The 60948-nt window shown below is 47.7% G+C and overlaps 7 protein-coding genes and 1 long non-coding RNA gene across 17 annotated transcripts; 3 read left to right on the forward strand and 5 right to left on the reverse strand.

Annotated features, from left to right (window-relative positions):
- Window positions 1–8458: 8458 nt before the first annotated feature.
- LOC120690002 lies at window positions 8459–10812 on the reverse strand. Of its 3 annotated transcripts, XR_005681545.1 has the most exons (4): window positions 9909–10812; window positions 9737–9832; window positions 9244–9362; window positions 8459–9150 (listed from the first exon to the last, which is right to left on the reverse strand). It is a non-coding gene; the product is annotated as an uncharacterized LOC120690002 (long non-coding RNA). The 3 variants fall into 3 exon arrangements; XR_005681544.1 differs by having other exon boundaries at window positions 9737–10810; XR_005681543.1 differs by lacking the exon at window positions 9737–9832 and having other exon boundaries at window positions 9244–9458; window positions 9909–10806.
- Window positions 10813–11611: 799 nt separating this feature from the next.
- Window positions 11612–15267, forward strand: LOC120690003 (protein transport protein Sec61 subunit alpha-like). The gene is made up of 7 exons (XM_039972506.1): window positions 11612–11813; window positions 12863–13210; window positions 13358–13585; window positions 13672–14026; window positions 14107–14231; window positions 14345–14480; window positions 14693–15267. Exons 2-7 carry the CDS (start codon window positions 12867–12869, stop codon window positions 14930–14932), a joined length of 1428 nt encoding a protein of 475 aa, XP_039828440.1. The 5' UTR covers window positions 11612–11813; window positions 12863–12866; the 3' UTR covers window positions 14933–15267.
- A 1083-nt stretch (window positions 15268–16350) lies between these two features.
- On the reverse strand, window positions 16351–20906 carry LOC120690005 (casein kinase II subunit alpha-2-like). Its single transcript, XM_039972512.1, has 10 exons — window positions 20383–20906; window positions 20157–20286; window positions 19478–19672; window positions 18849–19006; window positions 18394–18484; window positions 18256–18321; window positions 17401–17483; window positions 17259–17322; window positions 17103–17171; window positions 16351–16992 (listed from the first exon to the last, which is right to left on the reverse strand). Exons 1-10 carry the CDS (start codon window positions 20892–20894, stop codon window positions 16933–16935), a joined length of 1428 nt encoding a protein of 475 aa, XP_039828446.1. The 5' UTR covers window positions 20895–20906; the 3' UTR covers window positions 16351–16932.
- A 38-nt stretch (window positions 20907–20944) lies between these two features.
- LOC120690004 (serine/threonine-protein phosphatase 7 long form homolog) lies at window positions 20945–25202 on the forward strand. 5 transcript variants are annotated; one of them, XM_039972511.1, is made up of 10 exons: window positions 20945–21135; window positions 21619–21699; window positions 21831–22472; window positions 22554–22639; window positions 22726–22816; window positions 22915–23346; window positions 23431–23562; window positions 23647–24160; window positions 24240–24395; window positions 24500–24744. In XM_039972511.1, the coding sequence occupies exons 1-10, from the start codon at window positions 21085–21087 to the stop codon at window positions 24508–24510; spliced, it is 2196 nt and encodes a 731-aa protein (XP_039828445.1). In that variant the 5' UTR covers window positions 20945–21084; the 3' UTR covers window positions 24511–24744. The 5 variants fall into 5 exon arrangements, with proteins under 5 accessions (XP_039828445.1, XP_039828443.1, XP_039828444.1 ...); XM_039972509.1 differs by having other exon boundaries at window positions 21918–22472; window positions 24240–25202; XM_039972507.1 differs by having other exon boundaries at window positions 20946–21135; window positions 24240–25202.
- A 1169-nt stretch (window positions 25203–26371) lies between these two features.
- LOC120690006 (QWRF motif-containing protein 2-like) lies at window positions 26372–30984 on the reverse strand. 2 transcript variants are annotated; one of them, XM_039972513.1, is made up of 6 exons: window positions 29492–30984; window positions 28503–28622; window positions 27798–27914; window positions 27609–27698; window positions 26984–27091; window positions 26372–26892 (listed from the first exon to the last, which is right to left on the reverse strand). In XM_039972513.1, the coding sequence occupies exons 1-6, from the start codon at window positions 30839–30841 to the stop codon at window positions 26827–26829; spliced, it is 1851 nt and encodes a 616-aa protein (XP_039828447.1). In that variant the 5' UTR covers window positions 30842–30984; the 3' UTR covers window positions 26372–26826. The 2 variants fall into 2 exon arrangements, 1 of the variants encoding a protein (XP_039828447.1); XR_005681546.1 differs by having other exon boundaries at window positions 26984–27914.
- Window positions 30985–39097: 8113 nt separating this feature from the next.
- On the forward strand, window positions 39098–40876 carry LOC120690008. The gene is made up of 2 exons (XM_039972514.1): window positions 39098–39276; window positions 39373–40876. The coding sequence occupies exon 2, from the start codon at window positions 39430–39432 to the stop codon at window positions 40348–40350; it is 921 nt and encodes a 306-aa protein (XP_039828448.1). The 5' UTR covers window positions 39098–39276; window positions 39373–39429; the 3' UTR covers window positions 40351–40876.
- A 2357-nt stretch (window positions 40877–43233) lies between these two features.
- On the reverse strand, window positions 43234–44270 carry LOC120690009. The gene is made up of 2 exons (XM_039972515.1): window positions 43958–44270; window positions 43234–43823 (listed from the first exon to the last, which is right to left on the reverse strand). Exons 1-2 carry the CDS (start codon window positions 44037–44039, stop codon window positions 43621–43623), a joined length of 285 nt encoding a protein of 94 aa, XP_039828449.1. The 5' UTR covers window positions 44040–44270; the 3' UTR covers window positions 43234–43620.
- A 7419-nt stretch (window positions 44271–51689) lies between these two features.
- LOC120690010 (peroxidase 35-like) lies at window positions 51690–59168 on the reverse strand. Of its 3 annotated transcripts, none has more exons than XM_039972516.1 (4): window positions 58881–59161; window positions 53769–53969; window positions 53422–53587; window positions 51690–52460 (listed from the first exon to the last, which is right to left on the reverse strand). In XM_039972516.1, the coding sequence occupies exons 1-4, from the start codon at window positions 59109–59111 to the stop codon at window positions 52063–52065; spliced, it is 996 nt and encodes a 331-aa protein (XP_039828450.1). In that variant the 5' UTR covers window positions 59112–59161; the 3' UTR covers window positions 51690–52062. The 3 variants fall into 3 exon arrangements, with proteins under 3 accessions (XP_039828450.1, XP_039828452.1, XP_039828451.1); XM_039972518.1 differs by lacking the exon at window positions 58881–59161 and adding an exon at window positions 54135–54736; XM_039972517.1 differs by lacking the exons at window positions 51690–52460; window positions 53422–53587; window positions 53769–53969 and adding exons at window positions 57600–58488; window positions 58585–58779 and having other exon boundaries at window positions 58881–59168.
- Between the last annotated feature and the right edge of the window lie 1780 nt (window positions 59169–60948).

Below are 60948 nucleotides of genomic sequence, written 5' to 3' on the forward strand. Positions count from 1 at the left end.
ACATCACAAACGTCTCAGCTTGTAGCGAATCTAAGTATCTAACAATGCAAGTGCCACACTAGGTAGCTAGTCACACACACACACACACACACACACACACACACACACACACACACACACACACACACACACACACACACACACACACACACAGCAGTCTCGATCTGTGCCCCGGGAGACTATATAGGTATGCTCACAATTTGCAGTCTGCTAGCTACCAGCTGCTGCTGCTGCCTAGTAGTTAGCGTGCATCCAAGTAAAGGACAACTGGACAAGCTCAAGACAATCCCCTCGGTGGCACTGTATACAATCGTTAGATCCTGCTGGTGTGTTTTGTCAGGCTCTCCAGAAAACCGTTACGGATCGGAGTACCAGACACGGGACTACGAGAGGATCGGAACGGCCGCCGCTAGCTGTATGTCGTGCCGGAAATGTAGGGCCGTGCAAGGCTGCCTCTCGAGGTTTAAGACGACGTCACATGCATCATGGACCATATGAGCCCCAAGGGAGGGGTGCAGATGCCAAGCCACAAGCATATATCGGCCGGGTGACAAGGAAGCAGGCTCACGCTAATCTAGGATTAGTGTCCTGCTAATCTCGCGGATTAGCCCTGAGCCCCTGACCAAATCCACGTTAAGTGACTGCCAAATGGATTGTCTGGTCTGATTGAGAGGTGTGACCCGGTCGAGCAAATTAAGCTTTGACTCCATAGCGCGCCGAATGGGGAAGCGTGCAAAAAGGTTGCCCTTTAAGTGGCTCGAGGCATGCATGGATTAGGTTATTGGGGCACTAGTACTCTCCTACCGTCACTAATCTAGCATCGATACCACGGGGAGTACATCGCGTATTGCGTAGACCAATTTTAATGGGAGTGTCATAGAAGTGTCATGATCATTAAATTTGTTGACATAGCAAAATCATTATAAATAGAGAGAAAATGAAATTTCATGAGATGTGAGAGAAATGTCATCACCACAATACTCCTCCAGCTCGCTTATCTAGTTCACTATTTTGATAATTCACTGTGCGATAACACTCTCACTGAGACTGGCCTTAGCTACCATTTAGCTCATTTTTTATAAGGGTAAACCCAATAAAATTAGATGTTTTTTGCTAGCTCATTTATTGATCATCAATTTATTTGGAAGATCGAATCACATTGTCTAGGACGAGCAATACTAGTTACTTTGACGGCGGGGTCCAGCTTGGAGTAGATCGGGCTGCAGCAAATCAAGTGCATGGCCAAGTGTTCTGGACCTGTGGACCATCACCAACGCTGCACTTGTCTGCCGCCATCATGCATCGAGACCATAAAAAAGTGACCCGATCGAGACCGCGCTCTCTGAAAACTTGCTGCTCTCGCGTCGTCGATCGATACCTGGCTATCTGCCGGGCTGCCACTAGTCCCTTGACACAAATAACTTGGACGCGGAGTTAATGGCACCCACATCTTCAGGGTTTGGTCGGTCAGAACCGGTACACGCGCCGGTCCGTGAGTTTTTCGTTACACGTTTCTTTTTGCAGCAACATGCAGGGATCGGACACGGTCAGACGCCGGCTGCATGCCAGCACATAGTACTGCTCCTAGCATAGCTTAAGCGCGGCACTGTACTGTGCTTCCTTTGATTGCTAAGCCCTAGGCTCAACCGGCTAGTGCAAATGTGTGAGCGTGAACCGCCCCTCATTGTATAAGGCCTGGTAAGTGATACGATCCGATTTGTTCCGCGTCTCGGACAAGACTGTCACCGCGTGCCGGTCGGTCCTCAGACAGTATCACGCATGGGCGGCGCGTTCCGGCAGAGGTGGCCGGGGATCGGAGGGGACACGCACGCTTCGCCAGTGTTCTTGTGTTCTTGGTGGATACCTGTGCCACTACTTGGTCTAGCACATCGCTCAGCTTGGCTTCGCTTCGTCGTCGCGAATGATGTACGCGGGGAGACGATGAGATCGAATTTTATCACGTTACGGCTGCATGGGAATCGAAGAACGTGTCGGTTCGATCGATTTGCATTGGTTAGTCAAACTAATCGCGGGCTAGACAGTAGCTAAGCTAGATGGTGACTATAATCTCCGCCTAAATTGCTGCACCTAACCCTAGTAAACTCACCAACTCTGCCACGATCTACGTACTACTCGCTGCCATATTCTGCACCACATGGAACCGGCAAAGAAAACTTGACCATGCATGCAGGGACCGCGAAGAACGTACGCGAGAAAAAAAAAGAGACAGAATCGAATTTCTTACGATCTGACGAATTGAAGGAGGCTTTTGATCTAGATAGAGGTTAAGTGCCACGTAGTAGCCCGTTGCGTTGAGAAGAATCACAGCTGAAAGACCTCGAAGCAGAGAGAAGGCATCAAGCAAAGCAAGTGCATGCATACCGAACGCACGTCGTACTGTCACGCATGGTGGAGGACAGGGCGATGTGCGTGGGGCGTGCTCGCTCTCGCGTGGACTTAGCGATGGAGACGCGCACACAGGGCGGCCGGGCGACCAAACGGCTCTTAGTTTGGGCGCGCGTGGCCTCCATACCGGCCCTCCCGCCCGGCCAGCCGGCACGGCGGCTCTGTGTGGACCCCGACGTGCCGCCGCCTCCTGCCCCCGTTGTTGCGCGCCCGCGGCGGCCGCGCCGCGCGCGCCGTGATGCACGGCGCGGCCGTGCCGCAAGCAAGCGGCCGGAGCGACACGGCCGGGCGCGCGACAGGGGCAGGACCGCGGTTAGGGCGTGCGCGCCGCGCCGCGGTTGCGGGGGCATGGCCGCATGGCCCGCGCGGCCGGCGCGGGCCGTACGCGTGTGCCACCAAGCGGCCGGCGCCGCTGGGGGCCAGCGCGGGCGGCGCCCACGTACGACGTCGCGCGGCCGTGCCCGGGGCGTTCAATTCCCCGGATTTAGGTGGCCGCCGGGCGCCGGCGCCGCTCGCTTTTCCCTCTATCGGTGGTGATCGATCGGAACGTGGCCCGGTCAACCGTTCAACGATGCGCTTCGCTCTGTGTTGCGACACGTATAGGCGGCAGACCCGGGGTAAGTTTGGCAGGTGGGAGAGAGTCAGTTTCACTTTCACCGCGGTCAAAAAGCTCAGGAGGAATCAACGTACGTGCTCGGTGTGGCATGTGGGTACGTATACGTACTAAGTACGAAGCTAGCCATCAAGAGCAGCGCGATTGAACCATATCTTTGACGCTGACCGGTGACGTCTGTGTGAGTGAGGGTAGAAAAGCCTCAACAGTAAAAAAGGCATCGTCTGCATGTACGTTGCCTCTCGTCGGGCTCAGGCAGGTCTCTCGTTTGACCGATGAGCTCCAAGCGTATGAGACAAAAAGAGTTGTCCCGCAAAATTGAAATGACGTGGTACGAAGAGATAAGAGCTTTGGCCTCGGCGTGTCGTCCTTCATGTACTTCTACTATGTATTATTATTATATCTAGTAACGCAAAATACGCAATGATCAAGTTTTTCTACTTACAAAGAGACAAGTTCGATTAACACTTTCCAGAGTTGTTACACGTATACATCTAGCATAGTTATAGAAAATCAGCTGTGCCCATGCCAACAGTTCACGTGCAATGTATTTTGCTATGGCCCTGTTGGTTTCCATTAGTTTTTTTAGCCCCTGTCACATCAAAAAGAATCTTACCATTTAGCAATATCAAATAAAATTTATTTATAAAACTTTTTTGACACATGGATGCTAATTTGCGAGACGAATCTAATGAGCCTAATTAATCTATGATTTGCTACAGTGATGTTACAATAACCATCCGCTAATTACGGATTAACATATCTCATTAGATTCGTCTCGCAATTTGGCCCAAGGGTTCTGTAATTAGTTTTGTAATCAGATTTTATTTAATATTAATAAATATTAAAATTCTCTTGGATGTGACTTAGTCTAAAGTTTAGCCTCTGAAACGAAACAACTCCTATATATGCATGGCTCCCTTACTTTTTATGCAGGGTTTAGTTACCAAAAATTTCCACCCAAAAATTTTTACCTCCTCTTTGAACACATGCATGTAGTATTAAATATATTTAAAAAATAAAACTAATTGCACAGTTTGAATGTACACGATGAGACGAATCTTTTGAACCTAATTACTGCATAATTAGCCATAAAGTGCTACAGTAACCCCATATGTGCTAATGATGCGGTCAAAGGCCTCAAAAGATTCGTCTCACGGTTTCCAGGTGAGTTCTGAAATTAGTTTTTTAATTAGTGTTCGAAAAACCCTCCCGACGTCTGGTCAAATAATCTATTTGATATTCAAAAAATTTCATTTTGGGAACTAAACAGCCCCGTCGGAAATGGAAGTGCAGACCCCAACAAAAAGGTATCCATGCCTTACTTTTTTGCATGGAGTTGACAGAACCGTAGCTTGTCGTGCTTCCAAGTAGACAGTAGACATGACGGCTGTAGGTGTAGGGGTCCTTGTGCATTTCCATAGGTCCTACTACTAGGTTATTTTTGTATCGTTGTACGTATACAATCAATTGCAATTTGCAAGGACACCTCACAGTCCTACACATCATGTTTTCCTCAATGGTGGTCCTGTGTGTTGACCCTAACTGTTCACAACGAGACAAATGGAGGACACAATCACTCTGTTCGGCAGCTAGCTCCAGCTCCAGCTCCAGCCCAACAGTATTTTCCTCTCACACAATTCCAGCTCCTGCCTCCAACTCCAGCTTGCCGAACGCAGTGAATGGGTTGCAAGCTAGGGTTGCGGCAGGAGACACAACCCCAGCGGGTATGGTTGTTTCACACCGGTACGCCCTAAATTTGAGAGCAAGGACGCTTTAATTTTCTCGCCCCCCATGCAAGATTCCTGCTGGCCTCCTGTACTTAGTTGAACGATCTTGCCTGCTGTGTGTTCGTTGTGGATTGCGTTGTGATCGATCTTTCTTTGAATGTGTACTCGTAATGAACTGTCTTGGTGTCGTTAGCCAGGCGAGCAATGCCATCTTAATTTCTTCTCCGACCTTAGACAACACACAACAGACACTCTAGCTACTCCATGCATGTACTTGGGATGATGTTTTGGTCAGGGCTAAGACAGATCAGAGCTGGCCATGCATGGTCTACAGTCTAGAGTAGTCTGACCTACGTACAGTACGAGGGGGAGTTGGTTTGAGCATCCATTTGGCCTTTTCCACTGCACTTATAAGTACTGGCCACTGCGCAGATAGAGCAGGGGCAAAGATTCTCGATGTGTACTTGCACAGCATGGAGCGAAACGTGAACCCTCCAGTGGCCCAGTCCTGCCGTCCTAGTCGTCCTAGCGGCGGCGATGCTGTGGTCGAACCCCGGCGGCGCCGGCCGCCGGCGGGACGACTGGTTTGGCTTTGGCAGCAGGCAATGCATTCACAACGTACACCATGCACTATACTCCAAGTGGCAGGGGACAGCTGCTGGCGCCGTGCCAGGATAGAGGAGATGCGCCGGCCGGGGGCGCGTGGTTCCTTCCTGTATGTGCGCGCTCTCTGCCATCAGGCAAGTACAGAGCGCCAGGGTGCACGACACACATGCCAGCCAGCAGTCGTCGTCGTTCCCGTCGCCGATCGACATGTGGGCGATCAGGATCGGAGCGATGGGGGCGCGCGTCCTGCTGAATTTCCGTGTAGCGATGGCTAGCCCGGGGACCACGCAGGGGGCCGTAGGGCGCGTGGATCGCCGCGCGTGGTGTTGGCGCTCGGCACCGCGCGGGAGGGGGCACCGGCTGACCACCGGCCCAAGTCGAGATGGCCGCCGCGTTCGGCGGGCGCGCCGCGCCGGCCGGGACGAGCGAGATCGATCGCATGCACTCCAACCGGGGCAGCGTGCATCTGGACGGAAAAGTACGACGTTTTCTTCGCTGGTCTCGATGGGAGGCGACAGTGTTGGAAGCACGAGTTCTACTGTTTGTGTGAGGGCGTGGGATTCGGGTTCGCTGAAGCTCAGGCAGTCAGGCTCTTGCTGGTCACTTGCCGTGATGCGTGTGCAGAAACAGAGAGGGAACTTGACGCCGGGGCCCGGGGGATGGCGATCATTTTATTATGATCTACTACTGTCACCTGTCGCGGAACAGTAACAGTTTAACACCGACAGGCTACAGACGGCAGATTATGGGTAGGAGTATCTATCAATGCGAAAGGTTCAGCGTAAAAGATAGGGAAAGCTATCACTCACCTGAGTGATTTGAGCCATCTCCTCACTCGAATTTTTCTCTCTCCAAATCCTCTCTTCCTCCCTTTGTTCTCTAACTCCGACGAGCAACTCTGACGAGGTTAGGGTTCGGGGTTGCTGGGGGGTGCCGCTGCCCACCGACAGCCTTAGAAGGAGGGCCGGCGGCGGCAGGCCGGCCCGACGGTGGTCGTGGGTGCTGGGCGGCGAGGCCGGCGGCGGTGGCGCCGCCGGCCCGGGCGGTGGAGGAAGGCGGTCGGGCCGGTGCCGGGGCGGGGGCGTCAACAGCGGGGGGCGGCGGCGGGAGGCGGCAGCAGGAGGGGCCGGCGCGGCGGCCGGCGCGGGCGGGCTAGGGCCGCGCCGGAGCTCCGGCGTCGCCCTAGCCCGCCCGCACCGGAGGGGTGGCGGCGGGTGGGAGGCCGACGCTAGAACGGCAGGAGCGCTGGGGAAGAAGGATGTCGGGAGGTAGAAGATGAAGGGAGAGGCGTTGGATTTTGATCTAACGGTGAAAAAAATCGAGTGAGCAGTGAAAGCATTTCACTCGGGTGACGGATAGACACTCCCAAAAAGATAGTTCGCTCTGGGTCTCTAGGCTGCTTTCATCGATGGGCCGGGCCTTGCTCAACCTATGCACCCAGCCTCGACGGCTCTCGACGTTATATAAGTGCTGCTCGAGGTCTCGTGCATGACCGAGTAGCCCACCTCATCAGAATTTCGTGTTTTGGGTGTAAAACAGTCAACAAATCGATCCATATTTGTGATTGAATCAAAATGTTTGTTGGAATAATTTTTTTTGTTCGGAACAATTTTTTAATTATTTAAGCAATAAAAAGTTTTGTTCCGCAACAAAATATAAATTGTTCCACAACAAAAAAATATTCACCTTGTATGATGCTTTGACTGCCAGTCATATATATGACTTCTAACATTTACCGATATATACATATATACACATGACACGATTGGTGGTTGCAAATAATTACCTGAATAATTGTTTAATCCAATAATACTATATCTTTTTCCTAATATAAGTATACAATTTTGGCTACAGAATCACCGCTCTTACTTTAGGACGGAGGTAGCACCTCAGTAACTTCGATGTACGGTGAATATCTTCTTGTTGGCTTGCTTCCCTCTATTGGTGTGGCTATTCACACTGCAGATATTAGATTATATACTATGTCCGATACAGAGAGACCGGAGCATGAGCAGCGTTGAAAAGTGTGGGTGTAGCTGTGTGCAGAGCAGCTCGAGTGTTGTGTTTAGTGTAAATACTACATATAGCTAATTGTATGTAAGCTGTTTTTTTTTTGTTATTTATACATTTAGAACCCGTTTGGGAGGTATATATTGGCTCCAACTTTATCTATTTTGCGTAGATTGGGACACTGAAGCATGAAATTATTTTGCAAACTAAGATAAGAAAATATTTCATCATTGAATCTGTTTTGAGAGAAACCCTTTCAAAGATTCTTTTACTAAGGATTTAGATGATAAAATATTAACGTCGAGATAAAACAGATAGAGACGAGACAGAAATTTCACACTAGAGAAAAAACAATAAAATAGTTGTGCCAGTACACTCGTACCAGTGAGGTTGGTCATCCGTACATAGGTGTTTTGCGATGGATGCCATGGCCTGATAGATTATAGCCCTTTGACACTCGTTTCCTCAACGTGATTTGTTCATCTTGATCTACCCGGTGCAATTTGTTGTTGTTCAAATCGCCGGTCGCATAGCACCCCTAGGAACTAACAGTCAGTCCAGTTCTAAGGTGCAGAAAATTTACACAAGTCCAGAGGGCAGAGAGGGAACCAGCTCCCCCAATAGAGCCAAAGCCTTTCGAGTCACTGATTAATCTTGAGCGAATCAACGAATAAAAATTTAAAGAGCAGTGGCACACAAGAGGACTCAATGTTTACTATGGCATGTGAATGGTCGGGCCGGCTGCAAATTTCTACAAAGGCTCCATTTTAATCACATTTCCTACAGCCACAAAGGAAGACGAGTACTTTGCGCGCGCCTTGGCGCGCCCTCATGTCATTTTTTAAATGAGATAAGCAGAGTTTAAGAGTAAATGCGTTTAACATCTGTGAAGGTCGAAACATGCATACGTATATATAGCAGCAATTTTTTTTAAAAAAAACTTGTCTATGTGAAGTTGCATGATAATTGGCAAAGGCAATGGGAGCCAGCATCTGTTACATCGCATTGCATACTGAAGAAGTATGTGAATTATTGTATATATATGTACATAAAGGTTTAGAAATCAGCTGACCATGAGGGATCAGCAAGAGGGTTAAGCTATGGAGAGGTTTCATAGCACGGACATGTGCGCATATATTACATGAGTAGTTATAAGTAAGCGACATTCACCATTTTTACATTGCACTGGAAGTTCAGTTACATACGTATAGATAGTTTTAGGCAGATCAAACTACTGGATGCAGGAAAGTTCTAGTGACAATAGATATTCATGGCATACCTCCCTATGCATTTCACATAAAAAGCCTTTCTATACATTATTAGCTGAGATTTTGTAAGGAAATACTAAGCAAGAAAGCAGTTAAGAACTCAAGCAGAAGAGTACTGCCATCCCTACTTCTGGAAGTGTGTGTGTCATTCCTGCTCAAAAACTATATGACTTGCAGAAGCAGAGTTCTACAATTGAACTTAAGGAAGTCTTTTATCAAGGAGTAACTAAAAGAACAAATAAAAGATGAAGCAAAACAGAAGAAAATCAAAATGAGAATAAGAACATCGGAAAGGAATTGTCAGCTTGGTTGCCATTCTTTATTATTATAATAGTCAACATTGGAAAGGAAGTCTTTGACTTGCAGAAGCAGAGTTTAAATTTCATTTCAAATGTTACCATGGTTAGACAAATAATGCATTGACTTTCAGAAGATGAGGCTTACCAGGTTTGGTTCTAGAAATGCAGGTTGACTTCAAGAAGTAGGTTTCAATGCAAATGTAGTGATGATTGGATTCCTGCAAAACCATTAGGAAATAATATTAGGAACATTCTTACAACCACCTATGTTGTATTATGATAAGACAAAACTGAGATTTATTAAGATTTACCAGATTCTCCAATGATGCTTTGGTGCACATTTTTATAACAGAATGTAGATATGATGATCTTCTTATTTCCCCTTTGCCTTGTACTTATAGAATTAGTACAAAAGGGCATTGTAAATGTTCTGTGCAGGTATGAATAGAAGTAATCATATGTTTATTGTAAACAGTAAGTCAATTTAATAAATCCAAAGTTGTTCCTTTTGGTGCCATCTTGGTATCTGTAATTATTATTGAGAAGAGATAATTAGTTTGGATAACATAAATAGAATTCTTTTTTTGGATTCTCCATTACTGCACATAAGAGGTCAACAGATGTATTGTTACGTGAACAATTAAATGATTGTGTTAGTAGTTTTTTTGGAGTCTTGGGACTCTTAGATGCTGTGGATGTTTCTTCAATTGGGAATCTGTATAGAAGTTTCTTTCAGTTTGGATGACTTCAGAAAATTATTCTATCATATTTTAAATGGAAATTGCAGATGATGATGATTAGCACCTTTTGGTTCCAATGTGAAGTGATGAATCACCTTCTAATGAGTTGTTTTTTCTTCCTTGTGTCATCTAAATCAGAATCATGATCTAAAATTTCATCCTATTGACAGGAAGTAGACAGATTATATTTTCTAAATATATTTCATGTTATAACGATTGAATTTGAGAAAACATACCTGGCTAGTACCTTCCCTGCTTGTGGAAAGCTGATTTGTTGCCTTGCTTTTTGTCGTTCCTTCATAGTTTTTTTTGAAACAATTTAGAAATGTTATAGGTAAAAGGGGAGACACATAACAGTAACATAATGTTGCAAAGAGAAAAGGACAGAAAAAGTGGAAGAATGAAAGGAACAGGGCTGCAGCAACAAAAATCACAGAATGAGCGATAGGAAGCGGAGCCGGCCTCTGTTGCTATCACTGCGCCTTCGACTTGAAGAGATACGCTGCTGCAGCGCAACCCTCTCCCTCTCACGCAGTGGCACGGTAGCGTTGGTGGCACTGGTAGCACAAGCAAGCAGGTAGGCAGCGAGTGTTGGCCGGCGGGCAGCAGATTGCACGCAGAGGGGGGCCTGCGGGCGCCGGGTGCGGATGCAGCAGCAGCGGCAGCGGCAGCGCACAGGTGACGTCTCGGCTACCCTCTCCCTCTAACGCATTGGGACACTACCATTGGAGGCAGTAGCGGGACGCAGGTGGACGGCGGGCGGCGGGCCGCACATGGAAGGGCCGACGGCTAGCGGCCGGTCGCCGGCGGGCGCCCGACGCGGTTGCGGCTGCGGATCCTGCGGCCGCCGCTTGCAACTCCAGCAGCGGTAGCGGCAGTGGAGGCAGCTGCGGCCCCCGCGCTCGAGCGGACCCTGAGGAGCACGGCGATGCGAGAGGTTGAGCGCCATCGGAGAGGTTGGGCGGAGCTTCGGCCTGCCGGATGCTTCACAAAAGGAGATTTTTTTTTTACGGCAGCCGGTGAACTAGCGGAGGAGATAGCCACCGAAGGATGCAGATCAAACGGACGAAATTGTTTTTGCTATCGTGGATGGCCTGAGAGGTGGCCGAGCGGTGCACAATTAATATATAGAAATGCAGGTTTTTATCTTCTTTATTTGTTCACTTACAATACACACATAAATGAGATTACACTAGGCATTGTTGGAGTGCTTGTAAGGGGGCGTTTAGTTGGGAAAAATTTGGGTTTGTTTACTTTAACACATTTCGTTGTTATTTGGTAATTAATGTCCAATCATAGATTAATTAGGCTTAAAACATTTGTTTCGTTCTAATCAGTTAAATTGTGTAATTAGTTATTTTTTTAACTACATTTAATGCTCAATGCATATGTCCAAAAATTCGATGTGACGGGTACTGTAGGAATTTTTTTTTGGGAACTAAACACCCCTTAGGGTTCCAAAAATTCAACTACATTTAATGCTCAATGCATATTAGTTGTTATGTTTAGGTTGCACTTTTTATTCAAAAGAAAAAAAAGTTCAGGTTCCACACACTTCGTTGTGGCCTTCTACGGACCTTACCGGTTGAGATGGGCTGAAAGATGGCGACTGGCGATGCCTCCCCCCTTCATTCAATTTTTTTAGAGAAGCCTCCGATGGGCCGCTGTGCAAGTGGAAGGAGTGACCAGCCGGGTTGGTTGGGCCAACAATCATCATCTGCAGCCCACCGATCCAGATTGACAAGAGAGTGTGACTGTCCAGCTGTCCTATCCGTGGTCGTTTGGTCGACGTGGTCATCCCCTATTCCCCTCCCACGTCAAGAGGCCCCATCTGCAGCGCCCCTTCCCGATCGGACGGCTGTGGAGGCTCCCAATGGCCAAGCGATTTTTCTGCGCGTCCACGACCCACTTGCCCGGCCCCACGCGCAGCGAGCGTCGTGCTCTGCTGGCCATCAAACCCCCTCCCGCTATTAACCTGCCCAATCGCCTCTCTACTGCTCCCCGCGTACTCCTCGTGCTGGGAGATCCCATCTGTCTCCTCCTCTCTCCCATCCTCCGCTCGCCTAGGGTTTCGCGCACTCGTCACCCGGCGAGGCCTGCACCCAGCCCTGCGTAGGGCGGTCGTCTTCGTCGTCGGTCAGGTAAAGCTGCTCGCACCTTACGACCCGGTTTTCGAGGTGATCCAATGGTTAGCTGTACCCAATTCGCGTGCCGTGGGCGCAGATCTGGTTCGCGTGCTTCTGTTTGCCTGCCGATTTGTGTCGATGCTCGTTGATCTGCGTCGCGTTTGTGCTTGTCGTTCCTGGATGTGCTTGCTGGATCTACGGAGGGGGATGCGCGAGTTGGTTTGAATTGTCGACCCGTTCGCTCCGAGATCCGTGGGTGTGGGGTTTAGAAGCGTGTCATGCGGTTCGAGGGTTGCGTTTCGAAGGATTCGGCATGCTTTTATGTATTTGAACTAGTTGGTGAGACGTCCAGATCCATATGAATCTAAGGGTGTTAAGAGTTAAGACGGTTGATTTGATTGTGATTGGTCGGTATGTTCGGTATAATTCTGATTCGCACCTGGTTAAATAGTGCGATATATGTGGTGTGTTTTATGTTTGATTTGAGCGTTGAATAGTTTCCTTTAGTTAATTCGGGGTGTCAAGCCGAATAGTCATGCAGATTATCGATAGAGCTTACATTGAACGTCACATAAACTGGTTTGGGGACTGAGCTAATTCACCAATGAAGATTACTAACAAAATAATTTTCGTATCATGAAAATTGTTTGGACTTCTAGCTGGGCTGGCAAACATTAGGTGTTACATCAAACTCACTGCTTCGTATTGTGCAGCTTAGGTATAGCTCTAAATCACTTTTCTCAATTAAATTTGATCTATCAAGTCACTACAAGGAAACAAGCATGTCAATTTGCAAATTATGGAAGGGAAATATCTTCTCTGCTCGTTTTATTCATTAAATGCCTAGTGGTTGTATACTAGCTTTGGTTTTTATTTTATTGGTCTGCTCTTCCTTTATCTGATTCTGAATATATATACTTTCATGGATTCATTTAATCTAATGGATGCATCTTATATTAATCAAAATTATGACTGCCCAATAGACTAGGCAGGGTTTCATTATGCTTATTAGGTGTAATGGATATTGTACATATTGCTGATCTATATCTTTTCTCTTAATTTAGAGAGATGGCTGGCGGGTTTCGAGTACTGCATCTTGTCAGGCCCTTTCTGGCTTTCTTGCCAGAAGTTCAGAGTGCTGATAGGAAAATACCATTCAGAGAGAGAGTGATCTACACGGTCATTTCTCTCTTCATTTTCTTGGTCTGCAGCCAGCTCCCACTCTATGGCATTCATTCTACTACTGGGGCCGACCCTTTCTACTGGATGCGTGTTATTCTTGCATCAAACCGTGGTACTGTTATGGAGCTGGGTATCACTCCAATTGTGACATCTGGGATGGTGATGCAACTTCTAGTGGGATCAAAGATTATTGAAGTTGACAACAGTGTGAGGGAGGATCGTGCTCTGCTGTAAGTATTGTTGAATAGTATGATCTCCAATTTTACTTTTATCTGCATGGGTCCTATCCATCCTTTTATCAATTGAATGTCATTAAGAACTTGCTTATTTTGTATCTGGTGATTTTCTCGTGATCCGTACTTTACTCTTCTACTCAGAAATGGTGCACAGAAGTTGCTTGGTATCCTCATTGCAATTGGAGAAGCTGTGGCATATGTTCTCTCTGGAATGTATGGCAGTGTGAGCCAACTTGGAACTGGGAATGCTATTCTCATTATACTTCAGCTTTTCTTTGCTGGCATCATTGTCATCTGTCTGGATGAACTCCTACAGAAAGGCTATGGCTTGGGTTCTGGTATCTCTCTGTTCATTGCTACTAATATCTGGTAAGCATGTTAAATGTCATCTCTCGATGATGATTGGTCTTGCTATTATGTACATGCTGTCTTATGGTAAACTTCCTCCCATGCAGTGAGAACATCATCTGGAAGGCATTTAGCCCAACAACCATCAACAGTGGGCGTGGTGCTGAATTTGAAGGGGCTGTCATTGCTTTGTTCCATCTTTTGATTACTCGAACTGATAAAGTCCGTGCTCTACGGGAGGCTTTCTATCGTCAGAATCTTCCAAATGTGACCAATTTACTTGCTACTGTCTTGGTCTTCCTCATAGTTATCTACTTCCAAGGCTTCCGTGTTGTGCTTCCAGTGAGATCAAAGAATGCTCGTGGTCAACAAGGCTCATACCCAATCAAGCTATTCTACACTTCCAACATGCCTATCATTCTGCACTCTGCACTGATTACCAACCTCTATTTCATATCCCAGGTAAGGACTTCAATTCCAGTGCTGTAGTACAATTGATCTTTACATGAATGTGGAAGGGCTAAAAAATGTTTTTATTGCAGCTTCTCTACAGGAAGTACAGTGGAAATTTCCTTGTTGACCTTCTTGGGAAATGGAAGGAATCTGAATACTCTGGCCATTCTGTTCCTGTTGGTGGTCTTGCTTACTATGTTACTGCACCATCAAGGTGAATAATTAGTTTCTTTTATGTTGCTTCCTTCTCTTTTACTATTCGTTGCTTATGATTTTGTTAACATTCAATGAATAAATAAACCATGTTTCAAATGTTCAAATTTGCAGCTTGGCTGATGTTCTGGCAAATCCATTCCATGCATTGTTCTATGTGGTCTTCATGCTGTCAGCTTGTGCTCTCTTCTCAAAGACATGGATTGAAGTTTCTGGTTCATCAGCAAAGGATGTTGCTAAGCAGCTGAAGGTAAAAATAATGCATATACATGATCTGTCTTTCCCCTCCATCTGTAGCATAGTTCATAATTCAGAACCTTGCAAGGGGCACATGATGTTGTATTTGTTTGGGACTATATTACTTCAGTTTGTCATGCAACTATATAATCTGCTGCTGGTTATGTACTAGAAATGTTAATAGTGTGATTGCAGCTGTAATCCCTTATCCTGGCAATTCAACAGGAACAACAAATGGTGATGCCAGGCCATCGTGAGTCAAACCTGCAGAAGGAACTGAACAGATACATCCCCACTGCTGCTGCATTTGGTGGAGTATGCATTGGTGCATTGACTGTTCTAGCTGATTTCATGGGCGCAATTGGCTCAGGAACGGGTATTCTGCTTGCTGTCACCATCATATACCAGTACTTTGAGACATTCGAGAAGGAAAGGGCAACCGAGCTTGGTTTCTTTGGTTTCTAATCTCTGTAGCTGCGGGAGCCATAATATGGGTATAGGTTTAATCTTCCTGCAAGTCACAGTACTGTTTGGTCGGCTGTTTATTGTTGTAATCGGAGAGCTTATAGTCAGTTTAGGTTGCAGACTAATTTACAGAGGGGATCAGGGAAACTTGTAGCAGGTTCTGCATGCGTTTTGAGGTCAGTATGGTGGCATAAGTTCTGCCAAAGTACAGCCGCAGTCATCATCAGTTGGCCTTTTTCAGTCTTCTTATGTATTGACTATATAGTGAGCCGTATGATTTTTGATGAATTTAGTTATCTTGATCAGAAATACATGTCCTTATTTGTTTGCGATAATGATCTTACTAATGTTTATGGTTCTTTGTTTGCGAAAATGATCTTACCAAATAAATACTACCCTCCGTGTCTTTTTTTTTTGGGGGGGGGGGGGGTTTAAATGTAGGTTGTTTTTGTCTTTTTAGATTCATATTATTATTTGATATGTACATAGATCTGTATATTATTTATATATTGTATATGTAGGTGCATAGTAAAATGTATGAACTTAGAAAAATCAGTAACTTACATTTTGGAAGTCAATGATTTACCTTTTGTTTTGGAAAGTAGCGAGTATATTTTTTTTCGTTGGATAAGTATTTGTACTCTGTATCCCATAACTTGCGTGATATAAACTGAGCCACTATCTGTTCCACTTTACGTTGCTCCCTTGCAAGCTAGATGACCACCTTTGCGAAAAAAACATGTCCTTTGAGCGGGGCATCGGATCGAGTTAGCTGATGCCTTTCCTTCAAAAAAACGTTAGCTGATGCCTGCTGGCCGCCCGTTTTGGGAAGCAACGGCTTGTACCGAAGTGCAGCAAAGTTTCGGGCCACCTTGAGGTCAAATTGTTCGGTGAAATGCTTCCAGCAGGTCAACAACTTCAAATTGATCCACGATGACTTGGATAGTCTATTGACCGAGTCATCATAGAATAAAATTATCGATCTAGTACCGGGTGTCGGTGCGTCTGCTTGATATTTTTCTGAGTCGTAGACACGAGGTTTTCAAGTTCTGGACATTGCGCAGAGACATTCCAGCAGAACAAAACGCGGGCTACCTTCGTTCTCAAATCTCAATACATAACAAGACGCGGTCATCGTTTGGAGAGACAATCAGTATCACTGAAACCAAACAATCTGTAACCATTTAAAAGAACAAGTAAATAGACGAGCGTTTAATTTTTTTGGTGGTAACAAGACGCATATGGACCTCGTCAATATCAAAGATGTACCCTGGTCCGTAGGCAAGTCTGTGTGAGCATGCATTTATAATAGGTTTCACAAAATAAATAAATAAATTAGCACACTTTAACCTACAAGCTTCTACCGGGTACAAACAAGTACAAATATATGGATATGGTATTATTAAGGTACCATTTGAAGCAAATGACCCGGATTTTCTCTCCAAGTGATGCGGTATACAAGCCCACTGGTGATATAAATTATTCGCAGGAGAACAGTCAGCAGAGTTAAAGAATAAACTCACACAAATTGTGACACTTACATGCCGCTATGCGGAGACCATGCACCTGCCTTAAAAGTATTTCTCTACATCTTTCGCACAAGTTTAAAAGAATTGTCAAAACATGCCGTTTGCCTTGCATGACAGTGTTGAGCCACATGAAAAGTAAAGGTGCACCTTTGCAGAAAGGAAAAAAAATACCCAGTCTGTGGCAAGCTGCCCTCCGAGCATTAGAACAAGAAGGTATTCCTGAGAAAATCCCCAAACCCCTTCCCCACCCTTACATAGGGATACTGTTGCCCGTGCTGTTTCCCGTGTGAGAGCGGGTCGAGACTCGAGAGCAGGCCGGACCTTCCATGTGCTTTGGTGCGGAGGCAGGTGCGGGGATTTTTGTAGCCCCCAGCCTGAAATCCACTCCCCTATGTAAGGGGGGTGCTACTTGAGCCCATCTAACCAATTCAGCTAGAGGGTCGTTCACATGCACCTTTGCACATCTTGTTGCTATTGAGAATTTGACCTGCTGCTCTCAGAGCTTCTTACCGGATTGAAATATGGATGAGCCTGCAAACATATATAAAAAAAGATACTTTCAGCATAATCTAGTTTTAAAGTAAGAAGTGTTGTAAAAATGAATAAACTTTTCTTTATGAATGTGGGCAAGAGAGGGGTACCATGGTTTCCTTTGCTGTAGGCCTTTCCTGGTGATCGTACCGGAGTAGCTTATCAATCAAATCAATAGCCTACAAAAGGTAGAAACATTGTCAAACACACGCGTGCGCGCGCACAAGAAATGAGGAGTAAAAGGCCACACTGATCAAAAGGGTCACCTCGGGGCTAACTAGGTGTCTGTTCCTAGCGTTGACAAACTTTACCCATGGTTTCCTATTATGTCTGCAGCCATGAAAACTTAGTTAGATCATCCTAAATAAAAGAACATTGATAGTCTGCAAGATTATCCAAAGCAATGACCTTCCAATGAGTCTTTCCAGCTGTGGGGCAAGCTGGAGACAATATTTGTCAAGGTACTCGTAGAAATCTTCTGTGCCAAGAACCTGCAGGACAGCAGCGGTGATTGCATATTACTCATCAACCAATTTTCAAACAAATCAGATATAACCTGCTTTCAAAGATTCATTTCTTTGGGCAATGCAAGATTAAGGGATGAGAGGAAATTGTAAAACCTGAACAGCTAGGGCTTACGATTTTATGTTTAAGGGTTTCGTCAAGGTCATAACTGAACCTGTGGTGCACCATATATCCAAGATGCGGTAGCTAATCGCAATGAACTCATAGGTAGCACAAGGAGATCATAGATAATTGTAGTGGACACAAAAGGCTATTGCAGCATCTAGACATACTTTTATACTCTGATTAGCCTACACTCATGTTTTATAAAGTTCGCAATCAGAATAGCGCATACCACTGATATATTGGTATCTGAAAAAACAACAATATACAAAGCCGTTTTACATGCAGTCCGTAATTTTCAGTGCACGCAATGATGGTCTGCTAGACTGCTACTTTGGTCCATATAAAAGATGTAGACACAACATATGAACTTGCCATTACTGAGACTCTAAAGCTGAGATATTGTGCTAAATTGGTGCAAAACAACTCATATACAAACAGTGGTTTCACATGAATCAATTAACCTGTGCAATTTTAACAAATTAAATTAAATTTATGCAACATATAAAAACATTATCAACTGGCAACTAATTAGAGTTGTAATCATTGTACCATTTCAATTTAAAGTACTAGATTAAATGGCAGCCAAGAGAATATTTTGAAGGATGTTTCCACACAGAGAAGCTTTAAACTTACCTCAGTTATTTTAACTAACTGGTCATAATTACCCTGGCCACTAAAGAACGGGTCCACTCGGAATATCTGTTAGAGAATCATAATGGACATCAACAGAGGTCACATAGTGAAGATAATTTATTGGGCCTTGCCACTTACCATTGCTGCAAACATGCAACCAAGGCTCCACAAATCCAATGAGTAATCATAATCTAACAAATCCACAAGAAGTTCAGGACCCTTGTAGCATCTGTAAATAGCAAAGGACATGGTAATCCAAGGAGAGAAAGAAGGCAACGAGAGGCACCGAGAGAGTGATATAATTTTCAAGAGACAGTAGTACACATTAATTTACTACTTATTCAGGGTTAACATAACCTTCTGTGGAAAATCCAGCACTCACATGACATTCTAATGAGAGATATAAGCCAGAACTAATATAAAGATGCATTAGTCTACTATAATTAAGTCCACACGAGAATATAATTTTTTTCATATTTTATTAGCAGTGCATAATTGCTACCATGAATATGTGGATAGATACAACTTTATGAACAACCCAAACAAGTCCATGAACCAACAACTTTCAAATCTGGGGGGCTGGGGCAGCTGACCTTGAAGCAACTCTAGCATTATATTCCATCTTGGGATGGTAGAACTCTGCAAGACCCCAATCGATTAGACGAAGCTGGCGTTTTTCATGGTCAATCATGATATTGTGAGGTTTGACATCTCGGTGCATGATACCCCGTGAATGACAATAATCTAGTGCCTACACAAATACCTGGAAAAGTTAAGACCATCAAGTCGAATGCAGCCTGAAGGAAACAGCAGGCTAAACATTTAAGTTGTAAAAATGCAAAATGGACAGCTAGCTCCTCAATAAAAGAGAGCACCACATACTGCATTTTCATTTGGTCTTTATGATGCCCACCAATCATCAAGGAATCAGTTTCCTTTTTCTTTTGGCCTAAACTCCAAATATCTTTATGATAGTTCTACATTTTAGTCCCCCACATGAATTATCAGTTAAAGGAATATAAATAAGAGACCATACTTATCGGCCCAATGCGACCCTTAAAATTTCTCGAATCTGTGATATGCGAGAAAAACCATGGGAATTCAATTTTACTTTCAAAATCAAACAGTACATCATGAAAAGAAGTTAAGATTGAAATAGCTGAACCATGAACAAGATGACGCAAGTAACAGATACAAGAAATAATGAGGTTCAGATTCTTGCCTTTAATAATTCAAAAATATAATATCTGATATCATAATCAGATAGCGCAGGGTAGAGCACTTCGAAGTCAGTGTTATTGACATATTCGAAGATCAGACTAGGCGTCTTTGATTCCTCATCTCTGACAACATCAAGCAGCTTTACAATATTTGGTCCTCCATATAAGTTCTGAAGTATTTTTATTTCCCTCTTTATCTGGATGATCATAAAACAAACCACATGAATCGCTACAAAGTCACAGAAATCTAAGCTAGTAGAAACACGAGTAGATGCCACAGAAAATAAAAATTATCAGTTTTTGCTCCTATCTTGCTCTTTTTTTATACAAAAAACCATAATGTCCTTTTTGTTGTGAATTTGTTGAGTATGAACAAGATGATATAACCATACAACAATGCTGAGCAACTACAATGTCTCCAGCCAAGATAAACTAACCAAGAATTTACTCAAACCATATTATCTCATGCTCATTGGCACCATAGACAAATACATACTACTATACTAGAAGCAACAAGCTGACAAGATAATCATCTTCAAATCTAACACAAAAACAGCTGAGACTGGTGGCCATTCATAATCTCTAACCAAATAAATGGCAGCCACTGCGTTTCCAGTTTCACGATTCCAGTGAGTAGAAATGCAACAACTACCACAACAGAGCATTGCAAACTTTCGTCACCTTCTTCTTCTTCACGGGCTTGAGGATCTTAATGATGCACCTCTCATCGCTCCCAGGCCGGAAACCTTCAAACACCTCGCTGTACTTTCCCTTCCCCACCTTCCGCAGCACCTCGTACCCATCCTGCTCCCTGCAAGCACAGGCACATCAGAACAACCCTACCCCACCCGGCCACCCCCAAATCTGGAGACCACGGACGAGCTGAGCTCCAGCTCCGTGTGCCTACCCCCACTGGATGTCGAGCGACTCGTAATCCCAGTATTCCTTGGGGCGCTGGCCGTTGGCGTCCGCGTAGACGCGCGCAACGGAGGCGGCGCCCCCGGGAAGCCGCGTGGCCCGGCCGAAGCGCGGCGTCATGGGGAGCGGCGCCTCAGCCGCGGCGGCGGTGTAGGCCGTGGGGGCGACGCGGCGGCGCCGTTGGTGGTGGTGAGCGTGGCGCGGGGCCGCGGTGGAGAGGAGGAAGCGCAGGAGGAAGCCGTGGGGCGCGGCGGCGGCGGCGGATGCCGGAAGCGGGTGGACGCGGCGGCGCAGGGCGCACCAGGCCATGGAACCGCGGCGCGGGGGGCGGAGGGATCCGGACGGGCGTGCCGCTGGCTGGCTCGCTGCGGCGTGCGAGAGCAAAAGCACGGAGGCCTGGCGCGCCGGGCGCACGCACGCGTGGGCTCCACCAGAGGCGTGGTGGGCACGCACGTAAAAATCTCGAGCAATCCTCGTGGTCGCGGGCTGGTGGGCCATCATGACCGTGTGCCGGATTGGGCCTCGGGTGATTGGCCCAGCCCGGCCCTGATACTCGGAGCATTCATTCCCCCTCCCCTGCTACTCGGAGCTCGCCAGCAACTAGACGCCGGTTTCGCCTGCCCCCGAAACACGCCGCCGTCTTCCACCCTTCTTCCAAAACGGACGAGGAAGCGAGAGGGCGCGAGCTGCCATGGACGTTGGGGCTGAGGAGCTCGGCGGCGCAGCTCAGCCCCAAGCGCAGGTCAGTTTTGCCAAACCCTAGGACCTCGCCTAGTCGCCTGCCTCTAGAGGGACAAGCGACACCCATTTTTCTTAACTGGCATCGGAATTCCTCGCCGTATAGCCTTGTAGACTGTTCGTGCCACACGTGCGCTGAGTTTATGTACTAAAGCATTTTCTGCGACTGGTTTTGTGGTAATGGGGAAAAGCAGGGTGCTGTTGCGTCTCGCGCTTATACTTTCGAGGTACATTTTGGTTAGCCTTCGCACCAAGAGGTGTCTAGTTCTTTAGTTCAGTCATTGCAGTTGCTCATGCTGCCCTGCCATGCTGGAGCTTGGAGTTTAGGCACGGGATGCGCTCAAATGACCATGCTCTCGTAATTACTAACTTATACAGAAATTTAAGCATGAACTGACAAGTTATACAATGTTGGTCATTATAGCCATTTTGGTCCAGCATACATGCATAATCACAGCTAACCATCTACTCACTGAATCTGGAGCAGAACCTTGACCCTGGTCCTGTTGATAAATTTGTCCTGGTGGAACAGGAGTTTCACAAGTCAGAAGCTATATTTGTTGGGAAGGTAACAGTTTAAAACTTGTCCTTAAATTTTGATTTACCTGCTTATTTCCCATTAATGCGTTCAGTTCTCAGTTATTGGGTCTTTAAAAAAAGAGTTTGTTGTTAATGAAATTCTCCTGAAAGAAAATGCAGATCTACAAACCTGTTAGATTTATCGAACATGGCACCAGGCTTAACCAGTGGGAAGTGAGACATAAGGGAATGCTTGCGTTATTGCAGCGTTCTGGATTTTACCACCTCTCTTTCTTGAAGCGGGTTCAGTTGGATCATGCATTGTTAAATGCATTGATTGAACGATGGCGGCGTGAAACACAAACATTTCACTTGCGGTTTGGAGAAATTACAGTGCTCTTAAAGGATGTGGCAATTCTTACTGGGCTTCGTGTACATGGTGCTCCTGTCACTGGCCCGACAAACTGTAATTGGGAGCAATTGTGCACACAGCTTCTGGGCCACGATCCTCCACAGATCAAAGGTGGTTCTATCAACATTGCATGGCTCCATGACACTTTCAAAACATTACCAGACGGTGCAAATCAGTCAGATGTAGAGTATGCTGCACGAGCGTACATACTGTACCAAATCGGCTGCAGTTTATTTCCTGATCCGAGTGGAACTAGAGTGCACTTGCGATATTTGGCCCTACTCCGTGATTTTGATGCCTCAGGAGAGATGGCCTGGGGGGCTGCTGTTCTTGCCCACCTCTACAGAGAGCTTGGAAAGGCCAGCATGAAGGGCAAAGCGAACTGCTGTGCGTTTCTCACTCTTCTTCAGGTAGTATGTCTTCTTAGTTTTGCAGAAAACTTCACTCTCCATGCATGCTAGACCTGATGTTCAATGCACCAAACATTGCAGATATGGGCATGGGAGCATATCCAGATAGGCTGTCCTGAACGACTAGAGAATAAGGCTCTACCTGATGACTCGCCTCTTGGTTGCAGGTTTTTTATATCTCAGATTGCTTTTTATTACCACTTCTGTTTACTTCAATATATGCTTCATGATATGAAAAACATCTGATAACTAGGTGGAATGTTGCATTCAAGAACCGTGAAAATGTCCGATCCATGGACCATGAGTTCTACAGGCATGGGCTTGATACTATATCAGATTCTCAGGTATGAGTTCAATGACTTCAGGATGTGCATTTGTGCTGTTAGATGCTCACAAAAATGATTCAAAATGATATCAGTAGTATACTTTGGATGTTTTATAGATCACATGGGACCCGTACACACCAAACCTGATAGCTGGGCTTCCTGCAACATGTACATTTGGATCTGCAGTTTGGCGATCAAGGACGCCATTAATATGCTTCCAGATAGTGGAAATGCATGTGCCTGATCGTGTATTACTACAATTTGGAATGGTGCAGCACATACCAGACCTGGTTGAGGCTATTGAACGTGTTACAATGCAGGGTAAAGCTGATCAAGATTGGCCTACTTACCATGATAAGTACATTAAACAATGGCAGAACAGGCTCTTCTCTGTTGTCGAGCAACAGGATACAGGGAATTCAAATCCTACTCATGCAAGGAATTGTTACCTTGAATGGTATTGGCGAATTACACGTCGATGGATCTCCACTCCTGTTGAATGTCCAGTTATATCGTATGAGTTATCTGGGCAGACTGATAAAATTCTGGTAATAATTTTTAAATGAATTTTGCTTTCTGTTTGTGCTAAGTTTAATGTCTACATGTCATTCATAAACACTTTCAACCATGAGCAGGTTGATTTGGTAAGTACAGTACAGGGACGAATTAGAACTTTGTTAAGTGAAACTGATGCAAAAAGAATAAATGAATCACTTACTGATATTGATGTGTACATCACTGTTAAAATGGCGGAGGCTAAGCAGGTTACTCTCTCATCGTTTCGTAATGTATCTATTTACTTAAATTGCAAGAGACAAAACATGCTTATGTCCTCAATTGTCATGCAGATTATGCAAAGTGGCTTTCTAGCTGGCACGGGAATTGGGAGGTCTAAATCAGCCATGATCTTTTCAAATAATGTGGATCCTCCCCAAGCTACTGTTGCGAAGATGGAACAAATCAGTGATGATCATGTCGAGGGAGACACTATACTGCAATTGGATCAAATGAGGAGAATTCAACCCACAGGAGGAGCTGCTGATTTAGCACCTCTCACAACAGGTGATACCACAAGCAACAAAACTGAGGATGTTCATCCACAGGGAGATCCTCTTGATATAACCATGACAGAAGTAAATATCCAGGACATTATTAGCACACCTGTAGAGGATGCTATGACAAATGTTATGAACACATCTGCAGAGGATGCTACACTGGAGGATATTTCAGATTCAGAAGTGAAGAATGATTATGCGTCCATAGCGACTGTGGAAATGCAGGAGACTGTTGGATCGGTGGACCAAATCTACAAAAAGATTACAGCTGAATTGCAGGAGTTTGGTGGTGCACCTTTGATTAATGGTAAAATTGATGAAGTCTTTATTGTATTTTTGCACAATTACATGGTGGAGATCACTCACATGAATTTCGGTAATTGCAGGTCAAGGAACAATATGCAAACCTTCAGTCCTTCCAGAATTCGAAAAGATTTTGGGTATATCATCAAATAATGAGCAATTGGATAAGATCACTGGTGCATCTGAGAATGATGTTATAATTGAGGAAGCTGTGGAGACAAGATCAAAGAATATTACAGGTCGTCGACCTTTTACTGCCAGTAGACCTGGAGATACCTTGAATACATCTAAGAAGTTAAGTTCAATGCCAAGTGATGTTGAATCTCCCTATGTCTCTGAACAGGAAGAACCTGATGCTGCAATTCCAGGCCCTGACAAACAGCAAGATGCTGTCCAGACAAAGCTTGAGGATACTGTTGCTCAAGGTGGAGCTGATGCTATGCAAAATCAAATATTTCAGGAGAATACCAAGGACCCAATTGAAAATGGCCATTGGCAAAAACCTGTTGCTATACCTGCTGAAGATTTGCCTATCAGTAGTGCTGGAGAGGTAACTCCGAGAGTTGTTAATTCATTCACTGGAGAAGGAAATGATACAATTGGACAGGTGGAATCTGCTGGGGATGAGGACCTTGGCAATCCAGGTCCAAACGAACTATCTAAAAGGAGGAAATTGATGGTTCCCTCCCACGAAAATTCTGAGTTTTGTTTAACCATAGAGGCTACTAAAATGGGAACTGCAAAGAAAACAGATCAGAATGTAAGAAGTGGCAGTGGCCAGTTGATAGCATTCACAAGAAGGAAACGAAAGCACTTATGCAATCATCGCCCTGACTCCTAATACTGTTTTTGTTACTTTAGGCAATATATTCAGAAGCTATTTTGTTTATGTATGTTTTAGAGTACAATGGATGTGAATTCAGCAGAATCTTCTTACCATGATGTGTAGCCAAGGCATCATGCCAAAGGAATATCTGAATCCTTTTCAGATAAGGAATATCTGAACCAAGATGTGACTAAGATATCCAGACTTGTTCCTCCTGTAATATTCTCTGACCGTCTTCATCTTGCAGGAGCCAGGAATCGAATATCACAGTCCCCAGTATAAAAACATGGCACTTTTCTAACCCTCTACATTCCAAAATACAAGAAATTCTAGATTTGCTCTAAGTCGGACTTCTATAACTTTGACCTAGTTCATTTTAAAATACATAACATGAAATTAGTTTCATTGATGGGTTGATAACTCGATTGGTGTTGTGTATGTTAATATTTTCCTATAAACTTCAAAGTTAGAAAAGTTTGAGGGACAAATCTAAAACATACATTATGTAGGTGAGGAAGTATTACCATTCGGTAGGTTCTTGTGCGTTAGCGTTCTTCCCATACAGGAACCACGTACTTGTCTGTCCCCCCTAGAGCCCTAGATGTGCAGCAACCTCAACAGCCAGTAAGATGAAGCCATTGCTTCAACTTTAACATCTCCAGATTTATCACATGGAGAGGAGACACGGTACCGGAAGGCGCTGTAGCAAGATCAAGAGGCGCTACCAGCAAGCTAATCGACCACAATGATTCATCTTGTGTCGGCCGCGGCTCTTCTCCTGCAATGGGCGCCGTTTCCGGCCGGGCACAGACCGCAGGCCTCGCGTCATGGTCGCTGCGCGTGTTGAGGGAGGGAGGTCTGGCAGCTGTGACCTGTGATGTGAGCCCGTCGGTCGCGCTCTGCAACTGCAATGATGGCTGCCCCGCCTCGAGCGTGCCCGTGACTGCAGTGAATCGCCCCGGTTCATGTCACCCCTCGCTTTCAGCGCTCGTGTCGTGTCTGCTCCCCTTTCGTGCGCATCAGGTGCCGTCTCGTCGTGATCTGTTGTGCTTTCACCGAAACCCATCCTGGTCATTCCTCGACCACCACTGACCACCGCGCCATGGGTAATTTGCACAGATTGTGAAGCAAACGCTGGGTCTGATCTAGCATCTATGGCCACGCGCGCTGTCGCAGTAACAGCTGTGTCTGGATTTTGGAGCCGAGTAATTCAGTTTTTGGAACCTTCGAAGCACCACCGAAATCCGGAGGGACAGATCTTGTCTAAACGTGGATGCCAATCGACTTGGATTCATGGAGGAACCGACGAACAAAGTTACAAACATATCATCTAGTTAATGAGACATGCTGCTCCAAATTCACGATCTGCTTTTTCGAAGCCGAGCAATGTAACAATCATGGTATATCATTCGCAGTTGGGGCCACCAGTTGGATCGGCAACACGAAACCATGATACTCCAAAGTCACCATCTGTTTCTTTCTAAGGCAGACAAGCTAATGTACTGCTAGAAGTTATATTGCATTGCCCTGGTGGTCATTAGTCATCTGACGAACAAAACGAACCCAATCTAGCTAGTTAGCATCTGACCTAATCCTCAGCTAAAATCAACAAAATGAGATACATCTATATACATTGCATTCCATCTGTTCTGCACTTCTGCTCTTTCTAGCATACATCAGAGTACCATATAGACCACTGGAACTAGAGGACCATATATAGATCACTGGAACTAGATTAGATAGCATCTTCAGAGTCAGATTGCTTAGTGGGCACCATCCAAGCCACCACCAGAATTTTGCAAGTGCACCTACATTCTTCCGTTAGTGGGGTTATAGTGGCATTGCTAGGAATGCATGGACCTCTTGTCAGTTGTCTGTACTCTCTGCCCTTGTAGGCTACAGTATTTGACCTGTTTCAGCAAAATAGTTGAGATATGCACATTAGAAATAATATAATATGCATTGAGTCAGAACCCAATGCAGGTGGATCTCAGTACTTACATGCATTGTTGCAAGTGTGGACAGCAATTCTCTGGACTGCTCCATTAGAGTGCGCTCATGGGTAGCAACTTTGGAAAGGTGAGAAACCAAAATACTTGTTCCAGCCAGCTGCAGACGGGAGGTGATTTCATCAGTCAAACGAAACAACAAATACAGCATCACAGAAAAAATATTTTACCAAACGTAAGAATTGCTGTGCTTTTGTGCATGCCTAAAATAGTACATATTTTTGGTATGGTTATTGCAAAGTTGATTATTAAGATGATTGGAACCGTGAAATGAGTTCAGTTGTAGGATCTTCAATTCAACCCAACTAGGAAATACATATGGATGCACTTATCCTACAGAAGTACAAAGACCCTCAAGAAGAGAAGTTCTTATGCTTGAGAAACTTGGAAGGTTTTTAAAGCCGTCTGATCTAGGAAATGGCTGGCTGGGATCAGATTAAAGTCTCAACCAATTTAACTATCCATCATGAATCAGACAAGTTGGAAAACCTTATTATACAGGGTGCTAATTCTGCTCTATACGCCAGGGGCCCGTCATAAATTAAAAATAATGTAGTGGTGGACAAGCAAATAGTGACAGCAAATGGAACAGGAAAGCAATTTAATGGACACAGTACCTTAGCCAACAAAGTACATATTGAACTTCCTATTGTTTGCATGATATCAACAGCAGAACCAGCGGCATTTTTCACATCTTGGATATCAGCCTGCAAATATAAAGTAGCAAAGAAGAACTTGAGCTTTAATATACAGAACAGAAGGGAACATGTGCAAACAATTTTGTATAATGGTATGCTATTTACAACCTTTGCTCCATCAGTAACAGGGAGGCACAAAATGCTGGCAGTAAGAGCTTCCACAATTCCAGATAAAGAATCCGCATAGTCCCTCTCTAGTATAGACCATTCCTCAAGATATGCCATCTGTATCATGCAATTTTCATTAGAACTTTAGACAAGGCAAAGGTGAAATGTGAATTACTACCAGTTAAGATATGACTGGCCAAAATCTGTTTACTAATAGCTTACAGTTATATCTAAGGGCGCCAATACAGAGTCTGCATGCTGGTGAGCTGGTCTTTCTCCCTTTTTAACTTTATTAAAGTTGTTCGTAGGAAGGGGCCATGTGCAATCTATTGAGTAGAGGAAATAAGCATAAAAATGGCCAGCCTGTGATTACATGATCCTACCATTACATGAATGAGAAGGCTCGGTGGAGAGACTGTAGATATTTGAAATATGTATTCAGATGGGTGATGGCCTTGTGCCTATAACTAATTGGTAATCATTTTTTTTCAGAGACTTATTTTCCTTTTGGCAAAATGTTCTCTTACTAACAATGTCTGGCAGGCTGGCCAGTGGCAGCAAGACATGGAGGGTAATTCAAGATAATCAGATGAACTATCAGAAAGCAAGGCTTCTAGACCTTAACAAAAAAATGGTCATGTTGAGACTAATAAGGCAGTGAACTGCCTAGCAATCTTGCACGAAAACTAAATAACTGCTTATTACCTGTCCCTTTAGAACTGTCATGAGTTTCCAATTGTTTCGGTATAACTGTAGCTGGAACCTCTTAAGGGCAACAGATTTACGCATCCCTAGGGTAGTAATCCATGCATCGGATAAGTATTTCTGGTGAAAAGGTCAAAGAAGAAGGGTTATTGAGAAGTATTAAGGTAGAAAAACAGTACTAGCTATATAAAACAATCTGCTTAAAGTGATACTTTTGACTAGAAATATTTTTCATTAAAATAGCTACTTAGTACTTTCAATAAATCAGTACGATAACAAAAAATCACAGCCAGGCTTCCATTTGGTTACGAACGGGTGCAGAATACAAACACCCATTCTAAAACATAAAGAACATGAGATATATTCAGCATTCCATCGGATACACCTTGAACAGATCCTATTGATATCAGTTTTGTCTACAGCTCCAACATAAAGGCATGTCGTTGTCAAAGCTATCCTGGTTCTCTTTTGTCTTTCCAACTGTTATAAATTTCTTCTTTTTTTGTGTGTGTGTGTGACAACTACTCTTCACTTTCTATCTGATATGCATAGATTGCCTGGTTTGCCTTTATTGAAGAAGCTATTCCAAGGGATTAAAAAAACTTCAGTTAATATAAGATTAGGATAACATAAACTATGGCAGAAAAGACAAGGTAGTTACAACCAAAATGTGCACACTACACAAATTTGCTTTTGAAAATAAGCAAATCAAAAGGTAAGTGTGAGCACACAGCTCCTGCATATAGCTAGCCTAGACAGCATATGCCGCCCCTTAAATTTAATCAGTTACATCTTGCGCAAATCATTGATGAATGATAAATTGAATAAATCAAGCAAGTTATAAAATCCAAATCTACAGCTATGAGCCCACGACCACATACTACTGAATTCTAAGACTGTACAACAGTTTATGTTGATTATGCAGGCGAAACAAATTCACAAATTTTAATTCAATAGTAAGTGTTTTGTAAACGAACATACATACTCACCTCTGCAGTAAGTTTCTGTGCAGCAAGTGCAGCATCAGCCTGTGCGTTCACACACCGCCACTGCAAATGTCGATTGGATAAAATTCTCAATAGGTGCTCACAGTCAATTTTGCTACCCCCATGCCACCTCCTCCGCGCTTCACCATCCAAACCATAACCAGATGAACTTCTTCCCTGATGATCCCATGATGAAGTGCCCGACCCCACAGAGTTTCTCGCCCGTGATGGGCTTGACATCCTCCTCGATGGATTACCTGTAAGCTTACTTGGTGAAGATTGCCTGATTGGCCGGTTCAGTGGGGATGAAACAAAGCCATTTAACAGTGATTTCTTGACAGGTGCTGTCCTGGGAGATGCAGCCAACCCAGAGGTATACGGCAAGTATGGTGTGCCTGGATCTGCCAATCGTTGCGACCTGCTGGCAGCAGCATCCTGCAAGAACCGTGCTGGCACACCCATCCCCTTAGGCACCGGGCGTGCTCTATGAGAAATGCCAATGCCTGCATCCTGAGACCCTGAATTGCTCCCAGACGACACACTCTCTGTGTCTGAAGACATCAGGTAGTCCCCACCATCGAACGAGGATCGCCGAACCCCCTCCTCAAACACCATGGACTGCCGCAGCGACCGAACAGCAGCAAGGACAGCGGCGTCCCTCTTGTGCAAAGAGCAATCCAAGCTTTTGGTAAGTGGATTTCCCTCAAACCCCTGCGAAAACCTCGCCGACATTGGCCATCTGTGGTGGCTATGGCCCGCCTCAAACCCCTTCCCCCTCTCTGGCACTGTCCCCATAGCAGGCCGCCTCCTCTCCGGCGTGATGGCCCCTGCCGCCGAAGCCACGGGCCGCCGCGACGGGGACGGGGACGTGGTCGGCTTCGCCTTGCTGGTCTCGAAGGAGAAGGAGCGGCCCTGGAACGCCACGGAGAGGCTCCTCGTGGTGGTGGTGGTGCCCGCATTGGGCCCCCCGGCCTCCCCGACGGCAGCATTGGCCGCGGGTCCCGGGCGCGGGCGGTCGACGGAGACCGAGCGCCTCGGCAGCGGCGACGCGAAGCGGCGGGAGGGCGTGGAGGCCGAGGTCGAGGTGGAGTTGGAGCTCGAGGAGGTGGTAGTAGTGGTGGAGGTCGAGGTCGAGGTCGAGGTGGATATGGACCTGGAGGAGGGCCCGAGGAGGTAGCGGGACGAGACGGCCTTGGGCTTGGGCTTGGGCCGCGCGTCGGCGGCGTCGGCGGCGTTGGCGTTGGCGTTGGCGTTGGACTTGGCCGGGGAGAGCGCGGAGGAAGCGCGGCGGCGGTGCTGGGACGGCGACGGGTTGAGCCGGGGCGCGGCCGCTGCTGCCCCGGCGGCCACCATGGCGCTCAGATCTCGCGGAATCTCCCGGTGGTTTTGGGGGCTCTGGGGTTTGAGGGAGGGAGGGGTTTCGTTTCGTTTCGAGATGGGGGGAGCGGAGCCGACGCCGCACGGCAGCGGAAGTGGGGTGGGAGCCAAGTGAAACATGGGCGGAAGGCCGAAGGCCGAAGGGGATGATGACCCGTTCCGTTCCGTCGCAAGGGCAAAAGGGGAAAAGCGGGCGGAATAAAGGGCCGGTGTCCTCTGCTGGCGGCCCTGGTGGCCCGGTGGGGCGGCGGAACTAGCAGCTGCTTGCTCAGGACGGCTGGGCCTGGCCGCCTGGGTGAGACCATCCCGCCGGCGTCGTCAACCCGCAGGATTTTCTCGCGTCCCGGTTACGCTTTCCTCGCCGTGGGCTCACTACGGCATGTGCTCCGGCTTGACGAAACGCCCGCTCAGCGAAGACGCTCATGTGGCCGACTCGAGCTGCCCCGCGGCGATTGGTTACGCGACGACGGCGTGGAGACGGCGTCGCTAGGGGGGCGGGCTGACACCATCATGTCCCCCGACGCGCCGGCGGCCCGGCGCCAGGGGAATCGGGCTCCGAGGCTCTAAACAAAGCGCGGGCAGGGGAAGTGTGCTCGGGCTACTAGTTTATCCGCTGCGTGATTGGCCATTTGGACCTTTGTGCCTTTGCCTCCACGCACTCACCTAGGAAAAAAGAATTCAAGATTTTAAGATTTGGGTAGATACTATCTTGACTCAGTGACCTAGGAAAATTGAAGTTTTTAGATACTATATCTCGCCTCGGTAGTCAACAATGCAAATGGACAAATACAACTATGGTATGCTCCGGGCAAAATTCATTCGTGCATGAAAAAAAAACTCTTAAGAAGTAGTCATTAGTAGCAACTCCTTGATACTTCGTAGTACGTTCTAATCTCAGTAACATGTGATGCAGAGGCGAGTAGCATATATAAACAAACTGTCACGTGTGGAATCTACAAATAGGACATAAATCTTGTCAAGTTACTGCTAAACACAACTTACTCTCCCTCTCGCTCGCGCCGCTCCCGCGCGGGCGGCTCGAGCGAACCGGCAAACCCTAGCCGCCGCCCCTACTCCGGCGCCTCCATCCGCTGCGCCGCCGCCCGAGCAGGCCGCCGGAAGCCCGTGCGGCTCCTGATGAAGGGGGGTTCCCTCCAGTGCTCTCCTGTGTTTCTGAGCGGGCACGGCTGCTGGACCTCTGGAGAGAGCCCGCCGGCGCGGGCGGCGCCCCGTGGTGGCGTGGCTCGTGGGGCTCCGGATCCAGCATCTTTCCGGCGCCGGTGGGCGCGGCTGGCCGGCTTCGGCGGCGCGAGTGCGCGTGCTTCGGCTGGCCGATGCCCCGCGACAGCGATGTGTGGGCACGGAGAAGGTGCGCTGGCCTAACTCTGAGGATGTGCATGCGCGGTGCGATGCGGGCTTCTACTGGCGGCGTTGTCGGCGGTCGGCTGCGGGGCTGCGCGGCCAGGGCGCACGCGCGAGCGGCGGGCGCAGAGGAGGTGCCGCCGGTGGGGGCTAACCAGCTGTGCTCCAGCTGGGGGTGGCTGGCTTGTGCAGTTTGCTTGCCGGTGGCGGTGAGGGGTCGAGATCTGGCGGCGGCAATGGCCTACGGTGACGACTGCGCTCCGACGAATGTGCAGTAGAGGTGGAACGGCAGTGGTTGGGCGGGCGGAGGAGCGGCGGCGACGCCGCCCCAGCTGGGCTGCCTAGGCTGCGATCCGGGAGTGCCGAGCTGTGGGCGTGCAGCATGGGAGGAGATACTCTGGGCGTAAGCCCTTACCGGTTTTCTGGCCGGTGGACATGACGGCGGCGCCCCAAGGCGTCGTTCCCCTACTGAGGGCGTCATGTCGGAGCTCCAACCCTACTACACGAGTTTCTGGGTGAAAACCCCGTTCAGTTCCTGGACGAGTGTCGGCGGCGCCATCGGTGTCGTGCCCTTCTTGGAGGCGACACTTCTAGAGACCCATCTCAGCTCTGGGCATTTCTAGTTCTTTAGTCATGGGCGGCTGCAGCCGGTGGTGGTAACCTCGCCGCTTGACAAGCTGAATGGGTGTTGTTGAGCCCACGTGGTGGTGGTGTTCGCGGCTATGGTGGCGGTTGAAGGTTGTCGCATGATTGTCGATTGTGGCTGCTTGCAGCGGATCGCGGCGGCTGGCGTTGCTCGGCAACCGCCAGTGCGGCGTGGGACTGCGTCGAAGGACGGGGCTTGCGGCATCGGCATCGTGGGACGACTTGGCTGGTAGCGGACTGCGGCGGGTTGTCTAGCTTGGCTGGGCTACCCGGTGCGGTACATCTTCGAAAGATGGCGCAAGCGACTTCTTCGACTTGCTGACATGGCACCGGAGACTATGTGCGCGGGTGAAGCAAGGAAGTGAGGTCGACATGCAACGATGACTCAACGGTTTGATGGAGATCCGGGGAGGCGGGGCAAGTTCGCCCACCACCCTGACGGCAACTTAAAAAACGGATCCGTGATGTGGAGACTGAGGTGGGCGTGGCGAGGTCCCCGCGTGCGGTGTTTCCCCGAGGCGACGAGAGCGAGGTGGAGTTCAACGGCGGAAGTGGCGAGGCCCCCGCGCGTTGTGTTATCGCAGCGGCGACTGCGAGGCAGCCTGTGAGAGGTCCGGATTCGGTGGTTTCTTCCTGTCAGGTGGTGGGTGGTGATGCATCGGCACTACGGCGGAGGGTTCCGCATAGCGGTGGCCTTCTCGGTGCGGTGCGGTGCGGTCTGTTTCTTTTGGATCTCTGTCGATGCAGGGTTGCGTTTGCAGGTTTCGACGATTACATGGGCGGAATGTTGGCGGTTGCCGTGTTCAACGAGACAGTTGTCGGGGTCCCAGTCAATGCCCTAATCTGACCGAACAGAGCTGTCTTGTGGAGATGCGTTGTGCGGCTTGTGTCGATGTCCCAATCCGACCGGCCGGTGTTGAATTGTCGTTGGCGCGTTGATGTCCCAATCCAACCCGCCGTTTGTGTGTTTTTTTTTCTTTTTGTTGTCGGGTTATGGTCTCCCAGGAATATAATTTTGTATTTTTTCTACTATATTAATATTAATAGAAACGCACTCGTGGAGTGTTGTTGGTTAAAAAAAACTGCTAAGAGAGGCGACAGTACAACGTGTCCGTCAACAGGCAACAGTGGATTTACTGGCGAATGAAACAGACGGTGCGTAGCCGCGTCCGGACGCAGGTGTCGAGTATGCATGCATGCATGCATACAAGATGCCGCCGGCACATGTTCCTCCAGGTAATAACCTGACAAGAACAGTCGAGTGCGCCTAGCTAGTGCAGCAGCTCTATAGTTCTTAATCTTTTTATAACCGTATCGAGGAAAACTTTGATAGTTAATGCTCTGGCGCATTGCTAGTTTATTGGTGATATGTCTTGTTGTGTTCAAGAATGACACGCGAGTCAACTTGGTCATCAGATCCTGTCTCGTCCGTTTGCGTACAGTAGTATCTTGTGCATATAGTTGCAACTTGCCAGCGGGGTTCACCAAACCGGTGGGAACCGGCCCGGTTTGACCGGTTACCGGTTAAACCGGTCTGTCCCGGTTCTGGTTTGGGCCGGTATCAAACCGGGCCAAATTCAAAATTCAAATTTGAATTTAAAAAAATAAAAAATTCTCAAAAAATTCATAAAAATACTTCAAGGTGCGACGAATCTAATGGTGTCAAATTTTCTCAAAAATTCGTTCATTTAGTATAGTTTGCGGAGATTTGAAGTTAAAAAAAACGTGCATATAAAAGTATACAAATACAATATAAAAGTAGTACAAAAGAGGGTTGGAGTGTTCATTTAGGCTAAAATATGTTATACAAACATTTATTTAGTATACTTTGCGGGCATTTGAATTTAAACCAAAAAAGAAAAAAAATTGAATTTGGCCGGTTACTAGTCAAACCGACCGGTAAACTGGTCCAACCGACCGGTAAGCCGGTCCGAACCGATTGCACGGCGGCTTTTGAATTCAAATTTGAATTTGACCGGTTCCGACCGGTTTCCGTCCAAACCGGACCGGTATACCGGAACCGGACTCCGCCGGTTTGGCCGGACCGGTCGGTAAGTTAAACCCTGCTTACAAGGCTTTCGTTCCTTGTTCTTTTATTATTTCCGCTACGTATCCTAGTAGTATTTCTAGAGACTAATAGCTAATAGCTTGAGGAGTGAGTGAGTGACCGAGCGAGTACTGTAGTAAAAAGAACAAGTACTCCCTCCGTTTTTAAATATATGACACTATTGATTTTTTTCTTCGTTTGACTATTCGTCTTTTCTACAAATATTTATACAAATAGCCAAATCTTCAAATTAGATTCAGAGTACTCTTGATAATAGACGTAAAGTTACTCATTTCACTTCATTTAACTAACTGATTAATTAAATAATATTGGTCAAAGTTGAAGAAAAAAATCAACAGTGTCATATAAAACGGATGGAGTAATTATAGCGTCATTTGGACACCATAGTTACGTGGGTTTGCGTACCGGGAAAAAATCAATATTCTTGCTACAATGCCACGGAGTGTAATTGCACAAAATCAATTCGGTTTTAACCGCTCAATCTGACATTTGATGCATAATTGAATATATATAGAGCAAACTCGATTTAAAATAGGAGAAAATATGGAGTGTTTTTTCCACTGTTTAGTTGCGTGATACTTATTTTTCTCATTGCGGTAAAAGATGTTTGAGATTTAATTTGGTTACATGCATTTTACTCTTTATTTGTTGAAAGAAGGTGTACTACATACAATTTTATTTGGCGATCCACTTGAATAATATAACAGATTTCAGGGTGATCTTGCCCCGCACAGGTCTGAGTTTTTTTAACTCGAAAGTTCCACCTTTCAACCCATTGCTCTACAATACAACCCAAAATACCTTGCTTTTAGCTTTAAATTCGTGTGACATTCCTTTGGCATCACTGGCAATCTTACGTATGAAAACAAGGAGATAATCCAGTTTTTCGAACCCTGGCTTCTCTGGCCACGTTCCTACCGGAAGTAATAACCTGAAAATTGTTACTGTAGCCAGCTAACCAAATCAGGTAGCTATCCATTCGCAACACGAGACAGTTCCAAGTCCCTGTTACGGAGCTAGCAAATGTCCATTCAGTCACGTAAAGCCCAAAGCGATCGAGCTGCGACTGCGACGTGCGTGGGGCCGCCGCTACCTGAGCTGCGATCCATGTGTGGTGGGACTGCCACGCTACGCTGTCACGACGATGCTTTTCCGTTAACCACTTTATCGTCACGTAGGACCCGCTTAGTCCCCTGTACGCCGCCCCCGAATCTGCACGGCACGCCGCGCGCGGCTGGGTTGGCCGCCGTACGTTACGCCGGGGCCCTGGATGATGGCCGGATCCCCGCACGGCGCACGCGTGCGCCGCCGAAAAGCCCCGATCCCCGGCCGGCGCCGCGGCCACCGGCGGTGCGCTACGATCTGGTCGTCTACGTGGCCGCGTCCGTTGGCCCCGCCGGCGCCCCAGCGGCGTGGCCCGCGCTCCCATCCACCGAGCTGCGCGCATGCTGCTGCTCAACTAGAAGAGCAGACAACTTGACGAATGTACGGTAGTGGTGGATCAAAAAATAGATGAAGATGGACTGATTTTCTTCTTTCTCTCTTTCTTTCTTCTTTCTTTTCTTTTCCTCGTCCTTTCTCCTAAAAATAGAGGGAGGCTTGAAGGAGGACTCTCAAACAAGGCCGTCCCGGTAAAATTGGGGGCCCTGTGCGAAACTTGAGACCATAGTTATGTGCTTGAATATCGAAAGACATCTGTGGATTTTTAAACCTTCATAGCTGTTTGTGAGACTAAGTTAATCTTCTTCTTTGTTTAAGCTTTGGAAGACCATAATCATATTTTCTAATTTGATTTGTAGAAGACATGGTTTTTAAGTAGACAAGGATAGACTAATGCACGTGTGTGATGCATGTATGCACTTTATGTTAAAAAATTATTTTTTTATTGGGTAGCCTAAATTAAATACATTTTGGAGTTGGTGTGCTGGCTAGTGGGGCCTCGACGTACATGATAACCTAAACGACCCGGGAAGTAATTTGATCGTAGCAGGAATGAGCCTGGGCGCTGGCTGATTAGTGATGTGCATAGCCATGCTGTCGTGCAAGAAGCAAGATCTATGTTGCAGCAGTTCCTAGCACCACTGCCGGTGCCGGTGCGCAAGGCCGCAACCTCCACAAGAGGCTGAGATGGAACACAAGTTGATAGGAAGAAACGAAATGATGAATGCTTTTAGGGAACCAAATTATCTTGCAATTACTTAAAATAATGATTAATTAGAAGTAGTAACTAAGCCTAATCTGGGGTCCCTGACAGGTGGGGGTCTTGTGCGGGCGCACAGACTGCACGTGCTCAGGGACAGCCCTGATTGGCCGTGTTTGGTTGGAATTGCATGGAATTTTTTTTCACCTTTGACCACTAATTTAGAGTATTAAATAAAATCTAATTACAAAACCACCTCCACAACCCCTTGTGTAAATCGCGAGACGAATCTAATGAGGCCTTTGACCGCGTGATTAGAGGATGACACTGTAGCATCACTGTAGCAAATCATCAATTAATTACCGGCACTGGATTCGTCTCGAAAAGTTACATCCATCCCTGAAAAGGTTTTGCAAATAGACTTCATTTAGTACTTCATGCAAGCGAGATTTTTTTCTCGAAAAACGTGCGCGAAAATAACCAAACACGGCCATTGTTTGTGAGGATCTAGGAGGGGGGGGGGGGGCGCTAGAGCTCCCTAACCCATCGCTAGATCCACTCCTGAGTGTACGGATGCAAACTATTCTCTGACCCTACTGAAAATGACACGCATTATGATCCAATTAGTGGTTGATCAATCGATCGATCTCCTCCAAAAATATAAATGATGGTCGAGCTGTCGAATCGAGCACTAAGCCATGTTGCACCGTGAAGCAAGCTACGAGCGAGCGTCTTTCTTCTTCGCTAGGCGGTGCTTGAGAAGGAAGCTCCTCCGGCCCGGCCGGTCCATCACTTTGCGATACTTGTGCATAGCGTACATGTGCCTGCCATCATTGACCAATCCGCCCCTTTTGGCCCGTCCAGTGTGCAGCCGAAGCAATGCATCATCCGGTGACCGAAGATAGGCTGTAACGACGGCTCGAGATGCCATTGCCATCGCGAATAGGCTGGCTGGCCTGTTCTCACTGCGAAATAATGCAGGTGCCTTTTTTTCACAGTGGAAAGCAAAAAAAAAAAAGGTTCCACGGGTGTTCATATTCTGCTGACACTGAGTCTCTGACAGGACATCACCGACTCGCTGTTTTCCGTACGGCTGCGTCTAGGAGGAGGCAACTGTTTCGAACCGTATCATGTGTTTTGGTTTTGAGATGAAGTTGGAACTTGGAACTGATACTGGGTTCTGATGTCTGAATGTCTGGTGTGCATTTCAGCATCGGACAGCACCAGGATTTTTGGGCTCAATTCATGGGCGCAAACGGAGTCAGACAACAAATAGCAGAAGTTGGGCCCGTAAAAGTTTACTCAGCTGGTCCTATTTCGGCCCAATTTATTTAAGGCCAGGCCAAATTGTCCATCGGGCTTTTCGTACAGAAACTAGGCTGTTGGGTAATATCGGTGTCATGCTGGCTTTCCCGTTGCTTGCACAAACACGTAAAAGAACTCAGTACGTCACATCAGGAATCTTTCCAACAACTTACTGACACACTCAAAAAAACTCTTATCCACATCAACAAAACAAAACTTTTCGATTGGCTGATTCTCCAAAAAAGTAGTTTAGTCCTTTGCAGTTCCCGTTATCCTCCTCTCGATAAGAACACTTTGGACCTGTTTGGGGCACAACAAGAAGGCTACTAGAGCACACATAAAATCCTGCTCCAACTTCCAAAGCCTTATGATGTTCGTACATTCTGAATAAAATCCGGACATAAAATGTTATCTTAGAAAACTCATCTCATTTGACATAATAGGTGAGCATATGAAGTAAGTAACGAACAGCGTGACCGCATCAGCAGCTCCGGGACTCCTGTTGTTTGTCCCAATCAGACGCGTAAAAGTTTCAGTGCTCGATCACATCGTACACCCGCAGAGACCGGCACCGCACCGCGGAGGTTTCGCCTGGCGTCAGCTGTCAGTCAGTTGTCACACCACAAATCCGCACGTGCCAGTTGACCGCCGCCATTTTCCTCTCGGCCCGAACAGACACCACCCAGAGCTCCCCCTTCCTGCACCGCGTCCCATACACCCGCGCCCGCTGACACTCCTCCCCGCCAACATCCCCCGCGTCGCCCACGACTCGTCGTACACCCGGTCCTCCCCTCCTCCGCCGAGTTCGTTCCCCTCCCCCTCTCCTCTCCCGATCGCGCAGCTACGACGAAACCCTAGCGGCGAATTCCCCCGCTGGATCGAGGATTCCAAGTAAGTTCCGTCTCCCCCTTGCTCTCCATTTCTCCAATTCGTTCCGCACCCTGCTGGTTCGGTTAGATCTGAGCACCCCCGGGCTTGCATCGCTAGGGTTCCGATCGGGCCATCGGGGCGAGCTGCGCGGGGCCCGCATTCCGGGAGCGGGGGATGGCGACCTGCCGCAAGATGGCGCGCGTCGACGTCGCCGAGCTCAAGCAGCGCTTGGTGAAGCGGCTGGGCCGGCAGCGGGCCGGCAAGTACTTCGCGCACCTCACCAGGCTGCTGAATCTGAAGCTCACCAAGGTGGAGTTCGACAGGCTCTGCTACGCCACCATCGGCAAGGAGAACATCGCGCTGCACAACGCGCTCATCCGGGGGATCATCAGCAATGCGCTGTCGGGGGCCCCGCCGCCTAGCCGGCAGGCCATCACGGGGCAGTCGGGGACGACCACCGCACCGAGCGGGCAGTGCGTGGGCGTCGCGCTGCCGGTGGTGGGGAATGTGGGGGCTGTTGTGGATTCAGGTGACGGTGAGCTAGCGAGGGAGCGGGGGGCGCCGGTTGGGAAGGTGCTGTCCGTGGAGGATGGGGAGGAGGTGGAGCAGGTCAGGTCTGCTCCGTGCGTTCAGAGTCGGAGCCCGATAACGGCGCCATTGGGGATCTCGGTAGCAGGGAGCAGTGGTCTGAGGATGCGGAGGGGGATGGATGATCCAAAGGCGTCGTGCTATGATTCTGGCCATTTGCTGGATACGGCTACTTTGTGTGAGGGTTTGCAGAGGAGGTTGCACAGTGATAGCATGGGAGTGACGGTGCAGGGTGTTGATGCTTTGAATCGTGGACTAGATGAGTTCTTGCGAAGGTTGATCAAACCATGCATGGATTTGTCGAGGGTGAGAGCCAGCAGTAAAAGAATTGGTAAAGTCAATGAGAAGTTTGCTGGTAGAATGAATGGATTGCAACAACAAAATCTGGCTCAGTGTACAACCTTGCAAGATTTTGCAGTTGCTGTTCAAGCTGATCCACACTCGCTTGGTCCAAACTGGCCCACACAAATCGAGAAGATACAGACAATGTCATTTGGAGGAGAATGAGTCAGATTGCCCTGTTATAGTTGATGAACTTATCAAAAGGAGATGCAGCTTGCTGGCAGTGAAGTAAATGAAGCGGCAAACCGACAATAGGGCTACGAAATCTGAGTATTTCAGTACTCACAAGCAAGAAAGTCCAAGGCCTAACAAGTGATCAAAGGGTGTTATGGACAGTTTAGCATAAATTCTTTCTTGGGAATATATGGCCAACAATAATAAATCGAAGAATCAGTGGGGTTGGCTGATGTGCTGGTCAAGCTGAGCAACTCGTTGACAAATATACCCTCAGTTCTTGGCACGAAAAGCATGTTCTGATAGTACTTTTAGAGATTTGTTGTGATGTTGTAATAGAGCATTTTCCTCTTGTTATAGACTTAATTGGAATCATTTTTCGCAGTGATCATAAGAGATGCCTTCAATGGCCCATTGCTCTTGTACATTGTATTCAGATTATGGCAATCGCTGCTTGCAATTAGGATACAAGTTCTCCCCCCTGTTGAATAAATATATAAGCTTGTTTGCTCAAGGACTTCAAATTCTCTCCTAATGTTTTAAACATGCATTTAACTGAAATTACAGTTCATGTAATTTGTTTACCTGAATTCAGTATACATCTTGGTATCCATGAACTGCTCCATAGTTACTCAATGTTTCTTTGGTAACATGTTTAATGTTAGCTGTGACTTTCTATTCTTCTATTTGTCAGCATGTGGTCCTATTCAAAGACCGCATCTGTTCTTTCAGCAATGTATGTCGCTTTTGACTAATTTGAGTTGCATGATATATGCTTTGTTCTTATGACAATATGTTTGTCCAGAATATGTTTTGTTTGCATTATCTTACAGAAGTGGCATAGTGACAGACTGTAACATGATGACTTTACCCTCTCAAATGTTAATGCTTAGTAAGTTCTGGCTATCCTCTTTTCTTGAAGCATCGTGTTTTTGTTGAGCCTTTTGCTATATTTATCTGACTTGACAAATGTGGTCACACACTTCATGCAAATAATGTTTACCAGTATTTGTTGTTGTTGTTGGTTGTCTTATTATTTGAGGATTCCAGAGATTCGCTGAGACGCTGACCCTTCTTGATACCCAGGATGACAGGTCTGGATGCAACCAGGTGCAGAATATCCTTATTGAAAGTTGGTTAGAATCACTACATCAAACGTGGCTTGGTTGACATTCTGGCATTGAAACTGGATCCTTTTGCTGTCTTTGATCTCAGAACTCGTAAGTCTTATGCAGTTGAGAAATGTTGCCTGCCCATAATTTTCTGTAGATCATTTTCTTTTTGTGATTTGAATTTGTTTTATAGCAAGGTGCAGCCAATATTCTTCACCTGTCGAATGCACCATCCGATTCATATTGATCCTTTGATGTAAAACACGTAATCAAAAGGTGAAATTTTCTGCAATAGATTGTCAACCAAAAGGATCGCAGTTGCGTTTTTGTTCTGCCATTTTTCTGGTCTCCACAGTCCAGAGTCAAAAGCTCACAAACTTGATTGTAAGGATTTCTGGTTAGCGGTTGCTGAAGACACTTTTACACTTGCAACTTTTAAATTTCTATTTATGCATTAAAAATTACGCGTGCAATTTCGAGGCATTGGCTCAGTTTCCTTCTGTTTTCTCTTGTACCCACATCTCGAATGCTATAGATTCCGTTAGGTGATCCGAACTGGAAGTTTGGAACAGAAATGCAGAATATAGTATTGGTGATAGAAAAATGAATTATGCTGCAAAAGGTGCCCCCCCCCCCCCCCCCCCCCCCCCCCCGAATATGGCACGACGGATATGGTGGTTTCATTTTTGTCGAACCGTGTTAGCTCTTTGATTGCCCAGGCTTAAAAAAATTATGATATTCTAGGTTTCTACGAAGCCGGAATCGGACAGAGCTTCATGGCCTGATACATATACAGGACAAGAAAAACTCTAAACTTAAGATTCAGACAGGGTGGAGATAAACAAATAACCTGTCGTTTGGCCATCCGCACTTTTGCAGCAGCTCCATTATAACTTAAAAATATCATGCGCACATGCAATTCATTTACTTTCAAAGGAAATGGAAATACATCATTCAACAAATACGGCACGGGATTCTTTCCTCCCCCCCATCTGTCGTTTTCTAGTGATCGTGATTTGAGCACAAAATTATTAGCGTATTCAAAAGGCTGGTGCTTTAAACCGAATTATTTTCTCTATTATTGAAAAAAGCTCCAGGTCATTCTCCATTTCCGTATGATGCTTTAAGTAGTTTGCTTTTCTTTAACTTTTCTTTTTATCCTGAAGAAATTGAGACATGGCTAGTATTGGTGTGTATTATTGCTGCAATATGACATGACTACATGGTTCAGACTTAACACCTTATGCCCCCGTAAACATTTGTTCCTGACTTGAATATACTTTTCAGGTATTCAAATACTTGTGATTCAGTTCATACGGAACCCCAGCTTGTTAGTAAAATGTTCACACATCTTCCTCTTGTATCTGCTTTGCTGTGTACAACAGCTCGCTTTCCGTTGGATCCAGATAGTCTTCGGCGACACGGATTTGCCGCAAAACAGCGTACGTTAAGCTCAACTTGCCATTGCTTGGAAGTAAGAAACACCAGTACACCAGTATGTTATGCGCTGGTTGAGCGAGTCTGAATCTTGACCGCTTGAGCACGTCAGCTGCAGAAGGAGGTAGTGATCACCAACTCCAGGTCTCCAGCTAGCTCTATCTGTCAGAAGCCACTGGACTACGTGCTTTCCTCGTCTTCACACGCTCACTCCCATGATTCCAGTTGTACTGTAGCTATATATCTTAATTACCTCCTCTCGTCAACGATATGATCTTCCCTTCGATTGACACACGTACGGTAACGAACTCAAGAACTAAGAAGATGGAAAACACCGGGGTGATTAATTAATTTCTTTTTTGAGGAGAATTTGCACTGATACGGATCAAGACCAAAAGCCTTTCTTCCAGTTATTTTTGTACATCGCGATCAACTCGCGATTTTCTTTCTCTCTACACTTACTTCAAACTCTTCCTATGTACCACATCCTCTCTCGCCGCCGCCTCGCCGGGGCGATCGATCTCTCGATCTTCGCCGGGGAACAGTCTCGGACGAGCTGAGCTCCTTGGTAGCTCGCTGACGACACCGGCCAAGAGCAGAACCCGATCGAGCTCAAGATCTGAGTCCAGAGACCAGAAAGCTAGCGATCTTTGATCTTTCAGGAGCTAGGATCGGTAGAAAGGTTCATCCTGCAGGCTGATGGACGAGTCGCTCAGAACGCGCAGCAGTAGTTGATGAACCGCCTCCACGCGTTCTTCCTCTTCCTGGCGCTGGCGGCCGCCGCCACGGCCGCGGCTGCGGCGGCCTCCTTCTCGGCCAGCGGCACCGGCCCGTCCGTCGTCCTCAGCATCTCCCACATGACTTGCACGTCGCGGTACTCGCACGTCCGCACCTCCTTCCTCAGCTTCCTCAGCCCTGCATTCACCAACCCATCCGTCGATCAGAAAACAAGCTCGATCAAAGCATATAGAAAGAACAGCAGCGACGGCGGCTGATCGGATCATCGGAGGGGGCAGGGATCGAGTTCGAAGCGGCAGGTAATAACGTACCAGTCTTTCGACGGAGGCCGAGGCGCGCGGCGAGGCCGAGCCAGACCCTCTTCACCGGCACGGCGGCTCTGTCCATGCACATCTTCCTCGATCTGCTGCTTTCTTTCCCTCAGCTGAATGATCCTTAGCTCCTCCTCTTCTCTCGCAGCTCTCACTCTAACCCCGGCGAATCCCCAGCCACTCGCTGCCTCCGCCGCAACAGATCGAGAATTCGAGATGCCCTGAAGCGGAAGAAACCAATAACCCCTACTCCTGTCAGCTGCCGCCTTGCCAGTCGAGCTTGAGCCGTGGCCAGCTCGGTCGTGGCTGCGACCTTTTATAGCCGAGGAGGCGGCAGCGGCGCAGGGGAGGGAGGGAGAGGGAGTGGGGGCGGAGGGGACAAGGGAGATGCGCGTGCGATCCGGGCCCGTGCCCGTCGGCGCGGCGCTGTCGTCCGATTTGGACGCGCGAGCGGCGCGGGTTGGTCGCTGTCCGCGGCCGCGCACCAGGTGTCGCTGTCCCCGGCTCGCGCGGCTTCCGCGCGGGTTCCCCTGCGATCCTGGCGCCCGACGGGCTGCCGCGTGAGCGATCCGACGGCCGGGGCGCCGTGGATCTGGTAACTGCTCGGCGGAAAATCGGAAAAGGCAGGGGTGCGAGGTCACTCAGGCCAATTTTGCCTTTTCATCCGCCCGCCCGCCCGGGCGCCGGCGGAGGTGGAGCGCGGCCGTGAAACCGGCGGCGTGTGATCGATCACGTTCTGATGTTTACTCCAGCGCATGCTTTCTGGTGGTGGAGAGTGATCGGAGTCAACGGTCTGGCAAGGGAACCGATGTCATGCGCGACTACTGAAGCGCCACTCATCCGTCACCACGGATTGTTAAAACATCGGCGAACTAGATCTTTTTGATCCCGATCGAAACGAGGCAGGTGAGGTGAATTTTTAGCCAGGACTAGGAATACCTGTTACTAGTTGAGGATCGACCCGTCACATACTCACATGTCATTGCACTTTTTAGAAATCCTTAACTTTCGTCATGAACAGGTGATAGGGCCAGGCCAGGCTCATATTTTAATGGGAGATAAATGGATGCGTAGTAAAAGATTTACAGTGAAAGTACAAAAATTACTTCGGGTTTAGATATTGTTCTCCAAAATATTGTCACGGTTTGAGCACTTACTTTTTGCAAGTAGATTCAATTTTCACCTTCCAATTTGGCTAACACTTCGAGCCCTGGCTTCTCCTCCTTACTTAATGTATTTTATATGTTAACTCTATGTCTAATTACGGGCCTTACCCCTCAAAAAAAATGTGGAAGCACAGGAACGAGACGGTCTTCCAGGCGCTGGAACTGAGTCTACCCCGCCTCCTCCACGTCTAGAGGTGGTAAAAGACCTTAATTTTTAGTCTAGATAATTTAAGAGCAGGGCTCTAAAAGTGTCGGACTCTAATCTTATTCAATCAAAAGTTGGAAGCCAAGCTATGGCAAGCTCGCCTGTCCGAAGACATTCGACATGTAACAGACGTATGGTGGAGTGAATTCTCCATGTACATCTTTCCCTACTCCTCCCCTGATAACTTGTAACCTGGCCTCGGCCAACCTTGGTGCCTCGCACCATGTTCCATTACCGGCTTGCCGACATCTATGGTTCAATGCATTCAGGTGGGGGACTCTTCGTCCCTCTTGGTGATTACCCCTCAAAAAGTAATTACGGGCCTCAACTTGGTGTATCCACTTAAAAAAGTTTGCAAACGCCCACCTGCAAGCTAATGGAGTTTTCAAGTAGCCACCTACAACTTACGTCTTTACGATCTAAAGCCTGTAAGTGTTTTTAATATATATTTTCAAATACCCCTCTGCACTTATTGACTAGCAAATCTTGTTGTCGTATAGCCTTGTAGATGATTTGGCTTTGCAAAGAGTGTTCTCAGAGTTCTTTCCACATGTTCTCCATCAAGATTGATCCCATCTATTAGTATATAAAAAAGTTTGATCCCATTTTTCTTAATCTTAGTACGTGTAAAGTACTCCTGTCGAAATGGATGTCCCCAGAATATGTATAAATTTTGCGTTTCTCCGTTGAAATTATTCGATGCCTCCAGTTTGCCTTTGCTTGTTATAGTGGTCAGCTTGCATCGGCGCCGACTCATGCTCCAACATCATGATGTCTCATCAGACCCCAGCGTCTGCTCGCTTTCATTCCATCGCCGTTCACCTTTTCGTACGGCCGCACCCGCAACCACCGCACGATCCATGAGCGAGCACGATCGGTGCAACCCGCAGACCCTCGTGCGTGGATCCCGACAAAAATGGAAGATGGACGGAGCATGATGCGTTCCCAATGAGTGGTTGCATCGGCCGACTTGCTGAGATGGTGACATGATTACATGACCAATACAAACCTCCTTGCTCTTCATCAGCTGATTTTCCTTGCTAATTGCCTCAGCGTTCATGACTAGCCAGTAGTTTTAGGCGCCCAAGCTAACTCACACTCATGTAACGGCCAACACTTTTCTGACGATGTACCTAGTGGAATGTACACGATCTGCCAGAATGGATCTCCAACTTCTCTCCGAGAAGAAGAGAACTGATTTATTTGCTACAGGACACTTGAAACACCTCATACAGTCATGCTGCCGGTGGTGCCGGATATACCTCAGGTGCCTTGGTACAAAGCTCTCTGTTGCCCGTACCACCTTGCAGCGGAGGCGCGGAGCCGTACTGGCTACTCATCAGCAGCACCACCCTTCCCCGTGAGTGCGTCGTCGCTTCGGCGGCGGATCACTTGGCCAGTGGCGCCGAGTGCGTCGCCCCCAGCCGTCGCCATCCCGCCCCCGATGTGAATACATGGCGCAGCTGCCGTGTGTGTGACAGCATGCATGCACCGCGGCGCCGGCTGTCACTCACCTCGCCGGGCGCGCGGCTCGCTGTTGCCGGGTCTGTTGCGCCTCCCTGGGCCTCAGGCAAGGGTAAAAGCCGCTGGCCAGTTGCGCGCGCACGCACGGCGCCGAGGTGAGGCCGGCCGCCTCGGACGCGCCCTGTCCGCGTCCGCGTCACGCGTGCTGCGTGTGTGAACAGTCATACCCCACTAGTCAAATTGGACTCCCACCAGCTCGTCCTTGCTGCATTGATGCATCTGGTAAACAGAGTGTCGGAGTCGTGCTGTCAATAGTGATCTGAACCTTGTCTTTGAGTCTTTGACGACGCTGATTTGTCAGGTTCACACCTTCAGATGACAAGAAGTGTTCTGTCAGGTTCGTATCTTTCGCGTGTCCTTTTTCCCCCATTTCTGTAGCGATGGAATATTACATGCTAGTGCGTCGAGTCACGAAAGACATTTTATCCTACCCACATCGCCCTCGAGCTGATACCGTGGTACGTATGCGTGTGGCCTTTTGGCATCCTGCCTGGACATTCAGATGTCGCCTCTCGCCACTGACCAAATGCAAGCTTAGCTGCCTTCCTCGGGGTGGATGCCAATGGATGCTGCTAGTGCTAGTGGTGATGCCCTCACTTGAATCTTTACTGATCACTGCAAATCGGGGTGCCTGTCCACTAAGTAAACCATTTCTGGTGTCATCAAAGGCATAATAGGGCTGCTGCTGATAGCCTGCTACTGGTAGGCAGCCTGCTTAAAGGGACGATCGGCTTTCCGTGGCCAATAAATCAATTTCTGCAGATTGTTGGGGCGCCCACTGAAGTGAAGGAATGTTTTTCTTCTGTGTTACCTTTCCGGCCCTTTTCATCTTCTTTTCGTCGCCTTTTGTTCGTGACGACGGCCCCCAGCCTTATCCATGCTCTACAATTCCTGGAGTATGGATTGATCATGGATGGATGTCATGTCGATGGATGTCATTGTATGATAGTTTTCTTTTCGAGAAAGAAAGATTAGGATAGTAATTTCATGTGTAGCTGATGAGAAAAAGGATCCCACTACATACACTGCCCTGGCATATATCCTCGTGATTCTTGACCTGGTAGAGATGCTTTCGATGAAACTGAAAGATCAGTTGATAGAGAACGTTGCTGCCTTTATCTACCGTGCTAATGGCGATTGATGCGACAGTTTCACCGCCGCCGTTCGTGTTTTGTCCACAAAAAATGCATTTGCAAATTTAGATGGTTTAGTGTTTGTTCATGAAGATAGTAATCAAGTGGTTTCTGGGGACCCTGATCCTAGTCAAGTTTCCCAAACCTCAGAAAAGAAAACTTATTTACAGGCTGCCAAAAGTGCTATGAAGCACTCCCTTATACCTGATATCAACCATGATAGGAGCCATGTGGCATGTTAGAGGCCTGAATAAATCAGACATACTAGATTGTATAAAGGATTTTATTAGTAACAATAATATAGACTTTGTGGGCCTGCAGGAAACTAAGAAAGTTGACTTTCATAGTTCCTTGTTAAACTATATTGGTAATAACTTTACCTGGAACTACCTTCCAGCTACTGGCACAGTTGGAGGCATTTTGATGGGTTTTAAAACCACTAAACTAGAAGTTCTGTCCTGGGATATTAAACAGTTTTCTATCAGTGCTATAGTTAAAAATATGGATGATAAAATAACTTGGGAGTGTAGTACTGTTTATGGCTCGGCCTATGACCAAGGTAAACAAGAGTTCATTGATGAACTGCGTGATATCTCAACCATATGGGAGGGCCCTTTGCTTATAGGTGGTGATTTTAACCTGACTAGAGGTATTTCAGACAAGAACAATGAAAATATTGATTTTCATTGGTCTGATATCTTTAATAATTGGATTAACTTGCTGGGTTTAATAGAACTGAAGAACCCAACCAGGAGCTATACCTGGACCAACAACCAAGACAACCCAATTATGGTTGTTTTGGATAGGGTCTTCATTTCTACTGATTTAGATAGTCTGTACACAAATATTAGCATTAGTAGTGCTGCTCAAGTAGGTAGTGATCATGTTCCCTTAATCATTAATTTTGGTGTTGACACCATTCCAAAGCCTTACCTCTTTCGTTTTGAGATATGGTGGTTAGAACAAGAGGATATCTATCATGTGATAGAAATATCCTGGAACTCACCTTGCTACCTTTCTAATCCTATTGAGGTCTAGCAGTTTAAAATGAGAAATCTAAGAAGGAAACTAAAAGGTTGGGCCCTCAACATTAATGCTGACATTAAAAAGAAAAAACATGCCCTTCTGGAAGAGTTTGACATCTTGGATGTCTTCTCTGAACAGAACCATTTAGATGAGAATGAAAAAACTAGAATGCATGAAATTCAAAAGGAATTAGAAACAATTTGGCATATGGAAGAAACCAAAGCAAAGCAAAGATCTAGGGATAGACATATAAAAGAGGGGGATAGGAACACTGCTTATTTCCAGGCCATCTGCAATCAAAAAAGAAGAAAGAAATTCATTGCTGTTTTACAAGGTACTAATGGATTAGTAACTAAAAACAAAGAAATGTTAAAGCTGGCTGTCGACTTCTATAAGAATCTTTTTGGGCATGACGAAAAGCTAGATATACATCTTGATTATTCTTTCTGGGAGAAAGAGGACCTTATAACTGATGAAGAGAATGATCTCTTGGTAGCCCCCTTCTCTGAGGAAGAAATCAAGGAAGTCATTTTTGGTTCTTATGCTGATGGAGCCCCAAGACCAGACGGATTTCTTTTTCTTTTCTACCAAAAATTTTGGAATGTGATTAAATCTGATTTTATGAATTTGGTTAGGAAGTTTGAGATTGGAGAGCTTGACATCACTAGGCTTAACTATGTGATGTTGACTCTGCTTCCAAAGGAACCAGATGCTACAGACCTGAAAAAATTCAGACCTATTGCCCTTATCAACTGTAGCTTTAAAATCTTTAGCAAAACTTTGAATAATAGATTAATTAAAATTAGTGAGAGATTAATCTCTCCTAATCAAACTGCATTTATAAAAGGCAGATATATTATAGAAAGTGTAGTAGCCGCACATGAAATTATTCATGAGGTAGCTAGGAAAAAAGAAGCTGGAATTTTCCTGAAACTAGACTATGAGAAAGCCTATAACAGAGTTACCTGGAGCTTCTTAGAGGAAGTTTTAAGAACAAGAGGTTTTAATCATAAATGGATTGGCTGGATTCTCAAACTGGTTAAAGGTGGGTCTGTTTGTGTGAGGCTCAATGATGAGAACAATAGCTATTTCTCTCCTGGCAAGGGGCTTAGACAGAGTGACCCTTTGTCACCCCTGCTGTTCAACTTAGTAGATATCTTTACCAGAATGCTTCTTAAAGCTGCTAACTCAAGTTTGATCCAGGGCCTTTTGCCCAGTGCATATCAAGGAGGTATCATTAGTTTATAATATGCTGACGATACTCTTCTTTTTCTTAAGCGCGACTACCAACAAGCAGTTAATTTTAAATGGCTGCTCACTTGTTTTGAAAATCTCTCTGGGATGAAAATCAACTACAATAAGAGTGACTTGCTGACTCTGGGTCTAGATGAGGATGAAAACAACAGTTTTGCCAGATTGTTTTGTTGCAATATTGGCTCTTTCCCTATTAAGTATTTGGGAGTACCCCCTGCACTTCTCTAAGCTCAGAAGGGAGGACATTCAGCCTATAGTAGATAAACTTATCAATAGAATAGCCGGTTGGAGAGGCAAACTTTTATCCACTGCTGGAAAACTCATTCTCTTAAAGTCTTGTCTAGCCAGTATTCCTATATACTTGCTCTCAGTTATAAAGTTCCCTAAATGGGCAATTGAAAGTATTAACTCACAGATGGGGGAACTTTCTTTGGAATGATATTGAAGGAAAATATAAATACCATCTCTCTAATTGGTTAAGTGTAGCTCAAAAGAAGGATTATGGTGGTTGGGGGATCCCTGACCTGCATACCTTAAACCTCTGCCTCCTTGCCTCTTGGATAAACATATACCATCTTAATAAGAACACTATGTGGAGGAAAATAATTGACTATAAGTACAACTGTAACAACCCCAACATTTTCTGCAGCCCAAGATTAATACCTCCCCTTTTTGGAAAGAAATCCTTTGGGCATACAAAGCTGCTCGTATGGGCATAAGTTGGAAAGTGGGAGATGGAAAAACCATAAGATTTTGGGAGGATACCTGGATGGGCAATTGTTGTCTTGCTACCCAATTCTGGGAGCTATATATCTTGGCAGATCAAAACAATGTTAGTTTAGCTTCGGTAGGGGATGGTAGAGACCTAAAGATCTCCTTTAGGAGAAGAGTTGATGATAGACTTATCAGAAGGGGGGGGGGGGGACTTGTCTCTCTAGTTGAGACAGTCGGTTTTGAAACTGACTGTGATGCCATCATTTGGACATTCCAAGGCAATGGCCAGTTTTCTGTAAAATCCATGTACAAAACAATTAGCTTCAACTGGGCAGGTGAACTGGAGTGATGCAACTACACCGTCAACACCAGATGAGGCTCCGTCTAACAAGCACTGTCAAGTAGTTATTCCGTTTGGCTCTAAGCCGCTGGCCGTTCATAATTCTGTTCAGAGCTCTTAGCTCTTTCTGTTGAACTCGGCTGTACTCTGTTGTGAACCGTAACCTTGGGCTTTGTTTCTCTGAAATAAAGCGGAACATCCTCTTCTCTAAAAAAAATGCATTTGCTTCCGCGCTTTGTTCACAGCTCAGATTTCTTGGAGTTGAATATGGCGGGAACTCCACAAGAAAGTCATTTCCACACGATTGTGCGCGCGTGGTGGTTGTGGATCCATCACAAGAATAGCTGTTCTGCTATAGCAATCGCCTGTCTGGATCAAGGAGTGCTATTGCTTGAATGTTTGAGAAAAATTAACAAGGTGTTGTCTCGGGGAGAAAAAGGCATAAAACTACAGAAAGGCTCTTCATTCATGAGCCAAAGCCTAACATCCACGCACATACAGAAGAAGAAGAAGAAACTGTTCAACAAATCTTACTCCAACTGAACAAAAAAGAGATAAGAAAACGAATGCATTTGCCCTACCAAGAAGTGCCACTATCAACCACTGAATCAAACAATCTTCTTAGCATTTAACCTTAAGTTTACCCTTGTGATGAAATTTTACTCTAGATTCTATATGAACAACCAGCCCCTTGTACGTTGCATTGCGGCTACGGTTCAGAGTTTCAGAGACGGATCACGAGATCAGTTGAGGAAGGCGCAATCCCGGCGGATGTTCCCCTGCGAGGGGTCGGTCTTGACGCCGACGCGGCCGAGCCTGGTGATGGCGTCGACGAAGGCCTGCTCGAAGTCGGTGGCGTTCTGCGCCCACGCCACGACGGTGGGCTGCGAGCGGGCGTCGGAGTAGAGCACCTGGTCGGAGGTGAAGAGCCCCCGGCCGTTAACCAGGTTGACGAAGTACTGGTTGTCGAAGCCCTGCGGGGTGATGGGGTCCAGCTCCAGCGCGACGTTGGGGTCCACCCCCGCCGGGCACGCCGCCTGCAGGTCCGACGCGTACGTGGCGTTCATCGTCGGGTCCACGGACGCCGGCTGGATCCGGTCCGCGAACGTGCTGCAGTGCGCGAGCCCCACCGTGTGCGCCGCTGCAACGCACCAGACCGAGACGACACGTTATTATTGTATACAAGTATAGTGAGATGAGATCTCTGTCACATTGCCCGTCCCGTTCGGAACACACAAATTTTTGTACAAAATAATATTGAAAAGAGTTCTCGCTATTTCTCAGAAATTTTCTCTCTTTGTTTTTTACGATACAGAAAAATTTCTGTGAATGGTGCTGCAGTACACGTAGGACCTGATGCAGTGCACTTTAAAAATGTGTCCTGCACGATGCTGCTGCTGCTACGTGACACGGATCCAATGAGTATTCTTTTTGTTTTTAGTTTTCGATTCGAGTTTCGACAGCTCATTTGGCAGGCAGGCCCGTCGTGTGCCTCAATTCGTGGGCCGAAATTATGGAGGTGGACGCTCCCCGGGTCGCAAACGGTCCGGGTTGGATGATCATGGGCGAGACAGTGCAGGAGGATATAAACATGGAGTACAATAATGCCATGCTGACCTTTCTTTCACGGGCAAGCAAGCAAGGCTACCAATCAATCCGGCAGCAACCGGCACGACAGCCAGTCGCCACAGTTGACCACTTTCAGATCTGTCGACCAGCTACAGTGCTCAGTGCAAGTGTGCAGCACACTCCTAGCACTAACACCATTCGTTCACTGTGATGATCAACTGGTCTGGTCATGGGTCATCTCTGTTGTTCTAACCTAGGGGTGAGATGGTAATGCGTTTTCAAATTGTGCTACGGATCTCTCGAGCCCACAAAATTGATTGCAGACTGGGGAGGAGTTGGGGCTTGGACCCTTTGCTTGACTCGAAAGTCATGGGGCTGTTGAACAAAGCACATGGAAATCTGTCTCTGTACTTCACTACGGCTAGGGCTAGTACTACAGAAGTTGGAGTAACTATTTTCTTTATGAAAGAAGAAAGGCAGTGGAGCAACAGTAATTTAATTGGAGTATCAGTAATAATAATTTGCTTGCTTACCAGATAGTGCGATCATGTCGGCCTGCGACAGGTTGTTGGCGGCGAACAGCGTCGTCAGCTGGTCCAGGTCGAAGGACGGCGGCGGCAGCTTCCCGTCGACGTTGGTCGACAGCGAGACCAGCCCGTCCAGCCTCCCGAGCTCCACCGTGTACGACGGCCCGCCAGTCTGCACGGATCGAGAGCGTTACGCACGCGGACCGCAAATGATGCCCAGAAGGCAGAAGCTTTACGCTTTTCGCAGGGAATCCTCGAAAGCTCGGGCCTTTGCAGGTGTAGATTTGGGGGCGGAAAGGTACACGCGGAGTTCCTGCGGCAGCGGCATTGGTTCCATTCCATCCACTACGTACCAGGGCAATGACGTCCCGGGTGGCGAGGGCGAGGATGTCGGCGCACGACACCTGGTTCGTGCACGCCGGCACGGCGTCGACGGCCGCCTTGGCCTTGATGACCGTGTCGAAGCCGTCGCCGGCGAGGGAGAGGTTGTTGGGGTGGTCCTTCTCCGCCGTGCTGTTCCCCGTCGACACCAGGATCACGGACGCGTCGCATCCCTGGGGGGATCGCAGTCACGGTCACATGGCGAGCAATTAAGCGCACATGCGGCGGCGCCGTCCAGATTCCCTGGGCCGCTCGCTGCCTCGAACTAAAATCTTTGGAGAAGAAAAAGAGAAATCTCTTTGCTGCAAGCGATGGAGGGGAGGGGGAACGGGACGGACCTCGACGAAGCAGTCGTGGAAGAAGAGGCGGATGGTGGCGCCGACGGCGACGGGCTGGGCCTGGACCTTCTTGGACACGGCGTCGCGCACGATGCTCTCCAGGTCCGGGCACACCGCGGCGTAGTAGTCCTGCCGCAGCTGCGCCGCCACGCCGGCGGCGGCCGCGAGCGCCGCCAGGAACGCCGCCAGGATCCTGATCCCGGCGCCCATGCCGCGCTCCCCCTCGCTATCCTGTCCTCCGCTCCCTGCGCCTCCCACCGGCTCCGCACGCAACGCTCGCTCGCCCCCCTGCCCAGCGCCTCGCACTCGCGCGCGGCGGCTTTTGACACCACCACCAGCGGGCAGCGGCGCGCGCGGCTTGGGGTACCGTGAGTGATGATGACGCTGTCGAGCGTTGGGCTGTGGCTGCTGGTGGTGACCGGTGAGGTTATATGATCGAGCGAGCGAGCGAAGTGGTGCGCGCCTGCGATGCAGTAGAAGCCAAGTCTCCTCGGAGTGGGGGAGCCGGGGGAGCGAGTGCACGAGAGTTAATACGCGCGGCGGCGGCGGCTCGCCGGGCGTACGCGATCGACGGCTGGCGCGGGCGCCGAGATCCGTGCGCGGCGGTGGACGGCGAGGAGCGGGGGATCTAGAAGCGGCGCCCACGGGGACACATGCGCCTGCCTACCTCCGCCCGGCGCGGGGCGGCTCGTGCCGTGCCGTGGGCGGATGCGCGGGGTCTGGCTAGCTGGCCGCCCGCGCGGCGAACATGTGGTGCGACCGCAACCTCCACATGGCGCGGTTGGTGCGCGCCTGGAACTACATGCTGCGTGCTCACGACAGGGTTCGCGTTCTGCAGCAGCCGTGACCGGCCGCCAGAGGCACAAGTAACAATGCCGTAATTGACAGTAGCAAGTGGTAGCAGGTAAGTAGCAGCTCACGCCTTGTTCAGAAGAATCACAGACAGGGATCACATGATCCAGAGGAGCGAACTAACAGAGGTTCTGATGTGGTCGAGTGGTACTGTAAGACCAGGAGTATACCTTGTCGCGTGAACTTGCCGTCATATGCGCTGCGCGCTCCGGCTTCGGGAAACTGAAACACTGCTTGAACCAACTCGAACGAACTGAAAACAAGGTCCCTTGTTAGGATCAATGTGCCACTCCAGCACATGTATCACGAGACGTATGGGCGCCACCAGTATGGAACTGGCCGCGGTTCCGTGCACGTTCGTTAGCCGATAAGAGCTTCCGCCCCTCTGGAAAGGCGGATGCGGCCAAGCAAGGCGAGGCGTCCGGCCTGCACCCCGGGGCAGGTTTTCCATGATTGGAGGCGTCCGGAACCGGCCATTGCTACCAGACGGCTCAGAACCGAAAGGTGTGCATAATTGGGGTGCCCCATTGCAGGTTGCAGCTAGCGCTTCGCGGCCAAAAAGAAAAGGCGGCATCTGCCTGGAAAAGAGTTCCGTTGCTTCTTCGAACCTTCCGACGGGTAGCCCCTAGCAGGCCAGCCGCCATCGTGCCACTTCTGGGCGCCTTGCTTGGATCCTAGCGTCAGCGCCCCCACCTTTTCCCGAACAACATGGCTGGCGCGTCAAATCAGCCCTGTTGCAGCTTCCGGCTTCTCGATCCGTTGCGATTGGTAGCTGCGCGCACTATGACTGAGGCTGGCTCCAGGGCAACGGCCGGAGGGGGAAATGACGGGTGTTTTTGAACGTTGGTGGTGATGGTAACATCCACTGGACTGATCCGGGTCCGGGCTCGCCCAGCCAAGGTCCCGACGGCAATCGCCGGCTTATTGGTTAGGCTGATGCTAATCCTAGCCCAGCACCTGCAGTCGCTGTCTTTGTCCATCTCCATCGGTGGATTATCTTGGGTGGCGATTAGGGCGGCAGATAATCTGGATCTCTGATTCGTAGCTGCTGGTCACGCTCGTGGGCCACGGCTTACAGAAGAGTGCTGCTGTGCTGGACTCGTACGGGCATGGGCCCGTACGGGCAGCACTAGGAGCCTGGGGCTCGTACGGGCATAAAAAAATACCGTTGTAAATGGGCCAGAAATGTTGCACAATAAATGGGCTGGCCCATGGTATTACACGCGGGCCCAGTCCCTTATTCTCTAAAAAAAGACTAAACTTTAATCCGGCCTTTTCTTTTCGAGGCCAGTCAGTTGTGATTTATCATTCCCTAAAAAAAAAAATTGATTTATCAGAACAGTCGAACGTACACACATTCCTCACCAAAAAGGTAGGAAAAAAAAAGAGAACACGAGCGCACACGTAGAGCAAGCTCAAGTTGCTCAACCGGATCACACATCACGAGCGCGGCGCTGATCGTCACGCGATGCGGCCTGACATGACGACCTGGGAAGTTATCCAACGGCCGACGCGGCCCGAGATAAGGTAAATAATAAAACGTAGCGAGCGGCGACTCTGGTGATTTCGGTTCAGCTGTCAATTTCCGCGAGTAGTTGCAGGGTCCCCACCAAGCAGCCAGCCAGCCGGGCATCCCATGGGCGGCTCCGGGGTAGACCGGCCGGAGCGCCAGGTCTGCCACGGCACCGCAAGGCTCTGCTCTCCCGCTGCCCTTTTGTGCGACGGCACGCGCGAGCGCGAAGGTGTCTGCCGCGGCGGCTCCGCGTGTCCTGAAGGAACAGGCCCGGAGACGGCGGCGAGGCGGGTTTTGGTTCAAGTGGAATTTGAAACTAAAAACTCTGGTAATGAAAATAGGCACAACGTGTTGCTGGTTGTACGGAAGTCGACACCGGCAAGTGTTCAGTAAAAATTTGTACGCACGCCCCCTTTCACTTTCAGGCTTTACTTATCACGACGAAATACCGTGTTCGACATCGACCTCCGGCACAATAATTGATCATGAGATTGACAGATTCAAATCCCTCTGGAAGATGGAAGGTCCAGCACGCGATTTCGCAGGAGCTCGAGTCTTTGAGGTCTCGTTTGGTTTTTCAAATAGCTGTCACATTGAATATTCGGATGTCAATTTGAATGTTCGGATGACAACTTAATATAAAACTAATTGCATAAATTGTAATTAGAACTCTAGACGAATCTGTTAAGTATAATTAATGTATAATTAGCGAATGATCACTGTAGCAATTAGTTGTCAAGTTATAGGCTAATTATGTTTAATAGATTCGTCTCATGATTAAGTCATAGTTTATAAAATTAGTTTTGTATTAAGTCTATGTTTACCATTCCTAATTAGTATTTAAACGTACGATGCGATGCGATGAAACTTATGATTTAAACTGAAAAAAGCAAACGAGGCCTGAAACTTCGTTCTTTCTCTGTTTTTTTAGGAAAGATCATCGTTCAATCAGCGAACTGCTCTAGTATTTTACTCTACTTTTGGGACCAAACTGCTCCGGTGCGGCGTTGCATACCCAAAAACTATAGCGGTTTGCTGCAAGTTTCAGGTAATTCAGTTGCCACACTACACACTAAAAAAATGTCACGATGACAGACAGCTTGATACCCAATCAAATAATAATTATTCTTGATAATGCTTTATTCGTCACTGTCTACATACATTTGCGGAAGAACATCTTCTGGGCATAAGTGCATTGCTTACACTTCCAACGACCAACGCATGCAACGAATCAAACGAGAAGGAAAGGTGTATGTACATACACATTACCAGAAACACCCCCCAAACGAATTTTAATTTCCCTCTGCTGTCGGACACTCATGTCACCAAATGTGCACGGCAATTCCGTGTGCACACGCACATGGCACACAAGTCCATGACACATGCGCCACTGCTCAGCGCTCACCCCGGTTTTTTCTTTCAGTTGAACACGTCGCACTGCTTGCGGATGTTGCCACGCCTGCCGGACTTGACCCCGACGCGGCCGAGCCTGACGATGGCGTCGGCGAAGGCCTTGTAGAAGGCGGCGGTGCTGTTGGCCAGCGCGTCCACCATGGGGCGCGTCCGGTTGTCGGTGTAGAGCAGCTCGTCGGAGCCCAGCAGCCCGCCGCCGTCCTGCAGGTTCCGGTAGTACTGGTTGTCGAGCTCCGCCGGCGAGGCCTGGTCCATGAACACCAGGTTGTCCGGCCCGCCGTTGGGGCACCTGCTCTCCAGGAACCGCGCGTACCTGGGGTTCAGCGTCGGGTCCGTCGGCTGCCCCGGCCGGTGGTTGTACAGCCGGTCCGAGAACTTGCTGCAGCGCGCCAGCCCCACGCTGTGCGCTGCCGAGAGCCCGACGAGGTCCGACATGTTGAGCCCGTGGGCCTTGAACACCGCGAGCAGCTGGTCCATGGTCTGGTTCGGCTCGGGCAGCTTGCCTGGCACGCTGCTGGCCGTGGAGCTCAGCCCGTCCAGCCTGCCCAGCTCCATTGGGAAGAAGGGCCCGCCACTCTGCACACACGACACGAGTAAGGACGCGAAAGTTAGTTACTGGAAACTAGTATCGTGCCATGGACTCTATCAGATATTTTAGCGGCGCGCGCGTACCATGGCGATCGCGTCACGGGTGGCGAGGGCGAGTACGTCGGCGCAGGAGACGGTGTCGGGGCAGGCGGCCTCGACGGCGTCCTTGGCGCTCCGCACCGTGTCGAAGCCTTCGAACGCCAGGGACTTGTTGTCGGAGGCGTCCTTCTCGGCCTGGTTGCCCGGCGTCGACTCGATCAGCACCGAGCCGTCGCAACCCTGCGCGCAGTATCGACCGTTTTGCTTAGCTTCCTAGCTACGTACTACGTGGCGGCGCTCGATCTGCAGTTTAAACTGGAAAAAAAACAATCTGGATCGACCTCGACGAAGCAGTCGTGGAAGAAGAGGCGGATGGTGGAGCCGATGGTCCGAATGGTGGCCTGCATCTTCTGCTGCACCACGCCGCGCACGATGGCCTCCACGTTGGGGCAGGTGCTCGCGTAGTAGTCCACCTTCAGGGCCGCCGCGCCGGGCTGCGCGAGGCAGACGGCGGCGGCGATGGCCGAGAGGACGAGCAGCGACGGCGACGGCGACGGCGACGGCCTGGCCATCTTGGTTGTTTTTTCGGTTTGCTTGTGTTCTGGTTGCTACATCCAGGCGGGTGCAAAATCGGTAGGTATATATCATGCTTGGGTGTGAAGTGGTGAAGTGTCAAAGCGTGAAATAAAAGACTCCGACGAACAGTGGCACGAAACCGAGAAGAGTTGACATTCGTGACACATCGGAGAGCTATGTCATGGTCCGTCAGTATTGTATCCACTCGTGTGTTTTGAACTCTTTCTCTCTCTCTGGGCTGATTCTTTGATGCGTTAAAAATCTAAAATGGGGTTTTTCTTGAATGGGACATGCACGAATAATGCTGCCCATCTTGGCGCTTAGCTCATGCGTGGAACATGAACATCACGCGATAAACTGATGAGTTACCTTATTCTAAGAAATGAAGTGTGAGCCTCTGGCTAAGTTGCTTCTAGGGCAAGTGCTTGCCAGAATCTGCTGACGGTTCTCACTGTTTCGAGTCAAAATGAGATGCTGAACTAACTGAAAGCATTAGGGGGTGTAAATTGGTGACCCTTAGATGCACCTTCAACTCTCTTTAGTTCAAAATTTTGTACTAATTTTTCAAAATGAGATGTGATTTTGGAAAACTACTACACAATTTTGAACTTAAGAGGATTGGAGGTGCACCTAAGGATCATTAATTGACACCCATAGAAAATATTGATGTTTTTACTGCAACCTGAAGCTCTGGTTGATGATCTACCATGGTTCAAGAAGGCTTTATTTCCTTATCGTCGACTGGCATACTGTAGATGGTTTGCACCACACGGGCTTAAGTAGACCGATGCAAAAGATTCCTCTCAAAATTAAAATCTTCCTTTGGTATCTGCAAAAGAGAGTGGTTTTAACAAAAGATAATCTCGCTAAAAAAACTGGACGGGTAGCCAAAAATGTTGTGGTTGTAATATTAATGAGTCTATAGATCATCTTTTCTTAGATTGCCCGTACGCGAGAATGGTTTCGATGATAATTTCTTACCCTATAGGTTTGACTCCACCTAATTCGATTAGGCATATGTTTGGCTCATGGCTTTCTAATTAATCTAAAAAGATTAGAAATTTGATTTGGGTGGGAGTGGCTGCTGTTTGCTGGGCAATCTGGAGATGCCGGAATGATATAATTTTTCACAAAGTCAAATACCATTCGATTTTGCAGGTTATTTTCAGGGGGACGTACTGGTTACGTTTCTGGGCGCAGCTGCAGCGTGAGGAGCAAGCCAAGACAGCACTTTCCTTGATGAGCAGAAATATAGAGACTATCGCTTTAGAGTTCATCAAGGGAGGGTGGAACACTTTTTATCGTTTGCTGTAAATTTATCTTTGAGAACGGCTTCGCTCTCCTCTATTTTTCCCATTTATGCGAACCATGTAATAATTGGCTGTGTACGCCCTTGGGCGTAGAGGCCGGATGCTTTTCATCCATTATCTAAAAAAAATTGCCCTGGCAGAGAGCAAGTTCAACCAAAGGGAGACAGCATAGGTCTGCTAAGTATATTTACTTTATAACATTGATCAAAAGGTTGAAACACAACACAATCTATAATAGAAAGAAAAGCAAACGCATGTATAACCCCTCACCAATATATTACCTTTATCTATTTCATTAAGCGAACAGCTAAACTGCCTTTTTGTAAAAAACAAAAAGAATGATTTCGTGCTATGCTAGGAAGCTCGGTTTGCGTGCAACTATCTGACCAACGGAGTTATATTTTTTCGAATCGAGGCTTCACCCCATTTCCATTGCAGAACGGAAATAAGCGAGTACATACTGTCACAACAGAGAACCGGAAAGAAGGAGCAAAAGAAGCCTCGACCGAACCCCCAGGCTAAC

Source organism: Panicum virgatum, chromosome 9N (assembly GCF_016808335.1).
Source record: "Panicum virgatum strain AP13 chromosome 9N, P.virgatum_v5, whole genome shotgun sequence".
Classification (NCBI taxonomy): domain Eukaryota; kingdom Viridiplantae; phylum Streptophyta; class Magnoliopsida; order Poales; family Poaceae; genus Panicum; species Panicum virgatum.

Bases quoted from the DNA above. Each gene is read 5' to 3' on its own strand.
- LOC120690003 (XM_039972506.1), top strand. From the start codon at position 12,867: ATGGCTGGCGGGTTTCGAGTACTGCATCTTGTCAGGCCCTTTCTGGCT. The intron at 13,586-13,671 runs GTAAGCATGTTA...CCTCCCATGCAG, and splicing joins TTCATTGCTACTAATATCTG to TGAGAACATCATCTGGAAGG. The intron at 14,481-14,692 runs GTAAAAATAATG...GCAATTCAACAG, and splicing joins ATGTTGCTAAGCAGCTGAAG to GAACAACAAATGGTGATGCC.
- LOC120690005 (XM_039972512.1), bottom strand. From the start codon at position 20,894: ATGATGGCCCACCAGCCCGCGACCACGAGGATTGCTCGAGATTTTTAC. The intron at 18,485-18,848 runs GTCAGCTGCCCC...TGCTATTTACAG, and splicing joins AATGCTAGAGTTGCTTCAAG to ATGCTACAAGGGTCCTGAAC. The intron at 17,172-17,258 runs GTGACCCTTTTG...TACCTTTTGTAG, and splicing joins GACACCTAGTTAGCCCCGAG to GCTATTGATTTGATTGATAA.
- LOC120690004 (XM_039972507.1), top strand. From the start codon at position 21,085: ATGGACGTTGGGGCTGAGGAGCTCGGCGGCGCAGCTCAGCCCCAAGCG. The intron at 21,136-21,618 runs GTCAGTTTTGCC...AATCTGGAGCAG, and splicing joins CAGCTCAGCCCCAAGCGCAG to AACCTTGACCCTGGTCCTGT. The intron at 23,347-23,430 runs GTAATAATTTTT...TTCAACCATGAG, and splicing joins GGCAGACTGATAAAATTCTG to CAGGTTGATTTGGTAAGTAC.
- LOC120690006 (XM_039972513.1), bottom strand. From the start codon at position 30,841: ATGGTGGCCGCCGGGGCAGCAGCGGCCGCGCCCCGGCTCAACCCGTCG. The intron at 27,915-28,502 runs GTAATAAGCAGT...TGCATGATACAG, and splicing joins TGACAGTTCTAAAGGGACAG to ATGGCATATCTTGAGGAATG. The intron at 27,699-27,797 runs GTTGTAAATAGC...TTATATTTGCAG, and splicing joins CTGTTACTGATGGAGCAAAG to GCTGATATCCAAGATGTGAA.
- LOC120690008 (XM_039972514.1), top strand. From the start codon at position 39,430: ATGGCGACCTGCCGCAAGATGGCGCGCGTCGACGTCGCCGAGCTCAAG.
- LOC120690009 (XM_039972515.1), bottom strand. From the start codon at position 44,039: ATGTGCATGGACAGAGCCGCCGTGCCGGTGAAGAGGGTCTGGCTCGGC. The intron at 43,824-43,957 runs GTACGTTATTAC...TGGTGAATGCAG, and splicing joins CGGCCTCCGTCGAAAGACTG to GGCTGAGGAAGCTGAGGAAG.
- LOC120690010 (XM_039972516.1), bottom strand. From the start codon at position 59,111: ATGGCCAGGCCGTCGCCGTCGCCGTCGCCGTCGCTGCTCGTCCTCTCG. The intron at 53,970-58,880 runs GTCGATCCAGAT...CGATCCCCCCAG, and splicing joins TCCACGACTGCTTCGTCGAG to GGATGCGACGCGTCCGTGAT. The intron at 53,588-53,768 runs GTACGTAGTGGA...CGATCCGTGCAG, and splicing joins CCCGGGACGTCATTGCCCTG to ACTGGCGGGCCGTCGTACAC.